Genomic DNA, 72,089 nt, shown 5'->3' on the forward strand with positions numbered 1-72,089 from the left:
TCTCATCCAAGGGCTTGGTGAAGATATCTGCCAATTGCTCTTCAGTGTTGACGTGTATGATATCAATATATTCCTTCACAACATGATCTCTGAGAAAGTGATGACGAATTTCAATGTGCTTTGTCTTCGAGTGCTGAACTGGGTTGTTGGCAATCTTGATGGCGCTTTCATTGTCGCAGTAGAGTGGCACTTGCTTCAGATGAATGCCATAGTCTTTAAGCGTTTGCTTCATCCACAGAAGCTGAGCGCAGCAAGATCCAGCAGCAATGTATTCAGATTCAGCAGTGGAGAGAGATACACAGTTCTGCTTCTTTGAAGACCAACATACAAGTGATTGTCCCAGAAAGTGACATGTGCCTGATGTAGACTTGCGATCAACTTTGTCACCAGCATAATCAGCATCCGAGAATCCAACCAGATCAAACTCTGAGCCTTTTGGATACCATAATCCTAGAGTTGGGGTGTGAGCCAAATATCGAAGAATTCGCTTCACAGCTAAGTGATGCGACTCCTTTGGTGCTGCTTGAAATCGAGAACACATGCAAACACTAAGCATAATATCTGGCCTAGATGCACATAGATAAAGTAAAGAACCAATCATGGAGCGGTATACCTTTTGATCGAACTCTTTACCATTGTCGTCAGGACCCAGATGATGCTTGGCTGGCATTGGCGTCGTGAAGCCTTTGCAGTCTTGCATACTGAACTTCTTTAGGCAATCTTTGAGATACTTCTCTTGAGATATTAAGATGCCGTTGCGTTGCTGTCATATTTGAAGACCGAGAAAGAACTTCAGCTCTCCCATCATAGACATTTGATATTGCTCTTGCATCATATATCCAAACTCTTCACTGTACTTCTGATTGGTGCAGCCGAAGATAATGTCATCCACATATATTTGGCACACAAACAGTTCACCATCATATGTCTTCGTGAAGAGAGTGGGGTCGAGAGAACCAGTTATCAAGCCTTTGCTCTTCAGGAAGTATTTGAGTGTGTCATACCAGGCCCGAGGGGCTTGTTTGAGGCCATACAGTGCCTTGTTGAGCTTGTATACCATGTCAGGATGTTTTGGATCTTCAAAGCCAGGAGGTTGTGCAACATACACTTCTTCTTCAATCTTGCCATTGAGGAAGGCGCTCTTCACATCCATTTGATAAAGAAGTATGTTGTGATGATTTGCATAGGCCAGCAGTATGCGTATGGCTTCAAGTCTAGCCACAGGAGCAAATGTTTCATCGAAGTCAATGCCTTCCACTTGAGTATATCCTTGAGCAACGAGACGAGCTTTGTTTCTGACAACTTGACCATGCTCATCTTGCTTGTTGAAGTATATCCATCTGGTGCCTATTATGTTGTGCTTCCGAGGATCGGGACGCTTGACCAGTTCCCATACATTATTCAGCTCAAACTGTTGAAGCTCGTCTTGCATAGCTTGAATCCATTCAGGTTCCATGAAGGCTTCTTCAACTTTCTTGGGTTCTGTTATTGAGACGAATGCGAAGTGCCCACAGAAATTTGCTAGCTGAGTTGCCCTTGAACGAGTGAGTGGACCGGGTGCATTGATGCTATCAATTATTCTTTCAATCTGCACTTCATTGGCAACGCGAGGATGTACAGGGCAAAGATTTTGCTCTTGCTGATCATTGTCGTTGTTAGAAGGAATGTCTTCAGGCTGAGCATTGTCTTCATGTTGATCAGGTGCTGAGATGATAAGTTCTTCTTCAGGATGAGCTTCAGAAGGTATAATTTCTCCAGTTCCCATTAGCTTGATTGATTCACTGGATGGAACTTCATCTAGCACATTTGGCAGTTGCTCTCTTTGTGAACCGTTGGTCTCATCAAACCGCACATCCATTGATTCAACCTCTTTGTAATGAAAGAGATTGAAGACTCTGTAGGAGTGCGAATCCTTTCCATATCCAAGCATAAAACCCTCATGTGCTTTTGGTGCAAACTTTGAGGTGTGATGTGGGTCCTTGATCCAGCACCTGGCGCCAAATACTCTGAAGTAACTGACATTTGGCTTCTTTCCAGTAAGGAGCTCATAAGATGTCTTGTTCAGAAGCTTGTGAAGATAAACACGATTGATTGTATGGCATGCAGTATCAATGGCTTTAGGCCAGAATTTTCTTGGAGTCTTGTATTCATCTAGCATCGTTCTGGCCATCTCAATGAGTGTTCTGTTCTTGCGTTCGACGACCCCATTCTGCTGTGGTGTGTACGGGGCTGAGAATTCATGTGTGATGCCCAAGGTATCAAGATATGTATCAAGGCCAGTGTTCTTGAATTCAGTGCCATTGTCACTTCTGATATGCTTTATCTTGGCGCCATAGTTGTTCATTGCTCGATTGGCGAAGCGTCTGAAGACATCCTGCACTTTAGTCTTGTAAAGGATTATGTGCACCCAAGTATATCTAGAATAATCATCAACAATGACAAAGCCATAGAGACAAGCAGTAGTAGTAAGAGTTGAGTAATGAGTGGGACCAAAAAGATCCATGTGAAGCAGTTCGAAGGGTCGAATAGTGGTCATGATTGTCTTTGAGGGATGTTTGGCCCTCGTCATCTTTCCTGCCTCACAGGCACGGCATAAGTGATCTTTCTTGAACTTGACGCCCTCGATGCCTATGACATGCTTCTTCTTTGCCAGGGTGTGGAGGTTCCTCATGCCAGCATGCCCAAGCCTCTGATGCCAGAGCCAGCATTCTGAAGCTTTTGCTAGAAGACATACGGCAAGCTGTGGTACTGCTGAGAAATCTACCACGTACAAATCATATTTTGATACCCTTCAAATACTAGAGACTTGTCAGATTCCATTAGAACAAGGCAATGATATTTTCCAAATATTATGATCATGTTTAAATCGCAAAGCATTGAGATAGACATTAAGTTGAAGCCAAGGGATTCAACAAGCATGACTTTATCCATGTGTTGATCCCTTGAGATTGCAACTCTACCTAGACCCAATACCTTACTTTTACCAGTGTCAGCAAATGTGATGTGGCTCTTGTCGGATGGACGTAAGGTTGAGTCCATAAGAAGGCTTCTTTTGCCAGTCATGTGATTTGTACACCCACTATCAATAATCCATTCTGAAGAAGCTGGTGTCGTACCCTACAGTGCAGTTAGGGGGATAGGCTTCACGAAGAGCATTGTGAAGCAAAAACATTTGACGAACCAGTGGGTTATGAAAGCTTAGATCCAGATTAGGACTAATAGGGAGAGTAGCAAGCGATTCAGGAACGAAGTACATAGTAAGACCATTCGGGCATTTGATCTTGCGCCCTACAAGATGTTTAAGGTCCCCAGCAATAGCGTCAGACGATTTTGGTTTTCTGCTGGAGACCTTTCCCTGCAAAAGAGAGTTAAGCTTTCTTAGCCACCCACATCTTCAAGGGTGGATAAGAAGCAATAAGTCTAAGTGCAGCATCTGAGAACTTTGGCTTTGGAGCCCTAGCAAACAGTCTTGCAGGCGGACAATAGTACTCATAAGAATAAGCAGAATAGTTCTTGGTCTTATGAACATGGCGGTTTGATGAACCGCTCTCATATTCATATGCCTGAGTATGGTTTCCCTGCAAAACATTTGCGTTAGTGCGACTCAGGTGAGTCCTCTGTCTGTATGAAGCCTTTGGACCGTATGAAGCCTTTGGTTTGAGGTTTGTCTTCTTCACGTGAGGTGTCATGATGACATTCACAGGAAGATTCTCCAGACACCTTTTCGGAACCCAGATCTTCTTCATAGGCGGTCCATTCCTGCAGTTAGTACCAATGTACCTGGCAAACACTTCACCATTCTGATTCTTAAACAGTTTATAGTTTGCATCAAGGGATTCATCAATGATAATGGGGTTAGCACAAGTGAAGCCAGATAGATTGGATGGATCTGCTGAAGGTTCCTTTGCAGCAACCCACGTGGTTTTGGGGTACTGCTCAGGTTTCCAGTAAGAGCCATCAGCATTCATTTTCCTTACGAACCTAACACCCTCTTTCCTCGGGTTTCGGTTCAGAATCTGCTTTTTGAGGACATCACATAGTGTCTGATGCCCTTTAAGACTTTTGTACATCCCTGTTTCAAGCAATGTCTTCAATCTAGCATTCTCATCAGCAATAGCAGTGGTATCCTCAGCAGAGGGGTTAGTTACCACATCAACAGTTGAAGATATTGCAACAGTAGTAGCAGTAGAACATTCAGCAACAGAAGTAGCATTATCACACTCAATGCATTTAAGACATGGTGGTTCAAATTCTTCCTGAGCGGAACTGATCTGTTTGGCGCGAAGTGACTCATTTTCCTTTTGAAGATCTTCATGAGCCGCTCTCAATTTCTCAAGATCTTGCTTCCTTTGAAGATAATGATAGGAAAGCTTTTCATGAGTTGTTGAGAGAGTTTCATGACGACTTTCAAGTTCCTCATACTTAACGTGAAGATTTTTTATGTCTTCAATTAAGGATTCAGATCGAGTCATTTCAGCACCTAACAGATCATCGCTTCTGTCTAACAGTTTTTGAATATGTTCCATAGCTTTCTGTTGTTCAGTTGCAATTTTAGCAAGTGTTTTGTAGCTGGGTTTTGAACCACAATCAGAGTCATCGTCACTAGATGTTTGATAGTGAGTAGTGCGTGTGTTTACCTTGGCACCGCGTGCCATGAAGCAGTAGGTAGAAGCGGAGTAGTCCTTGTCATTTGCATCGGTGTCGGTGATGAAGTCATTGTCTTCAGTGTTGAAGATGGACTTGGCAACATATGTTGTAGCCAGACTTGCGACGCCTGAATCGGACTCCTCCTCAGACTCCACCTCCGCCTCCTCAGAAGCGGACTCCTCCTCTGAATCCATTTCCTTGCCAACAAACGCACGTGCCTTGCCAGATGAGCTCCTCTTGTGTGATGAAGACTTTGAGGAAGACTTGGAAGAAGACTTTGAGTATTTCTTCTTATTCTTGTCGTCAGAGTCATATTCCTTGCTCTTCTTCTTCTTTTTGTTCTCATTGTCCCACTGTGGACACTCAGAGATGAAGTGGCCAGGTTTCTTGCACTTGTGACATGTTTTCTTCTTGTAGTCATGAGCAGAAACTTCATCATTCCTTAAGCTTGATCGGGAAGACTTTCTGAAACCTTTCTTCTTGGTGAATTTTTGGAACTTCTTCACAAGCATAGCAAGTTCCCTTCCAATGTCTTCAGGATCATCCGAACTGCTGTCAGATTCTTCTTCAGATGAGGAGACAGCTTTTGCCTTCAAGGCACGAGTTCGCCCATAGTTTGGACCGTAGAAATCTCTTTTCTCAGAAAGCTGAAACTCATGTGTGTTGAGCCTCTCAAGTATGTCAGACGGATCGAGTGTCTTGAAATCAGGACGTTCTTGAATCATCAGGGCTAGGGTGTCAAACGAACTATCAAGTGATCTCAGTAGTGTCTTGACGACTTCATGTTTGGTGATCTCAGTAGCACTGAGGGCTTGAAGCTCATTTGTGATGTCAGTGAGTCGGTCAAATGTGAGCTGGACATTCTCATTGTCATTTCGCTTGAAGCGGTTGCGAAGGACACTGATTCTCTGATCTCTCTGGGTTGAGACGCCTTCATTGACCTTGGAGAGCCAGTCCCAGACCAGCTTAGATGTTTCCAAAGCACTCACACGGCCATACTGTCCTTTGGTCAGATGACCACAGATGATATTCTTGGCAGTAGAGTCCAGTTGAACGAACTTCTTGACATCAGCAGCAGTGACACCTTCTCCAGCCTTGGGAATGCCGTTCTTGACGACATACCATAGGTCGACGTCAATGGCTTCAAGATGCATGCGCATCTTATTCTTCCAATAGGGATATTCAGTTCCATCGAAGATGGGGCACACAGCGGAGACTTTAATTATCCCTGCAGTCGACATAGCTAAAACTCTAGGTGGTTAAACTGAATGGCACAGAACAAGGGAGCACCTTGCTCTGATACCAATTGAAAGTGCGTTATATCGACTAGAGGGTGGGGGGTGAATACGTGATTTTTATGAAAGTCTTCAAAACATGGAAGTTATGAAGACAAACGATAGAAATAAACCTATTACCCTGCAGCGGAAGGTAGACTACACTAGGCAAGCCATAGTCAAGTATTCAATAGAGTGAAAGCACAATGACTAATAGTAGCAATGTAGTAAGGATCAGGTAGGAAGATATTGTGAAGCCACACAGAATACGCAGTCACTCAGTGAAGACAAAAGATAGTGCGAACATACAATGACTTCACAAGGAGTAACAGTAAGTAAAGGGAAGGGAAGATGAAACCAGTGACTCGCTGAAGACAATGATTTGTTGGACCAGTTCCAGTTGCTGTGACAACTGTACGTCTGGTTAGGGCGGCTAGGTATTTAAACCTTAGGACACACAGTCCCGGACACCCAGTCCTGAACACGCAGCTCAGGACACCCAGTCCTCATCATATTCCCCTTGAGCTAAGGTCACACAGACCTCGCCCAATCACTCTGGTAAGTCTTCAAGGTAGACTCCCAAACCTTCACAGACTTCATTCACCGGCAATCCACAATGTCTCTTGGATGCTCAGAACACGACGCCTAACCGGCTAGAGGATGCACAGTCCTAAAGTGTAATAAGTCTTCAGATCACACAGACAAGAAGACTTAAGTGATGCCTAATTCTCTTTGGCTCTGGGTGGTTAGGGCTTTATCCTCGCAAGGAATTATCTCTCAAAGGCTTCGAGGTGGGTTGCTCTCAAACGACAAAAGCCGTACTCTGAATCTGAGCAGCCAACCGTTTATCGTTGTAGGGGGTGGGCTATTTATAGCCACTTGGCAAACCGACCTAATTTGTCCGAAATGACCTTGGGTCACTAAGGAACTGACACGTGTTCCAACGGTCAGATTTCAAACTCACACGACAACTTTACTTGGGCTACAAGCAAAGCTGACTTGTCCGACTCTGGACAAGATTCGCTCTCATAGTCTTCACTCGAAGACATAGGTTTTGGTTAGGCATCACTTCAGTCATTCTGACTGGTTCTCTTGGACCCCACTTAACAGTACGGTGGTTCCTATGACTCAACAAAGAAGAAAAAGAACTATGAAAGATCTAAGTCTTCAAGCTCCATAGGCTTCATGTGATGTCTTCTCTTGTCATAGTCTTCAATGTGAATATCTTCATATACCACCTTTGACTTTAATGTCTTCATACATTTTTAGGGGTCATCTCTGGTAGGAAAACCGAATCAATGAGGGACTTCTACCTGTGTTATCCTGCAATTCTCACAAACACATTAGTCCCTCAACTAGGTTTGTCTTCAATACTCCAAAACCAACTAGGGGTGGCACTAGATGCACTTACACACTTGTTCCTAGAACAATAACACAAACAAAATGGTACCCAAACTCATTGGGACCAAAGAGTTAGAGAACCAACAACACAAGGACAAACTCCACATAAATATGTGCATATAGATATGAAAATGAATTTCATGCACATCTCATCCAATTTCAGACTTGGTGGAGTTCCCCCTATATATTGGGTCAAAGAAAGAAAACATGCCAAAGAAACTACAAGAAGTAAATATGCATGCTCAAGACTTTCAAGAACCGAGACCAAAAGACAAAGAAATACCAAGCGAAGAAAAGATACCAAATGAATAAATCATCACTTGGAGGATATCCATAAAAGATACATCAAGGAATGAGATATCCATTGATACACCCAAAAAGAAAGATGTCAAACTCCCAAAAGAGAGAATGGTTCCAAACAAACCAAGCCCTCTACAAAGTTTCATGATGGCACAAAGCACCAAAAAGAAACGGCTTGCCTTCCACAAACACACACTTGATAAGGATCACAAGATGAGTGTTTTATAGAGAATAGGATAGCTCCCCCAAGACTAGTGTATTATAGAGAATTTGCATTTGAATACAAAATGCACGAGGTGGGATCACCACTTTCACTATATCTAGAAAACACTAGACAAGGTCAAGAAATTAACAAGATCCACACGTGGTATGGAAGACAAAGGGAGTTGACACAATCCTAGGCAAGAGATAAAGCAAATAAAAGCAAAGGCCAATATAAAGATGATCAATAATTTCTACCACACATAAGTGAGTACCAATTGTTAAAAGACAAGAAGTATTTGGAAATAATTCCCGGTGGTAGATAACAAGGATATCCGACATCATCTTCACACCAAACAAAAAGAAAATTACAACTTGTAGAGCTAACATGCCACCTAGGAACAAGATAATTCACAATATCAACTCTAGATGACAATATCTCAAATGTACACATTTTCTAGGCTAGTAATATACACATAGCATATTACTCCCCTATAATGTGATACCAATTAAAGATAGACAAGAGGCAATTAAAGGATCCAACAAGAGATAATTAATGGACTATTTAGAATTTGAATTTCTCATGAGAAGACATACCACATAGAGACCAGATAAGCTTGCAATATAAATTCTAAGTGGTATTCCCCATGTACCCACCTTTATAGGATTGTGAAGTGCACAAAGCACATCACTCCCCCATAATGCGATATTCCATTAATCTCTCACAAGAGCCAGCTAAGAAATAAACAAGATGCAAAAGGCTCAACGCATGACACACACGTACATGATGTGCAAACCAACACACACATACTTGATTGCTCAAGATAATCAAGTTGGAAGCACAACATATACAAACACATGCAAGGAACAAAGCCAAACATGCAAAGGGGCAAGTAACTTTCAATGTAAACAATTTAAGCACGAGTTACCGCAAGGAGGAACATTGGATATAAGATAGAAACTTGATAATCCGAATGACTTGGCTTGAGACAATAAGAATGATGAAGTCCCCTTAATTCTTCATAATGTAGCCAAGTCTCCAATGACCTCCAACATCACCTATTGATCAAGTTTGAGCTTGTTGGTCCCCAACCAAGTTGGGTCCTAAGAGGTTAGTCACAATAGGCTTGGCTACCCAAATGGTTCTTTGCTTCAAACCACTTTGAGTACCAACAAACTTGGCAACCACATTGCCAACCTTATCCTTCCCAAAAGAATAGACATCATCAATAATAATTGGGTTGGATAAGTTACCACTAGTGCATGAAGAAGCGAGGTGACCTTTCTCGCAACATAGGTAGCAACGTCTATTCTTCACTTTCTTCTCACTTGATTTCTCAACTTGAGAAGCATAAGCTTGAGTCTTCCTGGGAAGAGGCTTTTCTTCAACTTGAGGTTGAGAATGAGAGTGAACTTGTGGCCGCTTCCCTTGTTGCTTGTCACTAATGGGCTTCTTCTTCAATGGGCAAGATCTAACATGATGCCCTTCTACTTTGCACTTGAAGCAAACAATCTTGGCCGAATTCTTGACTTGTTCTTGGCCCTTCTTTTTGTTCACCTTGGACTTCTTCTTCTTGTTGGAGTTGAATCCAAGTCCACCTTTGTCATTGGGGGATTTTTGCACACTCAAGATATTGTTGAGTGTGAATTTCCCTTCATGACTCTTTTCCAAGTCTTTCTTCAAAGAAGTGACTTGGGCCTTGAGCTCTTTGATTTCCTCTACATGGTTAGTCTCAACACAAGTACTAGAGGAAGTATAAGCTTCATCGTTAGAGCAACAAGGCAAGGAAAGCAATTCATCACAAGATGTACCAACATTATGCATGGATGAATCGCGAGGACTAGCACAAGGCAATATAGCATTTTGAATAAAAGTAGTGCTAGTATCCACATGAGGCTCACTAGATGTTACCTTAGCAAGCATGGCCTCATGAGCTAACTTTAGCACATTATGGGATACTAGAAGATCATCATGAGAGCTTGTGAGCTTTACATGATTTTCTTCCAACATCCCATAATTGCTAGATAGCAACTCAAGTTGAGCCCTTAGCTCATCATTCTCCTTCAAAATGGATGCTTCACAAGAGATAGAGTTAGTAGCACAAGCATCATCATTAACAACAAGAGGAGAGGACACCTTGGAAAGCTCTTTTGAATACAAAGCTTTAAGTTGAGCATGAGACTCGGTGAGTTTGATGAGCTCACTCTTAATGACCCTTGAGCCATTTTCGAGGTGCTCAAAGTCCCCAAGGAGTTTAGCATGTGCAACTTCAAGCTCCTCATTTTTAATTTCAAAATCATTGGCCACCTCAAGAGCTCTATCACGAGATTCCCTCACTCTAGATAATTCTAGAGCAAAAGTCTCCTCAAGAGATTCCTTGGTGGTTTGTTCAAGTTCGAGAGCTTGGGAGAGGTCCGCGATCTCATTAGCGTAATCACGCTCATGACCTTCCATTTTATCAATGGTGACCTCATGCTCCTCAAGACGAGATTCCAACTCATCAATATATTTCTTGCCCTCAATGGCAATGGACATGATTTCCATGAAGTTGGAACGAGCAATTTTATTTTTATTAAGAGCTTTAAAAACCATTTCCCCCTTAATTTTTAAGGAGGCAACATTATCATTCTCTTCATCATTATCCTTATCATCATTAGCATCAACATCATCATCACTCTTGCCATCATCACAAGATATATTGGGATTCAAAGTGGGAGATACCTTTGAAGCCTTGGCCATAAGGCAAAATGCAATAGATGATGATGAAGGATCTGTTGAAGCACCATTCAAGACCACATCTTGTTCCATGGGGTGTTGGGTTTCCTCTACATTGTTAGCACAACAATTCGAGGACATATATGCATTTTTATCATGGCAACAAGACATAGTAAACATTTCATCATGGGATTTAGTCAAGCAATTTCTACATGATATGCAAGGACTATCAACACAAGCATGTGAAACATTTGGAGTGCTCGAAGTGTTAAAGCCCAAAGAAGGAGAATTGCAATAAGATAGTGATGAAGGATCATCCACAATAAACATACTATCATCATTGCAATGACCAACACTACTCACCATATCATTACCTTGTGGCAAGCCACATGTAGGTGAAGTAGAACAAGCTGAGAAGACTATACGGCCGGATGTGCAGGGAGAACAATCATCCCCACAAAACTTGGACACGCCATATTTATCTTGAAGCTTTGTCCACAACTCATGAGCATCCCGGAACGGCTTGAGTTGAAATATAACTACATTGCTCAAAGCATCGAAAAGCACATTAGAAGCTTGAGCATTGAGATAAGAGTTTTTCTCATCCTCTAAAGATAATCTTAGGGGATCCTTTGGAGGAGAAAAACCCATATCTACAATTCGCTCTAAATTTGGGTCCATGACCCTAAAGAGATTAAGCATGCGAATTACCCAAACATCAAAATTTGTGCCATCGAAACTAAGAGTGTCAGAGAATCCTAATCCCCTAGTCGACATCTTTACTCTCTAGGCGGTAAAGCCTAAAAAAGAGAGACGAGGCTCTGATACCAATTGAAAGATCGTGGATGTCGCCTAGAGGGGGGTGAATAGGCACTTTAAAATAATTATGGTTTAGGCTTGAACAAATGCGGAATGAAACTAGCGGTTAATTTGTCAAGCACAAAACCTACAACAACTAGGCTCACCTATGTGCACCAAAAACTTATGCTAAGCAAGATAAACTACTAGGTGATAGCAAGATATATGATAAGAAACAATATGGCTATCACAAAGTAAAGTGCATAAGTAAAGAGCTCGGGTAAGAGATAACCGAGGCACGCGGAGACGATGATGTATCCCGAAGTTCACACCCTTGCGGATGCTAATCTCCGTTTGGAGCGGTGTGGAGGCACAATGCTCCCCAAGAAGCCACTAGGGCCACCGTAATCTCCTCACGCCCTCGCACAATGCAAGATGCCGTGATTCCACTAAGGGACCCTTGAGGGCGGTCACCGAACCTGTCGGGGATATACCCCGCGGTGTAAACCGGCCGGAAGTTAACCCGGCCGGACTTGGCGGTTTATCTGAAGACCCCGCTGACACTTGGCGAGTTACTGGCGACCCGCCCTGACCTGGCGGTTTACAAGAAACCCACCTGGTCATTATGACTCACTGGTAATCCGGCACGCGGGATCGACGGATGACAAGGCCCAAAGCCCAGAAGGCCGGTTCACGTTTAACGGTGGGCCGATTTAAGAGGAAAGGCATGAGGAACATTATCTTACAAGGAGCTAAGACCTGGACTTGTATCCGGTTTGTATTAGAGATAGACTAGTCCTAATTCTAATAGGACTCCACATGTAAACCGCCCCTTTCAACATATATAAGGAGGGGCAGGGCTCCCCAAAAGGGACAAGATTCACAAGTTCCACAAGTTGGACAAGTTAGGTTTAGACAATAGCTCTCAAGATAGAGCACTCTTGTAACCGTGATCATCATCATCAATATCAATGAAGCAGGATGTAGGCTTTTACCTCCACCGTGAGGGGCCGAACCTGGGTAAAACATCGCGTCTCTCGTCCCGCTCAACCCCTCTCAAGCTACCACATAGCTGCGTTGGCCTCGCGACTAAGTCCTGACACTAAGGACATCTGCCGTGACAATTCCACGACAGTTGGCGCCCACCGTGGGGCTTGCGCACGGTGGTGTTGAGTTCTTGAAGGGATTTTTTCCAGGGATCGAAGAGTTTTGTAATTTTTCAGATGAAGAAAGGATCTGCATCAACAACGAGCAGTCGAAAGAGCATATACTAAGATTTTAAATGAAATAAATTTAGGGTTTTGTGGCCCGTTCGCCGCACCCGTCTTTGGCGATCCGTCGAAACCAACAGAAGATTAATTTTTGCTTTGGCATTACTGCAAGTCGCCGAGTTCGGCAGGAGTTAAAAGGAAGTTAGAGTTTGATGTTCTGTGCGTTGCCGATACGACGCGGCCCGTCGAATCCGATTTGGAGATCAATTTTTGCTACGTATCGTCAAGGCTAACAGGAATTTTTCTATAGCTGCACGGCGGGTCAGAATAATCCATATCAGCGCGCGCGTGAGGAGACAAGGACCAAATCCCGAGGCGGTTTCATAAAGTGACCTGTTAAAGTCTGCTGCTGCTACTACTGTTATTCGGATACTTAAATATGGTCTACAGGAAAACTCTGTTTTTTGGGAAGGAGTAATCTGTACAGCAAGTTTTTCAAAGGAGTTTACTCTGTTGCCGAGTCGCCCATAGCGAGTAAGCTGCCACCGAGGGTTTGGAGCTCTGCTCTGCGCCGCCGACGCAAGGTGATCTGTCGAATCCGGGTCGATGTGTGTTGAGCTATCATTAGGAACAGAGGCAAGGCAAATTGTCTGTTCAAATTCCGAGATGATCACGTGTTGCGGCAAGTTACCCGGAGATTGGGTAAGTTATTACTGCTAGTACTCATCACCTGATGGAAACGAGAGGAACGGAAACTGTCTGATCAAAGCATCAGGGAGCCGGCTACTACTCAAAAACGGATATGGCCGTGGCTACGCTTCAAGTTGTTTACTGAACATTAGTCCAACTCGGAGTCAACAGCCGTAAACCGGCTCTTCAAACCGCCAAGCCCCGGTGAACCGGCCTTCTTCTGCACAAGATCCCGCATCATGAGACACCTGAGGCCACTTACGAGCTGCCTCCGTACACCTCGTCGGCCTCGCCTTGATGCGCCTTTGGTGCTGCGTTAACGCCCCAAGCCTCCGCTGCACCGGTGCTTTCCAACCCGCCGCCAGTCTCCTAAACCGCCGGGCGGTTTATCCGGCTTCAGCGTCAAATCCTCTGCTAACCCACCGGGCTGGTTGCCATGGAGATAGCGGTGAAATCAGTGCCTTCGCAGGAGATAAGGACATACTGCTGGTAAGCGGGCCCGACCAGGATGAGTGTGGTCTGACAGGAGGATGAACCTTGTGGCCGCCTGCCGTGTGCGGAGCAATTGGTATAGTCCGTCTGAAGAAAGATCATAGAGACAAAGCGGAAAAGCAGGCATGCAGAAGTTGTACCAGCACTCGCAACGTGCTCGATCCTTTGTGGACACACGCTAAATTGTTAACCCGGGAGTACGGTTTGCATGGACACATCAGGTTATCTGGCGGACCCAGTTATCTAAGTTTGGTTTGCACCACCAATATCATCCGATAAAAAATGCCAGGTGATATCCATCCGAGTCTATTTTATCAATACATATTATTTCCATCAGAGAACAATTACTCTGGCCTGTAAATATTATTATGCAGGGCGACTGTTAAAGGGAAAAGGGGTGGTGTTGTACCGTAGATGCAAGTTCGGCTTCACGCCATGGACGACTCGCCCGCCCGCCCACGCGGCAGGTTCATGTGTCCGTGCCAGCTTACAACATGGAGGATGCCTCGCTCATCTGCACCGGCTTATAATGTCACGGCTGACTCATCTGCCGGTTGCCGCTGCCGACTCGGACATGATTGATCTTAACTTCACCATGGTGATCATCAACTCCGCAGTGGATAATTACTAGCATGATATATCAGGTGAAACCCATCCAATATATTTTATATTGCCTTCTTTAAAAGAGCAATTACTCCGGTTTGCAAAGTTGTTTAATGCAGGACCCTAAACCACCATATTGGTGCAAATTTAAAGACCGTTGGAAAATTTCCGGCTTAAAAAGAAGGATTCCGGTTTAAAATCCGGTTCAAGGGGAAGATGTCTCCCACAAAGCTTTGAAGCTCTCAATATCCGGTTTAAAAAATCCCGGTTCAAGAAGAATTTTTTTCCTTGCAAAAAGTTAAAGGGTGCCAAAGAGGACCTGCTGCCATGATGCGCGGTTCAAACATGGGTATCCTGCCTTATTGATTTATCATATTATTGATCACTTGAGGGCTTGGTCGTATCCGAACCATAGCAACACCTTTTGATAGGCGTAAAGCCACAACATCACTTGGGGACTTATGGTCACGTTTGAACCATGGTCACGCCTCTTGATGGGCGAGAGCCACCAGATCACTTGGGGACTTGGTCACGTCTGAACCAGTCATGCCTCTTGATCGGCCTAAGGCCACAGAATCACTTGGGGGCTTGGTCGAACCCGAACCATGACCATGCCACTTGATCGGCATAAATGCCATGGTTTCATTTGGGGACCTGGCTGACTAGAACCATAGTTACACCTAACGGGAGCTTGGTCGTGTTCGGCCATGGTAACACCATCTGATCAGCTCAAATAAACCTTTTTTTGCAACGGTTTTGTCATTGCATTTGATTTACACTTTTCTTTGAAGGGTTTTTTTTGCTTTTTATTGCGTTATTAAACCGACAAAGTTTTTTAACCAATCAATTGATGGAACACAGTTCACGTCAATCCGGAGACTATTTGCCCGGTTTGATCCTTGTTGTTACATCCTCTTATGGAGTAACACGGTGTTTATCACAACCCGGCACGATTTTATCATAAACCGGCACAATATGGAAGGAGTTATCAGTACTCGAGATTTGGGTTATCACCCTTACTAAAAAAGAAGTTGGTAAACCAACGATGTGATTCAATGTCACAGGTATGATATATTTCATATTCGATTATTCTAAATGCAGCCTTGGTTATAAACCCAGGTTATATGTTGGGCATTATGACCCGTCCGGTGGTAAACCGCCAGGACACTTTAAACTTGTTGTATGTAGAAACAGGTTGAATAAAGCATGATTATAAATCACCGGTGTTTATTAAACCGGTAGTATGATCCAGTGTTTATTAAACCAGCCTGGCTTTGGACTATAAGTCGCCAGTATATATTTGGATTGCGCCATTGGAATCATGCGCTTATAAATCATTGGGTTATATTATTGAAATAGCCAAACTTGGCTGAAATTTCATTATGATATTGAATGAATAAGGTTTTCATACCGGATTATATTATCTTGAATAGCCAACATGGCTGGATTTTTATTATTAAGGTTTTCAAAGTCGCTATAGCGCAATGTCTATTATTTTATCAAAGGATATGATTTATTCTACAATGGAAGGAATAGTCCCGAGTCACTGCAGGCTTACAACCCGGCACTTGGGGGCTACATTATTCAAATTGAGATTACATGCAAGTCTCATGTCGCTGCAAGCATGCATCATGACACTTGGGGGCTAATGCAAAGTCATTTTTACTAGTCTTATTGAAGACCCGATTCATCATATTATAATGAGCCAGCCCTTGGGGGCTACCAATTCCTCCTGTCAACAATTCAAGGTACACAAGTTTTCGTCCATAATATTGAAGGATCCATTCCTCAGTTGGTAAAGCACAAAGCTCTTAACCTTGTGGATGTGGGTTCAAGCCCTACGATGGAAGCTACATTATAAGATGTTATTTTCATTGAAGTATATATCAAGTCCCGGTTCAGTATTATCTTACTAAGCCGGCCCTTGGGGGATACACATCACTGCTCAAGTCTACATGATTATATTTATAAAGTCCCTGCTAATTATTGCATAATGACCCGGCCCTTGGGGGCTACACTGATTGAAGTTTTTATAAGCAATTGCAAGTCCCAGGTTGCTGCAAGCATGACAACCCGGCACTTGGGGGCTATATATATGGAGTATTCAGTTTATATGATTGAGATGAACAAACCGGATTTCTTCAAGGTTGAAACACTTATTGGAGCAAGTCTTAAGTTATCACTATGTTCTCCTCTTAAGACTTGGGGGGCTACAGGTATTATGCATATAAAGAAGGAACATCTTCATTTTATTAGTTTTGAGCAAATCAGGAAGATCAATTACATGACCCGGTGTCAACAACAATTATGACCCGGCGCCATCAATATTTATATACCGGCCATTTTGGGAATATTAAACCGGCAAGTTTTACATCTTCAAACCGGCTGAATATCAAATAAGTATTTTCAGACCCATATTTCTCAAACCGGCGGAGCTGAGTCAAAGGAGTTATTCTTCACAATATTTCTCGGTGACAAGCCAATGTTGGCAAACTGATTATGAAGTTGGTCTGTTGACCCGGATTTCCCAGAAGGAGGAAATAACAAGGACTTAAGGATGATCGGGTACCGGTTCACAAAAGTTCTTAACCCGGAGCATAACTTGTCAAATTTGTTCTTGTGTTTATTTTGCAGCATAAGTTTACCATGAATAAATCCAAGCTAAACTTGGGGGCTAATGTCGGGGATATACCCCGCGGTGTAAACCGGTCGGAAGTTAACCCGGCCGGACTTGGCGGTTTATCTGAAGACCCCGCTGACACTTGGCGAGTTACTGGCGACCCGCCCTGACCTGGCGGTTTACAAGCAACCCACCTGGTCATTATGACTCACTGGTAATCCGGCACGCGGGATCGACGGATGATAAGGCCCAAAGCCCAGAAGGCTGGTTCACGTTTAACGGTGGGCCGGTTTAAGAGGAAATGCATGAGGAACATTATCTTACAAGGAGCTAAGACCTGGACTTGTATCTGGTTTGTATTAGAGATAGACTAGTCCTAATTCTAATAGGACTCCACATGTAAACCGCCCATTTCAACATATATAAGGAGGGGCAGGGCTCCCCCAAAAGGACAAGATTCACAAGTTCCACAAGTTGGACAAGTTAGGTTTAGACAATAGCTCTCAAGATAGAGCACTCTTGTAACCGTGATCATCATCATCAATATCAATGAAGCAGGATGTAGGCTTTTACCTCCACCGTGAGGGGCCGAACCTGGGTAAAACATCGCGTCTCTCGTCCCGCTCAACCCCTCTCAAGCTACCACATAGCTGCATTGGCCTCGCGACTAAGTCCTGACACTAAGGACATCTGCCGTGACAATTCCACGACAGAGCCCGTACAAATGGCAACCCTTGGGGGCGGTCACCAAACCCGTACACTTTGGCAACCCTTGGGGGCGGTCACCGGTACCCATCAAATTGCTCGAGGCGATCTCCACAACCTAATTGGAGACCCCGACGCTTGCCTGGAGCTTTACACCACAATGATTAAGCTCCGAACAACATCAACCATCTAGGGCGCCAAGGCACCCAAGAGGAACAAGCTCTAGGGTGCCCAAACACCCAAGAGTAATAAGCTTCTCAAACTTCACTTCCACGTATCACCGTGGAGAACTCAAACCGATGCACCAAATGCAATGGCAAGGGCACACGGAGTGCCCAAGTCCTTCTCTCTCAAATCCCACCGAAGCAACTAATGCTAGGGAGGAAAATGAGAGGAAGAACAAGAAGGAGAACACCAAGAACTCCAAGATCTAGATCCAAGGGGTTCCCCTCACAAAGAGGAGAAAGTGATTGGTGGAAACGTGGATCTAGATCTCCTCTCTCTTTTCCCTCAAGAACTAGCAAGAATCATTGGAGGGATTGAGAGTTAGCAAGCTCGAAGAAGGTCAACAATGAGGGAAGAACACGAGCTAAAAGGATTAGGTTCATTGGGGAAGAAGACCCCCTTTTATAGGTGGGGAAAAATCCAACCGTTATGCTCACAGCCCGCACAGAGCGGTACTACCGCTCCAAGGAGCGGTACTACCGCTAGGGCGGAAGTACCCCTTTGAAAAACAACAGCGAGGAGGCAAAAGGCCAGAAGAACCGCCGGAGCGGTACTACCGCTCGTCCTCACGGTACTACCGCAAATGGTAGCAGTACTACTGCTTGCGAGCGGTACTAAAAAAATACATCCGGGCCTACCACCGCAAGACTTGGGACGAGTTTTTGGTCCGAAGCGGTACTACCGCTGTAGGAGCCGCGGTAGTACTGCTCTGGAGCGGTAGTAAAAAATTACATCCGCTCCAATTCGCGGTAGTACCGCTGCAGCCTTTTCAGAACACCAAAACTGCCACAACTTTTGCAAATAGACTCCGAATTCGATGAAACCAAGTTTGTTGGAAAGCTAGCGACAAGGGTTAACACAATCTTGAAAGAAATATCAATAAGAAGCAAATGAGAAAAGGCCCATAATAAAATTGTGAGAACCCTTCCTCGGAAAAGACCGGTAAAACCTCCAACACCGAAAACATCATAGAAGATGCATGCGAACTCCGTTTTCGATGAACTCAAGCTTGTCATCAAGATGACCATAAGCTCTAAGACTCACAAATAGAACCAAACAAGAACCAAGAAATATGATGCAAGGATGCAATGGTTTGAGCTCTCTACTAACGATACGATCAAGCTACCAACTTGAGAGCCCCCCTTGATAGTACGGCAAACGATCCTATAACCCGGTCTCCAAACTACCACCATGAGACCGGTAAAATAAAAAACCTATCAAGGGAAAACCTTTGCCTTGCACATGGTCCACTTGAGCTAGATGATGACGATCTTGACTCCCTCAAGTTGGACCACCTTTCTTGATTGCGTTGGCTCGATGAAGACTAGATGATTGCTCCCCCATAGTCCACTATGGGTGAGCCACTCTTCGGCACATCTTCACAAGTCCATTGTCACCACAATGGACGGCAAGATTCAAGCACTTGATCTCTTCGCGATGATCCACTTGAACTTGCACACGGCAATCTTGATGACGATCACCACTTGATGTCATCCTCTCCATGGGTTGAGTGATATCTTCCTCTTGACACAAGCCCATGAACACGTACCTAACCCCACGTAGAACTCTCACATAGACCATGGGTTAGTTCACAAATTGCAATGGGCAATGCTTACCATACCATGGGATCACTTGATCCCTCTCGGTACATCTTCTACTCTTTGTGAGTTGATCAACTTGATTCACTCTTGACTTAGTCTTGATCAACCTTGAATCTTTCCAACTCTCTTCGTTTGGATGATGTCTTGAAGGTAAACATGAATGATCACACAATCTTCTTCTTCAAGACATGCTTGCAATAAGCTCAACTCTCAAATGACCAATCTTTGGATAATTCCTTGAATAGCACCTTGGTCGACACAAACTCTCCTTGAAACCAACACATGTACTCCAAGAAAAGCCTATGGACAAAACCTTCAAATATAACTCAAGGAAACCATTAGTCCATAGAGATTGTCATCAATTACCAAAACCAAACATGGGGGCACCGCATATTCTTTTGCCGACCACCCCACATCTCTTTGTTATCACCATGTTTCTCCCTGCTATGAATCAATGAAATAGCCAGCAATTGCTGGACATTTTCAAAAAAAAATCATTATGAAATACGTATGTTAAAATGAGGTCTCCAAAAGAAATAAATTTGTGGATTTTCAGCACATGCTCTAAAAGTCCTTGATTCTTTTTTGCAGCTCACAATTCAAGGTATTTCATCGTGAACTCTTACACACATATACATTACATCCTTGTTGTGTGTATACTTGTTTTTATAATTTTTTGAAACTAAAAAATGAATTTTGAATGTTCTAAAATTTCAGTCTCCATGGAGCTGGCCTCCAAATCGCCCTCATGCCACCACAAAGATTTTTATATCATAGGAATTATGCAAGACTTCTCTACTACTTAAAGAGAACGTAACCACCTTTCTTTCCACCACCCCTTCGTCCAACCTTCCATATATATGATAAGCAATCACCTTAATTTACTTACCTTCTGAACCAATTCCACTTTAATTTACTTATCAAACTTCTAATCAAAATATAAGTAATTCACAGCCAGATTATTATTTACACAATCGCATTATTATTGACAGGTAAATCACAAGCTAACTTATTAGAATACTTATATCATGTTGTAACGCACGGGCATTGTTATAGTTAATTTTAAAAATTAATAAAGATAAGGCGATACAGAGCACTGGAAAAGCTTATGCGGAACACCACAACAAGTCCTTTCCTTCCTCCCAAGAAAAGTCTTCCTCCCACCAGTGCCACTGCCGATCCACCTCTTCTTCGATTGCCTTTGGGCCATGGAGGTGCAGAGGACCTCGGCCCCTCGCCGGCGAGGGACCCTGTTCTCGTTCTTGTTAGTTTCAACGTCTTGGTTGGGACTGTGTGGCCACGGTTGTGTCCCAAAGTAGGTATAATGTCTCCTTGTCCATGTCCCAATGGTGTGTCTAGCTTCACTGAAGGGCGTGTGGAGGTGTGTCTCCGTCGGATCTCGCGGGATTCGATCGTTGCTGGTCTTCGGTGGATATGTTTGGATCTGGTCTCCGTTTATCTTCGTTTGGGTGTTTACATGTTTGGTCCTTTCAATCTATGACTTCCTTCATCGGTGATGGTTGCTGATCTGGTGCGATGGTCCTATGGGGTCTTAGCATGACGACTTCTCGACTATCTACTATAAAAAGGTTTGCCCGGCTCCGGTGAGGGAGGGGCGATGACGGCGGCGTGCCTTCGGCTCGTCCCAGTGCTTGTAGTCATCGCTAGGTGGTCCACGGACTTGGTTGTAATTTTTATTATCTTTGGTGTTCCTTGTATTGCCATGATTGAGAATGAATAGATTAGAAGTTTTCTTGCAAAAGAAACACCACAACAAGGCCAGAGAGTAAGCAAAGTCTTAGAGAAAGCCCGTTGTTGAAGGAAAATCATGCATTTTCAACTCTCGGCCTCTCGGGCAGCCAAGCACCATCGGAAATTCATCCGGCCCTACAGCTAAAGAAGATCCCTTGCTCCCTCATCCTGGATGGAAGGGTGCCACACTCAAGAAAGACAAATCATCGCAACCAAGAGCACACGTGAGCATTGGGGAACATGATGAGGGAGGGGGGCAGCGAGCACAACCACTTCACCACACGAAGCTACCTGCAACACAAACTAGAAGACATGACCTGTCGAACGAGATCACTCAAAAAACGGTGCAAACTATAGAAGAATAATGCCACCAAGCAGAACAAGAACTCGGGCACACCCTTGCTCGCCTCACAACTGACATGTCAGTGCGCCCATAAAGGGGAAATTGTCCCATCTTGCCTAGGATCGAAGGTGTTGACCCCCCCCCCCCCGGTTGAGTACCACCCAAGGAAGAGGAGCACAATGTGTCCAATTGGAAAAATACTAGCTAGACGGCCACCGGTTGTACATTTCCTAGAACAGAACTCGTCCACCACCCCTGTTATCCTAAGAAGACATCTCCTAGGAGGGTACAACGTTGAAGCATTGTCAAACTTCAATCCCAATATTTGATATTTGGGAGGAGTCCATATTACAACCTTGAACTCTTTCATTTGTCTAAGATTTAACCATGAACTCTGAAACCGTATAATTCATCCTTAAACTACCAAAATGGCTAGGAATCACCCACCCCTCTCCTGAAACTGGTTTTCTCTAAAGTCGACCATCCAACATATGCCAATTTTGGATGGAAGGTTATTACTGCTGGCGAACCAGCTGGTTGCGGGGATAGGTATGTGACAGGGTCTATCTCCCTTCGTCCCGGATCATTCCGGATCATTGCAGTAGGGGGTGCTGATACGTCTCCAACGTATCTATAATTTTTGATTGCTCCATGCTATATTATCTACTGTTTTAGATGTTTATGGGCTTTATTATACACTTCTATATCATTTTTGGGACTAACCTATTAACCCAGTGCCCAGTGCCAGTTTCTGTTTTTACCTTGTTTTAGAATATCGCAGAAAAGGAAAACCAAACGGAGTCCAATTGACCTGAAACTTCACGGAACTTATTTTTGGATCAGAAGAAGCCCAGAAGACTTGGAGTGCACGTCAGGGGATCTATGAGGAGGCCATGAGGCAGGGGGGCGCGCCCTCCACCCTCGTGGGCCCCTCGTGGCCCCCCTGACGTATTTCTTCCACCTATATATCTCCATATACCCTAAAAACATCCGGGAGCACAATAGATCGGGAGTTCAACCGCCAGAAGCCTCCGTAGCCACCGAAAACCAATCTAGACCCGTTCCGGCACCTTGCCGGAGGGGGCATCCCGGTGCTCTCCATGACGAGGAGGGAGTAGTTCTCCCTCGGGGCTGAGGGTATGTACCAGTAGCTATGTGTTTGATCTCTCTCTCTCTCTCGTGTTCTTGAGGTGATACGATCTTGATGTATCGCGAGCTTTGCTATTATAGTTGGATCGTATGTTTCTTCTCCACCTCTACTCTCTTGTAATGGATTGAGTTTCCCCTTTGAAGTTATCTTATCAGATTGAGTCTTTAAAGATTTGAGAACACTTGATGTATGTCTTGTCGTGTGTATCTGTGGTGACAATGGGATACCACGTGATTCACTTGATGTATGTTTTGGTGATCAACTTGTGGGTTCCGCCCATGAACCTATGCATAGGGGTTGGCACATGTTTTCGTCGTGATTCTCCAGTAGAACTTTGGGGCACTCTTTGAGGTCCTTTGTGTTGGTTGAATAGATGAATCTGAGATTGTGTGATGCATATCGTATAGTCGTACCCACGGATATTTGAGGTGACATTGGAGTATCTAGGTGACATTAGGGTTTTGGTTGATTTGTGTCTTAAGGTATTATTCTAGTAGGAACTCTAGGGTTGTTTGTGACACTTATAGGAATAGCCCAACGGATTGATTGGAAAAAATAACTTTGAGGTGGTTTCGTACCCTACCATAATCTGTTCGTTCGTTCTCCGCTATTAGTGACTTTGAAGTGACTCTTTGTTGCATGTTGAGGGATAGTTATATGATCCAATTATGTTATTATTGTTGAGGGAACTTGCACTAGTGAAAGTATGAACCCTAGGCCTTGTTTCAACACATTGTCATACCGTTTACGCTCTCTTTTATCATTAGTTACCTTGCTGTTTTTATATTTTCAGATTACAAAAACCTTTATCTACTATCCATATACCACTTGTATCACCATCTCTTCGCCGAACTAGTGCACCTATACAATTTACCATTGTATTGGGTGTGTTGGGGACACAAGAGACTCTTTGTTATTTGGTTGTAGGGTTGCTTGAGACAGACCATCTTCATCCTACGCCTCCTACGGATTGATAAACCTTAGGTCACCCACTTGAGGGATATTTGCTACTGTCCTACAAACCTCTGCACTTGGAGGCCCAACAACGTCTACAAGAAGAAGGTTGTGTAGTAGACATCAAACTCTTTTCTGGCGCCGTTGCTGGGGAGGTGAGTGCTTGAAGGTATATCTTTAGATCTTGCAATCGAGTCTTTTTGTTTCTTGTTTTAGCACTAGTTTAGTTTATAAAAAAAACTACAAAAAAATAATATGGAATTGAGTTTGCCTCATACGCTTCATCTTTTTAATATCTTTCGTGAGTATGATGGAAAGGAAAATTGTGCCAAAGTTTTAGAATAAGAATGCATTAGAATGTTTAGCACTAAATATTTGAATGATGAGCATGATTGCAATGTTGTTAGTATGAACTCCTTGAATATCCATGATGCTAATGATATGCAAAGCCACAAGCTTGGGGAAGCTATGTTTGATGAAGATGATATTTTTTGTCCCCGAAGTTTTGATGAGCAAATTTATTATGATGAAATCATGCCTCCTATTTATGATGATTATATTGATGAAAGTGGATTTGGAGAGGTCATGACTTTATTTTGTGATGAATCCACTATTTCGGAAGAGGTTCCAATTGATTATGAGAACAAAGTTGCTATCTATGATGATTATTGTGATGACTTGTATGCTATAAAGAATAATGATATCCATGAAACTTTTCATCATGATTTTAGTTTTCAATTGGATTATGCCTCACATGATAGTTATTTTGTTGAGTTTGCTCCCACTACTATTCATGAGAAGAAGTTTGCTTATGAGGAGAGTAATAAAAATTATATGCTTGTAGATCATGAAAAGAATGCTTTATGTGATAGTTATATTGTTGAATTCATTCATGATTCTACTGAAATTATTATGAGGGAGGAATATATGCTTGTAGGAATTGCAATAATATCAAGTTTCCTCTCTATGTGCTTAAAGTTTTGAAGTTATGCTTGTTTTGCCCTCCTATGCTAGTTGATTATTGTTCTCATAAGTTGTTTAATCACAAAATCCCTATGCATAGGAAGTGGGTTAGACTTAAATGTGCTAGTCATATTCTTCTTGATGCTCTCTTTATATTTCAATTCTTATCTTTTAGGTGAGCATCATTGAAATCATCACGCCTAGCTAGGGGCGTTAAATGATAGCGCTTGTTGGGAGGCAACCCAATTTTATTTTTGTTCCTTGATTTTTGCTCCTGTTTAGTAATAAATAATTCATCTAGCCTCTGTTTATATGTGGTTTTATGCTTTTAATTAGTGTTTGTGCCAAGTAGAACCGTTGGGAAGACTTGGGGAAAGTCTTTGCGATCATGCTGTAAAAAACAGAAACTTTAGAGCTCACGAGATTTGCTACCATTTTTTATTGGACAGTGCTATTTAGTTAATTCTTTTTGCAGATGATTAATAGACAAATTACTCAGGTCCACCATTTTATTTGAGAATTTTATGTGTTCCATAAGTATACGTTTGATCCAGATTACTACAGACTGTTCTGTTTTTGACAGATTCTGTTTTTCATGTGTTGTTTGCTTATTTTAATGAATCTATGGCTAGTAAAAGAGTTTATAAACCATAGATAAGTTGGAATACAGTAGGTTTAACACCAATATAAATTAATAATGAGTTCATTACAGTACCTTGAAGTGGTGTTTGGTTTCTTTCGCTAACGGAGCTTATGAGTTTTCTGTTAAGTTTTGTGTTGTGAAGTTTTCAAGTTTTGGGTAAGGATTCGATGGACTATGGAATAAGGAGTGGCAAGAGCCTAAGCTTGGGGATGCCCAAGGCAGCCAAGGTAATATTCAAGGATACACAAGAGCCTAAGCTTGGGGATGCCCCGGAAGGCATCCCCTCTTTCGTCTTCGTTCATCGGTAACTTTACTTGGAGCTATATTTTTATTTACCACATGATATGTGTTTTGTTTGGAGCATCATTTTATTTAGTTTTGCTTTCTGCTTGAATAAAATACCAAGATATGAAATTCTTAAATGTTAGAGAGTCTTCACATAGTTGCATAATTATTCAACTACTCATTGATCTTCACTTATATCTTTCGGAGTAGTTTGTTGTTGCTCTAGTGCTTCACTTATATCTTTTTTGAGCACAATGGTGGTTTTATTTTATAGAAATAGATGAACTCTTATGCTTCACTTAAGATTATTTTGAGAGTCTTAAATAGCATGGTAATTTTCTTAAATAATCCTAATATGCTAGGTATTCAAGATTAGTAAAAACTTTCATATGAAGTGCATTGAATACTAAGAGAAGTTTGATGCTTGATGATTGTTTTGAGATATGGAGGTAATAATATCAAAGTCGTGCTAGTTGAGTAGTTGTGAATTTGAGGAATACTTGTGTTGAAGTTTTCAAGTCCCGTAGCATGCACGTATGGTGACCGTTGTGTAACAAATTTGAAACATGAGGTGTTATTTGATTGTCTTCCTTATGAGTGACGGTCGGGGACGAACGATGGTCTTTTTCTACCAATATATCCCCCTGGGAGCATGCGCGTAGTGCCGAGTTTTTTTATGACTTGTAGATTTTTGCAATAAGTATGTGAGTTCTTTATGACTAATATTGAGTCCATGGATTATACGCACTCTCACCCTTACATCATTGCTAGCCTCTTGGGTACCGTGCATTGCCCTTTCTCACATTGAGAGTTGGTGCAAACTTTGCCGGTGCATCCAAACCCCGTGATATTATACGCTCTTTCACACATAAACCTCCTTATATCTTCCTCAAAACAGCCACCATACCTACCTATTATGGCATTTCCATAGCCATTCCGAGATATATTGCCATGCAACTTTCCACCATTCCGTTTATCATGACACGTTCATCATTGTCATATTGCTTAGCATCATCATGTAGTTGACATAGTATTTGTGGCAAAGCCACCGTTCATAATTATTTCATACATGTCACTCTTGGTTCATTGCATATCCTGGTACACCGCCGGAGGCATTCATATAGAGTCATACTTTGTTCTAGTATCGAGTTGTAATCATTGAGTTGTAAATAAATAGAAGTGTGATGATCATCATTTTCTAGAGTATTGTCCCAAGTGAGGAATAATAAAAGAGAGAGAGAGAAAGAAAATCCATAAAAAGAGAAGGCCCAAAAAAAGGAAAGGCCATAAAAAAAGAGAAGGCCCAAAAAAATAAGAGAAAAAGAGAGAAGGGACAATGCTACTATCCTTTGCCACATTTGTGCTTCAAAGTAGCACCATGATCTTCATGATAGAGAGTCTCTTGTTTTGTCACTTTCATATACTAGTGGGAAATTTTCATTATAGAACTTGGCTTGTATATTCCAACAATGGGCCTCCTCAAGTGCCCTAGGTCTTCGTGAGCAAGCAAGTTGGATGCACACCCACTTAGTTTATTTTGTTGAGCTTTCATATATTTATAGCTCTAGTGCATCCGTTGCATGGCAATCCCTACTCCTTGCATTAACATCAATTGATGGGCATCTCCATAGCCCATTGATTAGCCTCGTTGATGTGAGACTTTCTCCTTTTTGTCTTCTCCACATAACCCCCATCATCATATTCTATTCCACCCATAGTGCTTTATCCATGGCTCGCGCTCATGTATTGCGTGAAAGTTTATAGGTTTGAGATTACTAAAGTATGAAACAATTGCTTGACTTTTCATCGGGGTTGTGCATGATGAGAGCATTCTTGTGTGACGAAAATGAAACATGACTAAACTATATGATTTTGTAGGGATGAACTTTCTTTGACCATGTTATTTTGAGAGGACATAATTGCTTAGTTAGTATGCTTGAAGTATTATTATTTTTATGTCAATATGAACTTTTGTCTTGAATCTTTCGGATCTGAATATTCATACCACAATTAAGAAGAATTACATTGAAATTATGCCAAGTAGCACTCCGCATCAAAAAAATCTGTTTTTATCATTTACCTACTCGAGGACGAGCAGGAATTAAGCTTCGGGATGCTGATACGTCTCCAACGTATCTATAATTTTTGATTGCTCCATGCTATATTATCTATTGTTTTAGATGTTTATGGGCTTTATTATACACTTTATATCATTTTTGGGACTAACCTATTAACCCAGAGCCCAGTGCCAGTTTCTGTTTTTACCTTGTTTTAGAATATCGCAGAAAAGGAAAATCAAACGGAGTCCAATTTACTTGAAACTTCACGGAACTTATTTTTGGATCAGAAGAAGCCCAGAATACTTGGAGTGCACGTCAGAGGATCTACGAGGAGGCCACAAGGCAGGGGGCGCGCCCTCCACCCTCGTGGCCCCCTTGACGTATTTCTTGGATCTTATGTTTCTTCTCCCCCTCTACTCTCTTGTAATGGATTGAGTTTCCCCTTTGAAGTTATCTTATCGGATTGAGTCTTTAAAGATTTGAGAACACTTGATGTATGTCTTGCTGTGCGTATCTGTGGTGACAATGGGATACCACGTGATTCACTTGATGTATGTTTTGGTGATCAACTTGCGGGTTCCGCCCATGAACCTATGCATAGGGGTTGGCACACGTTTTCGTCGTGATTCTCCGGTAGAACTTTGGGGCACTCTTTGAGGTCCTTTGTGTTGGTTGAATAGATGAATCAGAGATTGTGTGATGCATATCGTATAATCATACCCACGGATACTTGAGGTGAGATTGGAGTATCTAGGTGACATTAGGGTTTTGGTTGATTTGTGTCTTAAGGTGTTATTCTAGTACGAACTCTAGGGCTGTTTGTGACACTTATAGGAATAGCCCAACAGATTGATTGGAAATAATAACTTTGAGGTGGTTTCGTACCCTACCATAATCTCTTCGTTCGTTCTCCGCTATTAGTGACTTTGAAGTGACTCTTTGTTGCATGTTGAGGGATAGTTATATGATCCAATTATGTTATTATTGTTGAGGGAATTTGCACTAGTGGAAGTATGAACCCTAGGCCTTGTTTCAACACATTGCCATACCGTTTACGTTCTCTTTTATCATTAGTTACCTTGCTGTTTTATATTTTTAGATTACAAAAACCTTTATCTACTATGCATATACCACTTGTATCACCATCTCTTCGCCGAACTAGTGCACATATACAATTTACCACTGTATATTGTGTGTGTTGGGGACACAAGAGACTCTTTGTTATTTGGTTACAGGGTTGCTTGAGAGAGACCATCTTCATCCTACGCCTCCTACGAATTGATAAACCTTAGGTCATCCACTTGAGGAAAATTTGCTACTGTCCTACAAACCTCTGCACTTGGAGGCCCAACAACGTTTACAAAAAGAAGGTTGTGTAGTAGACATCAGGTACTACACGGTACTACCCTAGTAGAGTAAAATAGAAACAACCCAATGCAAGCAATTCAAAATCGGACCAGTCAAAACAGAAACAATCTACCTTGCTGTGGTGGAGTTGTAACAACTGACATCCAATCTATGATCTAGGAAAAACTGGACTACAAATCGTTCTCATCTTCTTCTTCTATGTGCAAAGTACTACACGGCGGGAGCCTTGGCATAGCAAAATCCCGATCTCGACTCTTGAGGCTGCAAAGATAAGCTGGTCTGGAGAGGGAATGTGACATGAGCGCTGCAGATGTATCCCATGCTCCCAGCTAACACGCGCAACACCAATAGATGATGGTTACCCACAACAAAGACTTCAAAATTATCACGTGAAGGTTGATTATCCAAGGGCAAAAGCTCACAATTGTTGAGCTGGGGGTGTGGAGACGATGGGAACGAGTAGTTCCGCTGCTTAAATTTGAGAGCAACTACGTCCGTTAAGGAAACCCATCCATTTCTGTGAGAAAATTTAGTGGGATTTAGTGTAGATTGAAGAAGGTGAAGAGGGAGAGGTGCTCTCGTGGAGAAGATGGAGCCTGCGTTGTAAGATTTTTTGGGGGAAAAGAACGCTGACGCGGAAAAACGCTGGCCATTGGTAACTGACATGCATAGTCTATATATGTAAAATAGATGCAGAGTAGGAAATTTAGATAGGGACGTGGCAACTTTGCTGAGGTGTAGGGGCTGCATGTAGAGAGAACTAAGATAGTGGGGTTCATCTATTTAGGTATACTAGATGATGCCCTGCACGTTGTTGCGGGAATATTTAGCAATATTTCAATGAGGTTTTTGGTTACACGAAACATCAATATTTGAAATAATAGTTTTTGAAAGTATATAAGAATTTGATGTAAATAGCATAATAGAATAGAATTTTACATGCATACATGGTTGCATGGTGAAGTGGATTTTTAATATGCATAGTTGCATGTTGAGGGGGCCTTCTTCTATGCATGTTGAATGATGAGGTGGCATGCTTGCATGTTGAGAGAAATATGTTAGTAGGGGCTAGCTATTTAGATATAAAACATATAGGATATGTAAAGTGCTTAGAAATCCGACGTAGCAGGCACCATCGTAGATGCATGCTAGTGGGGAATTCATACTCTTGGAACACCTTAGTATTACTAGCAAAAGGACATGTGCGTTGCAACAAGAGAAAAAGAAAATCATAATCTCCAATGATCATGATCACATTTTGCTTATCACTCTCAATTTCATGAAATCATAAACATTTTTTAAACTCGTGAACATATTTGAAATCTTGACATTTTTCAAATTCATGAATAGTTAAACAAATTTTCAAACATTTTCTAAACTCAAGAATATTTTTGAATTAATGAACATTTTATACTACTTGAAAACATTTTTTGAAATTATGAACAATTTTTTTACAATTTTCTTGAATCGGTGAGCATTTCTAGAATGGACGAATATTGTTTTGGAAATTTGTGGAACAATTTTTAAAATTCACGAGCATTTTTTTAATTTAACGAACATTTTTTGATCTAGCGAACATTTTTTTGATTTAATGAACATTTTTTGAAATGCATGATCATTTTTTGAATCAATGAAGATTTTATGAATGAGTAAACTATTTTGTAAGTTACGAAGAGATTCTGAATTTTTAGGATATAATTTTCCATTCAGCAATATTTCTCGAATTGGTGAAATTTTGTTTAATTTCTTAAAAAATAATATACGAACTTAAAAAAATCATGAACATTTTTTTATTCCCCGAACTTTTGTTTTCAAAATTTCGAATAGTTTTTGAATAAGCAAACATTTTTTTATAAAATCACGAACATTTTTTGAATCCACAAACATTTTATGATTTATTAAATATTTTATTTTAAAATTCACATTTTTATTTTTTTCGAAACTTTTTTGAAGTATCAAATTATTTAAAGTAGAAAAAACAAAACGGACAAGGAAAATAAAAAATAAAATTGAAAAAAGGCCGCCGGGACATGGGCCAGCCCAAACGGGGGCGCTGTGTCTTCTCCCAGCATGCGAGCGCAGTATAGGAGGTCCCTACTGCATGGGCCGGCGGAGGCAAGGGATTCCAATGTGCGAAACTTTTTTTTATCACTAATAGATGGCATTGGTGGGTAATATTTTGCAACTCTGGTGACAATTTTCATGACGTACCGCAAGAAGCAATAGTCCATTTATTATTAGGTATAGATTTATTTCATTACCCTTGTTTACAATCCTTGCATTTCAATACTTTACTTTTATGCACGCTACACCGTTTCCACTATATCACCACTGCTTCGATTTCTCTCAACTTGCAGACATAGCTATTTAAACCCTTCAAGTGACAAAAGATTGATTCATGTGCTCCCTATGAGATCGATACTCTTATTTCAAAAAGTCTACAACTAAACCATGTGCACTTGCAAGACATCAGGACGCATTCCTTCGCGATGCGACCAGTTACGAGGATGAGCTGCCCTCCGCATCATGTTGTAGCGGTCATTGGTGGACAAGGGCGGCAGTTCCGGATCTGCTGCGATGCCGCCTGTTGCCTGCAACTGCAATGCCGACGTCGAAGCTAACCCTTCCCACCTCGCGTGCAGCTCCGCGTGGGGCAGCTCAATCTGTGACGCCCCTCCATCCACCTCCTCCCCCTTCGGCCGCTGCTCCGGAAGGGCAGCGGTGAGTTTTAGTGTCTGCCAGTGCCGATGACCGGACAAGCAAAGGGACTGAGGAAGTGGTGAAGCTCTGCTGGCACCATCTTTTATTTCAAGTATTTAGTAAGCTAGTTTAAACTTGCATGTAGTTTATGTAGATTATGTGAATTGTGGAATCTTTTGGTGGTCAAAATGTTTATTATATGTGCATTTCAATGTATGTTTGATTTGTACTTACTTTTTATTCACGTTGCATGCTTTAGTATGGATATAAAGTACTGGATTTGAGATAGACGGTTGTGGACGCGACAATTCGTGCCTTGCCCGCCACTATCCGCGGACATGCCTTGACACGTCCGCTGGCGTTTAGGTGCCCGGATTTGGTATCCACGACTGTATATGCTCTTCTAATTGGCTTGGCTGGCGGGAGGACTACTAAGCGAGGCAACATATATTGGTTGTATGATGAATTCGGCTTATCGATTAGCTACTTGAAATACCAATCGTTCGAATTTAGTTCGATTAATAACATAGAAAACATATTATTTTTTCTGTACTGAATAAACAACCAAAAATTCAAAAAAATCGATGTGGGTTTCGGTTTAGTTTTCGGTTGGTCGGTTTTATGCCCACCCTTGATATGAGGAAGCGCTAGAAGCAGGAGCGTTGGGGCGCCGGAGAAGAAGAAAGCCGGATTCAATACTCGGTACTACTTTGAGATCCATTTTGCCACGCGTTAGCCGCGGGAGAGGGCCTACCGATCAGGAGCAGATGACCTAGTTGTAGAGGATTTTTTCTCTGGCGGCCGTGGTTGCCGATGGGAGGAGGTGAGCCACATTTCATAGGAGCATACAGTGGCAAAGCGGCGGTTAATTGAGCCGTGCATGGGACTGGAGGAGAACTCTCGGAAAAGGGAGAAAATAGAGAGATAAGGGCGGCGTAGCGTCGAGAGCGTGCTTCTTCCCCTCACGTGTCTACAACTAATTAATCTGATTAGAGACTGAAAAACTTCAAAGGAAGCAAAACAGAATTGAGCTAAGAAATAGAGAAGGTAGTATTATCACTGTCGATACAAATAGGAGCTAGCGAGGCCAATGATACTATACACTTATGGACGGACTGCCATGGAAATCATCTACGCACCGAGGTGGAGCCAGCTGATTGGCGCTCAATTTTTCGCTTTGCATGAATTACGGCTCACATCGCGGTCTCTTTCTGCCACATCAGTGCGTAGCCATGTTTTCCATAACAGTTGCCCGTAAGTGTATCATTTTTATAGAAAAATGTAAGTGGTTTCAAATGGTGTCTCCTAAGAGAATTCTAACATATAAGGAGGCTAGAGGACCCGCCCTCTCGATTGCTCGCTCGATTTCGCTCAGTTTTGGTCGTTCGATAGGTTTTGGTTAGGTCAACGCAACTGCATCAACCGTTTGATTTTTACTATATCTGTTTTGACCCAGGTTCTTTCGTGGCTCTGCATGACTGGTGGGCTCAACGGGATCTTTCATTGGTTGGGTTCGATTTTCTCGCGTGAACGAATCCTGAAGCATCATGTGTCTCACGCGCTGACCGCGTCGTGCGCACGTCATGCGTCATGGGTGGCCGGCGCATACCCACCCAGATTTGTGCACCCTTGTTTGTGTTCCCCGATGACAAGTGGGCCGGTGTTGCTCTTGGCCCCGCTCGTCGGCTGCGATGGCTGTGCGTCTGTTGCTTTTGGTCCCGTTCGTCGGCTGCGGTGGTTGTGCGTCTATGGAATGGATCCGGCTTGCCTGCTACCTCTTCATGCTCCCATCCGTGCTCCCACTCCATCCTACTGCTGTTTTTTTTAATCTAATTATCACCCTCCTGATTTTAAGGGATGGGGCCGAGTCTTATTTTATTTTAATCAAATCATGCTACGTATGCGGGAGCACGGATGAACGCACGCGGGGAGCAAGTCTGGTTCCTATGGATGAGGTGGTCGCGTGTGGGCGTGTGGCGTCGCGGTGGTTGGTTGCGTAGACTGCGCAGGGTGGGCTGGCGCATGTGCACGTGGGCCCCTGGGCTGACCGATGCATAGTGCGTGTGTCGTGGGTGCCTCATCTCCTCTCGCGAGCGCGGCTTCAGTTTCCCTTTCTATCTCTTCAACGTGCTGCTACCGCCGTCGGCGCCGCCGTCAACGCCTCCGCCTCCGCCTCGTCCTCTCGGTTTCTGATGCTGCCGCTCCGACGAAGGTCGCCGCGCCGCTGGTGCTTAGATTCATGGAGGGGAACAGCAGCCACGCCACACGGCATGCCTCGCCGTGCCGCATGGTGGCCGAGAGGCGGCCGCCCCATGCTCTGCCTGCGCCGTCTCATCGTCTTCATCGACAGGAGGCATCTCTGCCGGCCTTATCCCATCACCATCGCCTCCCTTCCCTACGAGAGCGACGGATCCAATAGCTTGAGCTCGGATCGCTTCCAGGTGCTTGCGGCCGCCGCCCAGCTTGCGCTCACTTGCTGACCTTGAACTCTAGCCGCAGCAGATCGTCCATGAGGTATCTTGCTCTCTTATCGTTCTCAATTTACATCTTGTTTATCACATGTACCCAGGCCAAAGCTAATGCACATTATTTGCCTGATGAAATGGCCAAATAAATGTAACAGTTTCACGTTCTCAATCAGCACATAATAAACTTATAAAAAGTTATTTCAATAAAGTTTGTTTTGTACGGAAAATTGATAAGCTCTGTTTACTTGTTTCATTGAGCAATCTGTTCATCGGTGAATTTTTGAATCAGAATTTTAGTGCAGCTTCTGTTCAATATAGTATGTGCATGCATGATAGTCCTGACCGTTCCTTTGCAGTCCAGCTTCTACTCGATCCTGGCGTCCAGGGGTGTGGTTACGATCGCTTCTTCTAGACACATTACCAGGTATATATGATCCTGTTTTTCATTTCCCCCTTTGCTTTCTTTGTTAAGTTTTGTAATAAAAAAAGCTCATGTAGGAATCTGGCTTGAATATGCAGTCTCTCACAATGGAAGAGATCATGTTATGCAGTCTCGCATAATGGAAAAGAGAAGATGATTTTATGTCAATTGGACTCTACATGGATGGAAATGAAAACACCAGAGTGAACTCTTTTTCCTTGCTTAAGACATTAATTCATACAGCATCTCATCGTGTTATTCTGATTTTATACCCTTATGCTCTTGACAATAGTTTCTTAGCTTTCCAAAACTCAGAAGTAATTTACCTTCCCCTCATATTTTAATTGATTTTGTGCAGACTAATATAATACCAAGGCTCAAACCAGAGTTGGACGACCTCTTATCTCTAAACAATAGAAATGCAGAGCAGTCCATGGAAGCTTCCCTACGCTATTACCGCACCGCTTGATATACTGAACTTGATTCCTCGGTGCATATAAAATGATACGACTGTATTTACATTGGAGTAGGCAAGGTAAAACTAGGCTCCATCTCTGCTAATCTGTTTTGCCAATTGGATTTGCACCCTCTGGAGAGAATGTTTATTTACTCATTTTTGTTTTACCTGGCATATGTGAAATGATACAATTTGTATTTACATTGCCACCATCTTGCTAATATATGTTTGCTGCAGTAATGGTTTCTAGAAGATAGACAAGATCAAGGACTCCAACAGGCACACTGGCGGCTCGAAGAACTCACTGGGAAGATGAGCGAGTGCAAGCGGTAAGTCTTGTTGAACGCTGTCGTTGTTGTTCCTACTTGAGCCTGCAATTTCATATCTTCTGCATGTGGCATGATGAATTTTATCAATTTCTTTACTTGGAGAATGTATCACCGCCGAGTTCTTTTTTACGTAGATATATGCCATGGCTTCTTGCAGCTTAATCAAAGAATTTGATTGTGTACTCAAAGATGAAGAGAAAAGGAATACTTCTGAGGCCAACAAACAACTAAATGTCAGGAAGCAATTTATGGTTGGCAGTTTCCTTCATTGACGTCTTTGTTGTGTCATGTTCCACAATGTATAATTTCTATCTTTGTGTGTTATGATAGCTCATCAAGATTTTGAAATACCTAAATTTGTCCTGAAATTATTTGCTTAGCAAAGCTTTCTTTTAGTATCAATGTATTTTGCATAGCATTTCAATGTACACAATCCTTTTTACTTAAATATGAGCAAGGACAGAGCCAAAACTACAATTCAACCTCTATTTACTTGGCATATGTGAATGATACAATGTTTATTTACTCATTTCTCTTTTACTTGGCACATGTGCCCTTCACTGATAAATCTCAATTTCTTAAATTTCATTTTTCGTACTATTGTAACTCTCTTGGTGCTAATAGACGTGCTATTCGGTCGCCATGATGTTGCAGGTACCAAAGTAGCCTTGCAATAAGAGGATTGAACTATTCGATGCTGGTAATGACCAGGTAGATAACATTGAAATGGCATCATGTAAAATTAAGTACTCCCTCGGATTCATATTAGTTGTCGTCGGTTTAGTACAACTTTAGTACAAAGTTGTACCATACCAGCAACAATTAATATGGATTGGAGGGAGTATCATAATTTTGTGTTACTATTTATTAATCTTCCCCTGAAAGGTTAACATTCTCATCCAACTACCTTATTAGTTTTTGCAGAAATGTCAAATCAACAACTCATTCATTCTGGAATGAAACAAATGGACCAAACAGACCAAGCTATTGAGCATTCGAAAACGGCGCACTGCAAACTTACACTCTATTTTGTTGTTCATTCTTTCATAAGGTATTTAGATAGAGGAAATTAGGTGCTCCTCTACCTCTCTCTCACTCGCATTTTGATTGCCTAATATGCCGATTTTCTAAAGGTGATGTGTGCAGCTCCCTCCTGGTTTTAGTTTGAGCATGCTTCTCTCCATGGGCCTCTCTATTTAGGATTTGTGTGGATCTTGATTCATAGCAGCACAAACTTGGATATGCTTCTTTTCTCCATGGGATCTTTCAAAAATGAAAAAACAAACCCAGGAGCAAGACTTGGGCAGCAGTTTAAATAATGGTTCCCTGCACATCAGTTTATTTCCTTGCATTGGTTCTTTATGTTATAAGTCACACTTTCCTATTTTGTCAAAGAAAGAGTGGACTCATTCATGGACTTCTACCATATATATTAACACTGGTATGCTGATCAACCCAGTGATCCTCTGATCCTAAATCATTTTCCGAGAAACACTATGCTTTTCTCTATATCAAGGTAGTACTGTGTCAAAGTGATGCTTCTTTGTGCTACATTCATCTATTTATTTGGAAGTTCGAACTAATTTTGTGTTCATTTTTACTTATTGCATGATTCATCTGTGTAAAACCAAGAAGATGCCTCTTAAATTTTGTGTATTTCTGAAATATGTTCTTTTTATCATCATCAGATACAAAAAAATTCCATTTCATGCCTATTCCTAATTTATTATTTTCTCTAGCTGCAAAATTTTATTAGGACTATGATTCTCACTTTTTGCGTATGGATGGATATGCCGATTGAAATTCAAGTTGCTCCAGGATTCCTTGCTAATGAACAGACAGGCGCATAAAGTGACAAATACCCAATCTGATTGATAAGCTGGCTGTCCATGTACACACAATATTCAATTTTTTAGTCTATGTGCGGAAGTGAAAGCATCTGTGAGTGCATGTAGATATATTTTGTCAACCTTTTTTTGGTTACCAAACTCCGGTGTGTAAGGTATGAGAGGACCATGTAAAATTTCTTTTAAAAACGATTTTCGTTATGCGCACCTCTGCCCAGATTGGGTATGGTGGTACTAAAAAGTGATGCTCTAATGTTCGTCTATGTTGTGGAGTTGGTTCTTTTGAAGTTGAAGTAGCATGTGTTTGTACGGTAATCTTCTCAGTTTTTAAGCTTCAGCTACAAACATATATGCCATCCACTTTCAGATTTCAGTGTAGGCTTATAGGGGGTGGATCATTGGGCTGTGTTCAGAATTAGGGCTTGAGAGAAAGAAAATAATTAAATACCAGGTTGTATAGAGTTGCTATCATTTTGAATAATAATGATGCTCTTAATAACCCTTATTGCTTATATTGTTTGTGCTCCTCTGAAGAAAAATTAGGACTAAATTAAAAGATGGGCCTAAATGCCACACAACTGATGATTAAAATATAAAAACTATCGCTTCCATGTTACCCAAATAACACAACAAATTGTGCATGCTAAGTATAAAGAGGGTCACAATTCATGCCATTTGTGCTTACTCAAACCTGAAGCTAATAACAAATGCAAATATTTTCATCGCGGGCATGGCTTTAGCGTGCCTCTGCGCCATTTGGCGCAACGGGTCCACTAGTTATAAAAACAAGTCACTCATCACAGAAACATGACCAGGCAACGGCAACTTCCATACTACAGAAGCCAAGACTAAGATTGCTTAGGCTAATGCCGGCCCCCTCAGGCTTAAAAGTTGCCTCGCTACTCTCAACAACTTGTCTCCCATTAATTGAAATTGCCATGAGATGAACCTTCAGAAACTTCTCAAGTCCAACAGAAACCACGCGACGCGAGAGCTTGGTCACACCATTGGCATCGACAGGCAACCCGTCATATTCGGAATCAAGTAATTTGACGAGGACATCATCAGTAGAGGTGCCAGCAGTGAATACACTTTGGAAACCAATTGGCCATGACCCACCAGTGAGTTTTATACAGATTGTGGCCTCCACAGAGAAACTAACGTGGCTGAATTCAAGTTTCAGCGTGCTGAGCCTGCTAGGGTAAACACCAGTTAGGCAATACCCACTTCTGTAAGTCACAGCAAGATCACTCAGATCTTTATCCTCAGCTTTTGTAGTACCCTTGACTTTGAGGGAAACCTCAATGTAGGAAGGGTCTATTGACACCGCAATAGCTCGACTAGGGCCGGTCAATGCAAGATATGGATCCTGCATGATCGAAACAAGTATGTAGGTCAATAATTATGTTTTACTTAATCAGTAATAAGACTGCATCAAGTGGATATAATGCAACAACCAATCTATTATAATATATTCCATGCACTCTCTTCTTGTCAAGTTATAGTGCATATTTTCCAAAGTCAAAATTTTGTAAACTTTAATTAATGAGGCAAGGAGAGAGTGTACAAGAACAAAATGCATGCAACTTGGGAAAACAAACAAATGGGTAGAAATATACAAACCTCTTCAGTGATGGTCTGGCAGCTATTTCTCGGACGGTGAAAAATAATGTTGCGCTTGTTATCCAGGATATCACGTCCAATAACGGTACCAAATACTTGCAGTGGCCAGTGTAAGCACTCTTTGATTGATGTGATCTTGACTGACTTGAACTGTAGAGTATCCATGGGATCGGGCGTGTCACGGGAAGCAGGGAACGTATAACGCATGGCCGGGATAGATGCTGCATTGTTCCATTAATATCAAGTTAGTGAAAGAATGAAACAAAATACTTAATAGTCATGGTAGTTACTCCTTCTGTCCCATAATATAAGATGTTTTTGCAAGCTAAACTAGCTTGCAAAAACGTCTTACATTGTGGGACGGAGGGAATAGGTCATAGCGACATTTTTTACAACCTATTTACATCATCATATTAAACTTGCTTTAAGAAACTAAAATAACCGCGGAACACAAATAATTAAATTGGGATGATTACTGGTTTGATGGAAGGTGACGCCGCGGCCGCGGCAGGCGTAGAATTTGTTCCAGAAACGGCGGAACTTGGAGGCGAACAGCTCCTCCTCGCACTGCGCCCACTCCGTCTCCTTGTCCTCCAGCCGCCTCGCCTCCTCCGCGGCTTCCTTCGCCTTGGCGGCTTCTTCGGCCATGAGTCTGGCTGTCTTGGCGGCTTCTTCTGCCTCCTTGGCTTTCGCGGTGTCCGTCGTGGCAGCTTTTTTGGCCTCTCTGGCCTTCCTCTTGGCAATCTTGGCGGCCCGTACAGCATCCGCGGCAGCTGCCCTCTCGGCCGCGTAGGCGTTGGCCCTGGCTGTCTTGGCTGCTTCCACGGCTTTCGCCTTGGCAGCTTTCGCCTTGCTTCTCTTAGCCGTAGCCATCGTCGCACGCAGCAGCTAATTCTTCAGCCTTTTAAACAGAATGTAATTCTGACCGCAGGGGACGCAAGGTAACGGAGCCTGTCGGACAGGAGACGCAAATGGTGATTCGCTGGCCGGGCCGCCGTCGGGGGACGGCGAAAACAATACTCGTACAGTCGTACTAGTGTGATTTCTGGCTTCGGTGGACTTCTTCTGACGCCGTGCACGCGTGTATTTATAACAGATGCGGAGCCGCTTGTGGGGTTTCAGTTTAAATCCGACTCGGGAGCCGGCCGAGCGCGTTAGGAAGTCGGAGTCCGACGGGCTGTCCAACGCTTTAGCAAACATCAATCAAACGGGGAAGGGAAGATGTGGAAGATCTGCTGCAGAGGCTCGATCTGCAATGATTTCGTGAGGGAAACAGAGGTGGAAACACCACATCTTCAGGTATGCTAGAAGTGCGCCGCCCTCTGCCTTCCTCTCATGCTCGCGCCCGAGCGGGAAGGCTCCGTCCATGAGCTCCGCTGCTCCAGCGTCGGCCCGAGCGACCTCGCTCCCCTGCCGTCTCCGGTACCGCGCCGGCGAGCGCCACCGCCGGAGCTGCTCTGTCCGCCGCCTGCACGCTGTCTCCGCCTCGGTGCACCTTGCCTCTGCCGTTTCCTGCTCGCGTTCGCCTGATCCCAGCGCGCCGAAGACTCGCCAAGTTCCGCCGCCGCGCCCTTGTTCCTCTGCCGTGGCCCGCGTCATCCCCGGCGAGCAAGCCGCCAGCAGCGCCACAGCCGTCCCCGTCCACGCGCTCGAGTCCTCGAGCGAGGACCTCACTACGTCCCTGGCCTCCTCCGAGCGCCGCCCTTGCCGTTCTCCACCGCGGTCGAGCCGCCCATCGACCAGCTTCCTCGAGCTCCTCCTGCTCGTGGCCGCCTCCTCCAACGGCGCCTCGACCACGCCACCTCGTCGTTGCTCCGGCCAACTCCGGCAAGCCGCCGGCGAACTGGCCACCCAGGACGCCCCTACCTCCATCTTCGTTGCCGCCGGCTGTATCGAGCAGCAGCGAGCGCGCCGCTCGACCGGATCCTGCTAGCGTTGACCGATTATTTTTTCTGTACTCAATAAACAACCAAAAATTCAAAAAAAAATCGATGTCGCTTTGGATTTAGTTTTCAGTTGGTCGGCTTTTATGCCCACCCCTGAGATGAGGAAGCGCTAGAAGCAGAAGCGTTGGGGCGCCGGAGAAGAAGAAAGCCGGTTTCGATACTTAGTACTACTTTAAGATCCATTTTGCTACGCGTTAGCCGTGGGAGAGGGTGTACCGATCAGGAGCATATATGACCTAGTCGTATAGGATTTTTTTTCTGGCGGCCGTGGTTGCCGATGGGAGGAGGTGAGCCACATTTCATACGAGCATACGGTGGCAAAGCGGCGGTTAATTGAGCCATGCACGAGATTGGAGGAGACCTTTCGGGGAAAAGGGAGAAAATAGAGAGATAAGGATGGCGTAGCGTCGAGAGCATGCTTCTCCCCCTTTAGCTACAGGCACACGGGAATTGTACCTACCCCTGTACCCAGAATTACACGTGTCTACAACTGATTAATCTGATTAGAGACTAAAAAACTTCAAAAGAAGCAAAACAAAATTGAGCTAAGAAATAAGAAGGTAGTATTATTACTGTCAGTACAAATAGGAGCTAGCGAGGCCGACGATGCTATACACTTATGGATGGACTGACACGGAAATCATCTACGCACCGAGGTGGAGCCAGCTGATTAGCGCTCAATTTTTCACTTTCCGTGAATTATGGCTCACATCGCTGTCTCTTTCTGCCACATCAGTGCGTAACCGTGCTTTCCGTAACAGTTGCCCATAAGTGTATCATTTTTTATAGTAAAATGTAAGTGGTTTCAAATGATGTCTCCTGAGAGAATTACAAGAACAAGTCATTCATCACAGAAACATGACCAAGCAACGGCAACTTCCATACTACAGAAGCTAAGACTAAGGTTGATTAGGCTAATGCCAGCCCTCTCAGGTTTAAAAGTTGCCTCGCTACTCTCAATAACTTGTTTCTCATTAATCGAAATTGCCATGAGCTGAACCTTCAAAAACTTCTCAAGTCCAACAGAAACCACGCGACGTGAGAGCTTGGTCACACCATTGGCATCGACAGGCAACCCGTCATGTTCGGAATCAAGTAATTTGACGAGGACATCATCAGTAGAGGTGCCAGCAGTGAATACACTTTGGAAACCAATTGGCCATGACCCACCAGTGAGTTTTATACAGATTGTGGCCTCCACAGAGAAACTAACGTGGCTGAATTCAAGTTTCAGCGTGCTGAGCCTGCTAGGGTAAACACCAGTTAGGCAATACCCACTTCTGTAAGTCACAATAAGATCACTCAGATCTTTATCCTCAGCTTTTGTAGTGCCCTTGACTTTGAGGGAAACCTCAATGTAGGAAAGGTCTATTGACACCGCAATAGCTCGACTAGGGCCGGTCAATGCAAGATATGGATCCTGCATGATCGAAACAAGTATGTAGGTCAATAATTATGTTTTACTTAATCAGTAATAAGACTGCATCAAGTGGATATAATGCAACAACCAATCTATTATAATATATTCCATGCACTCTCTTCTTGTCAAGTTATAGTGCATATTTTCCAAAGTCAAAATTTTGTAAACTTTAATTAATGAGGCAAGGAGAGAGTGTACAAGAGTAAAATGCATGCAACTTGGGAAAACAAACAAATGGGTAGAAATATGCAAACCTCTTCAGTGATGGTCTGGCAGCTATTTCTCGGACGGTGAAAAATAATGTTGCGCTTGTTATCCAGGATATCACGTGCAGTAACGATACCAAATACTTGCAGTGTCAAAACCGGCGGATCTCGGGTAGGGGGTCCCGAACTGTGCGTCTAGGCCGGATGGTAACAGGAGGCAGGGAACACTTTGTTTTACCCAGGTTCGGGCCCTCTCGATGGAGGTAATACCCTACTCCTTCTTGATTAATATTGATGATATGGGTAGTACAAGAGTAGATCTACCACGAGATCAAGGAGGCTAAACCCTAGAAGCTAGCCTATGGTATGATTGTTGTGTATGGAGTTGATTCTGTCCTACGGACTACAACCCTCCAGTTTATATAGACACCGGATAGGGTTAGGGTTACACAAAGTCGGTTACAATGGTAGGAGATCTTGAATATCTGCATCGCCAAGCTTGCCTTCCACGCCAAGGAAAGTCCCATCCGGACACGGGACGAAGTCTTCAATCTTGTATCTTCATAGTCCAGGAGTCCGGCCGAAGGTATAGTCCGGCTACCCGAACACCCCCTAATCCAGGACTCCCTTAGTAGCCCCTGAACCAGGCTTCAATGACGACGAGTCCGGCGCGCAAATTGTCTTCGGCATTGCAAGGCGGGTTCCTCCTCCAAGTCCTTCATAGAAGATTGTAATCACCAAGAATAGTGTCCGGCTCTGCAAAATAAGTTTCCACATATTGCCATAGAGAGAATAATATTAACACAAATCAAATCTGCCGACGTATTCTGCAGTGCGCCGTCACACTACAGCCAAGTCCTTTACTCGAATCGTTTTTACTTTTCCACCTCAGCATGTTTTGCGAGGCGGTTCCCTTGGCACGTCTTGTCAAAGCAGAGATCGTGTACCCTTTTTACGGGATTCTCATCAATACGGACATGGGTAACCCAACCGCGCCACTTATCACGGCGCTTGGGAGGCAAGCGAGTTTTACTAGGCAGGCGGGGACGCACAACCACATCCGCCCATATAAAGGGACAAGGATCCACCCTTTTTACCTATGCCTTCTTCCTCCCTTGCCTACCCATCTCTCGCGCACCCGAGCTCCAGCGCCCAAGCCCGCACTTCCCACCTCAACCTTCTCCAGCAATGTCCGGAGCGGGAGGCAAGTGGATGGTCTCCTCCGTCACGAAGGGCAAATTCAAGAAGCTAAGGAAGGCCGGGTATCTGTCCAAGGACATCGCGCACCGGCTTCCCGAAGAGGGGCAGCTCATCCCCACCCCAAGGCCCCATGAGAGGGTAGTATTTCTCCTCCACTTCCTCCGCGGACTGGGTTTTCCACTCCACCCATTTGTCCGGGGGCTCATGTTCTACTACGGCCTGGATTTCCACGATCTGGCTCCGAACTTCATCCTCAACATCTCGGCGTTTATCGTCGTGTGCGAGGCTTTTCTTCGCGTCCGCCCCCATTTCGGCCTCTGGCTCAAGACCTTCAACATCAAGCCCAAGGTGGTGCGCAGCAGCCAGGCGGAGTGCGGAGGCGCCATGGCGGGCAAGATGGCCAACGCCCTATGGTTCGAGGGCTCTTTCGTGGAGACCCTAAAGGGATGGCAATCCGGGTGGTTTTATATCACCGAGCCGCGCGATCCGGAATGGACCGCGGCCCCCGAGTTCCGATCCGGACCCCCCACGCGGCTTGTGTCCTGGAAAGAGACGGGCCTGTCGTGGGGTGACGAAAAAGAGGTGACTGAATTGCAAACATGCATCCAGTCCCTGGTGAACAAGCCAGTCCGGCTTGTTAATATAATCCGGCTTGTTAATATAATCCAGGTTATGCTCGTCCGCCGGATCCTCCCGTGCCAACAACGGGATTTTAATCTGTGGGAGTTCGACCCGGCGCAGCATCAAACCCTCAGCAGGCTCTTCGACACAACGTACGAGGACACCTGGAAGATGCTATTCAAGGGCGTCGAGGCTCCCGCATCCGCTTCCGAGGACCGCGGATACAGCTCGCAGCGTCACGCTAGCAAGGTATGCCATCTACACCTTTTACAGGATGTTAAGCTTCTTTCATAGTTTGACTCTATGCGGGATCCAAACTCCCTTACCTTTGACAGGCTTGGCGGGCGATAGCCGAACTGATTAACTGTCCGGCTCCGCTGCCCGAAGACCCAGCCCCAGCTCTACTAGTGAAGCTGCTGGCTCCGGCGCCTTATGTGGTGCCGGAGAAGAAGGCCCCGGGGACTCGAAAGAGTACCCGTAATGTGGTGCTGTCGGACTCGTCATCCGAGGAGTCCGAGATGCCCTCTTCCCGTGAAAACGAGGAGGAGGAAGAAGAAACCTCTCCCCCTCCAGCGGGGGGAGGAAAGAAAAGGAAGGCCGCCCCAGTGGGGGGGGGGGGGGGCGAAGGGTCCAAGAAGAGGAAAACCCCTCCACCGAACTACGCCCCCGACGCCGACGAGGACGAAGAGGAGTGGCCGGACAGGGCCAGGCGTCCGGCGAAATCGTAAGTGTTCATATACCAGAGTAACTCATGATATTCCTTTTCTTGCACAGCTTTCCCTAATGTCGAATATAATCATGCAGCCCGCCCCGGGCCGAACTCAACGAGTCGTCGAGCGGCTCCCTGGATTCATCGGACGTGAATTCCGTTCCGCCCGCTGTCTCCCCCCGCACTGTGGATGACGCCGAAGTGGCGTGGCAACGAGCTCCGGGGCAGGAGGAGGTGGTCCTGGAGGAGCCGCAAGGCGACCTCCCGGACTCCAGGAGTAAAGGGGACAAGATCCCCCAGGGCTCCAAGTCCGGCTTTAAGCCGGACACCGTGCCGGAATCTTCAACAATTCCGGACCGCGGCAGGCGAACTCCTTCCAAGAGGAGCAAGCCTTCTGAGCCGGCAGCCTCCGTCCAACCGGAGGTGCCGAACAATCTGCTGGAGGTGCTTGAAGGCGCCTCCATCGACGAGGAGCACCGTACTATTATGAGTACGGTGATCCAGAAGGTTCAGTCCGCCAAGAGCGGGCTGAGTGAAGCTTGCGCTAGCCTCCTAACAGGCTTCGAGGTAAGTAAAAATATGTAAAAATATTACCACATAGACAGTAACCCCTGATGCTCTGTTTGGCGTTCAGAAAGAAAAGCCGAATAGAGGATCTATTAAATTTCGCAGGAGTCTAACAACAAAGAGTCAATATGCGTATGCAGGCTTCGCTGCTAGCCACCGCCGCACTGACTGCGGAGGTGGATGCCCTGAAACAAGGACTCGAGCGGTCCGAGCAAGAGCTCGGCCTTGCCAAGCGGCAGCTTGAGGATAAAGAAGGTAAGAAATACCTTACATAAAAAGGTGCCTATAGAGAGGCGTGATTGCGAAAAAATAACAGGATTGTACTGCTTATTGTAGGGGCCACGACTGAGGTGGTGACCCTCAAGCAGGCGATGTCCGAGGCCGAAAGGAAAACGACCGCGGAGCACACCGAGCGAGAGAAACTTGGGGCTCAGGTCGGCGAGGTGCAGCAAGAGCTTCAGGCTCTCATGAAAAAACATGAGAGTTTGGAGCTTGAGTCAAAGACCCAAGCGTCCGATCTCGCGGCGGCCCTTGAGACTGCCAAGTCTACCAAGGCCGAAGCCCAAAAGGCCCTCCGAGAGTTGGAGGATATGAAGAACATAGCAGCGGGTAAGGCATTCTTTATGCAAAGCAGAAATATAGAAGTAAACTACTTGTTACTTACCCGAATCCGGAGTTCTCCAGGGGCATTCACAGATCTTCCCCGCAGCGTATCCGATGCCGCCGCATTCTACCGAGCTGAAGAGGGTAACTCGACGGAGAAGGTGTTCTGGTCTCAGTATGCTCAGGCCGGACACCCTGTGCCCTTGAGCAACCAGCTAAAACAGCTGGTCGAACTCCACAAGGTGGCCGAACAGGCCATGAAGGGCTTCCTAGTTCGGCTGTGGCCCAGAGAGGCCCTGCCTGGGAGCTACTTCGAGCTGGTGCGGCGGCTGGTGGAGGCCTGTCCAAGGCTCGAGGTCATCAAGCGCTCCGTCTGCATCGAAGGTGCCCGTAGGGCCCTTGCCCGTGCAAAGGTGCACTGGGGTAAGCTAGACGGTGAAAAGCTTGTGAGGGACGGGCCGCCGCCGGGGAAGGAACATCGCAAGCCTGAGAACTACTATAAGGATGTTCTTGCGGGTGCCCGCCTTGTGGCGGATGAATGCACCAAGGATGTAATTTTTGAATGAACTCGCTCGTGTTTATCCTGTGCGCTGAAAACTTGTTCATATGCACTAAGCAATGCTTATTGAATTTAAAATATTATTTTCTGTGCGGCTGTTTATCAAAAATTGAGAGATGGCCAGTCGTCGGCTTCTGCCCCCGTGCCACTAGTGCTACGGTGTTCGGTGATAAACCTGGGCGCTCTTTTTCCCATGGTTGGGTCCTTCAAGGGAGGCACTCAGCACGACGAACCAGGCAATCGGACTATAATGCTTGAACACTCTCACTTAGCCATAGAACTTTATAATTTTAAATTTCGGCGAAGCCCCTAGTTCGGAAGACCGAGTTCGGGGCACTATCCACGCCTTGGCCAGGGTTATCCAGCTCCTTGCTCGAAGCGGCATAAGCCTTTAGGGACTCGAAAAACCTCTCAAACAGCGACCGGTCTCTTGCCTCATCATGACAGTCAGTTTTAGCTTTCTCCACTGAGGTGCTTAACCCAGCTCAACCGGGGCACAATCGCAGTGGTTCTCCTAGTGCTACCTTAGCCGATATAGCGGAACGTAAGGCACCAAAACATAGGAGCCGGGCAAACCCAACTATTAACCCAAATCATGATTCGGAGCCGATGCATATAGTGCTATAAGTTCGGGGTGCCGCACTTGTGAAAGTGTACGGACTTCTCACACCATATTAAAGGGTACTGAAGCCCTTGGCGTACTTGTCGTACCATAGTGTACGGGTGCAACATGTCATTAATGAACATGTATAAAAGAGAGTAATGCAAAAAAATAGACAAAAATCTAAGCATTGTTTATAGAGAGGCTATTTATCAAAGCCGAACGATACAAATAGTGCGGTAAGCAAAAGATATTGGACTATTCAGTATGTCCTGACCAGGGGCAGGCCGCGGAATTGTATTTAAAGCAGGTATACCGCTCGTAAGAGAGACCACCTGGGAGTTCCATAATGCGGCATGGCTTGTCTGCCTCCCTGGATCTTGCATCGTTTGTGCGGCAGTCGAATTGCCGAGCAGGTCGTCCGAAGTATGGAGTCCTGAAAGTAAGAAAAAATTAAAAAAAAATCCGTCAGCCCCTAGTACGTTTTAAGCCGTATTTTGGGCGTGCCGTTATTGTGCCCCTTCCCCTGTGCCCATGGTATTTCAAGGGCGTAGTTATGTACGTGAGGTACTGGTTTCGCTATGTCGCGAAAGCTGGGGTTGGGGCCGCATTGCTACGCTTGCTCAGAGTGTGCCAGGCAGTCCTGCTGTCGGTTACTCCGGGCGCGCTTGGCAGTGTCTGGCTTTTTAATGGCCGGACTTGGAGAATTGCCTGAGAAGGCTACTTTGTACCTCCGCTATGAGAGCCGCCGTGTGCTCCTTCGTACGGAGGGAGCGTTCGGTGTTTCCGTTGACCGTAATTACTCCTCGAGGGCCTGGCATCTTGAGTTTGAGATATGCGTAGTGCGGCACCACATTAAACTTTGCGAATGCAGTTTGTCCGAGCAGGGCGTGATAGCCACTGCGAAACGGGACTATATCGAAGATTAACTCTTCGCTTCAGAAATTGTCCGGGGATCCGAAGACCACGTCAGGTGTTACTGAGCCTGTACAGTTGGCTTCTACACCTGGTATGACGCCTTTAAATGTCGTTCTTGTGGGCTTAATCCTTGAGGGATCTATGCCCATTTTCCGCACTGTATCCTGGTAAAGCAGGTTCAGGCTACTGCCGCCGTCCATGAGGACTCTTGTGAGATGAAATCCGTCGATGATTGGGTCGAGAACCAATGCGGCGAAGCCGCCATGGCGGGTGCTAGTGGGATGGTCCCTTCGATCAAAAGTGATTGGGCAGGAGGACCATGGGTTGAACTTTGGGGCGACTAGCTCTATCGCGTATACGTCCCGTAGCGCACGCTTCTGCTCCCGCTTGGGAATGTGGGTTGCGTATATCATGTTCACCGTTCGCACTTGCGGGGGAAAGCCCTTCTGTCCATTGTTGTTCGGCGGCTTGGGCTCCTCGTCGTTGCTGTGCAGCCCCTTGTCTCTGTTTTTGGCCCTTAACTTGCCTGCCTGCTTGAACACCCAACAATCCCTGTTAGTGTGATTGGCTGGCCTTTCGGGGGTGCCATGTATCTGGCACAAGCGATCGAGTATTCGGTCCAAACTGGACGGGCCCTGAGTATTCTTTTTGAATGGATTTTTCCGCTGACCGGATTTATATCCTTTGAATCTGGCATTAACTGCCGTGTCTTCATTGCTGTTGCTGTTAACGCGGCGTTTTTGCTTATTCCGATGTGTCCTGCCACTTTTGTCCTTGGTATCCGAATTACCAGGGTTCTTTGATAAGTTGTTACTTCGAGCTAGCCAGCTGTCTTCTCCCGCGGATGTTATGCTTGAAGGCTGCTAGGGCCTCTGCGTCCGGACAGTCGACTATCTGGTTTTTCTTTGTTAGGAACAGTGTCCAGAATTGTCTGGCCGATTCTTCTGGCTGTTGAATTATGTGGCTTAAGTCGTCGGCATCCGGCGGTCGCACGTAAGTGCCCTGGAAGTTGTCGAGGAATGCGGCTTCCAGGTCCTCCCAAGAACCGATTGAGTCTGCTGGCAAGCTGTTAAGCCAATGCCGGGCCGGTCCTTTAAGTTTGAGCGGGAGGTATTTTATGGCGTGTAGATCATCGCCGCGTGCCATGTGGATATGAAGGAGATAATCCTCGATCCATACCGCCGGGTCTGTTGTGCCATCGTATGACTCGATGTTTACGGGTTTGAAACCCTCTGGGATTTTATGATCGATTACTTCATTCGTGAAGCATAGCGGGTGTGCGGCGCCTCTGTACTGGGCTATATCACGACGCAGCTCAGAAGAGCTATGTCTGTTGTGTTCGGCCCGGCCGGATTTGTTGTATCCGGAGTGAAGATCATTGTCACATGCCGTAGGGCGCCTGCGTGATCCGTAGATCGATCTTGTTTGTCTTGCCTTACCTTCCAGTATGTCTCGCAGGTCGGGCGCATTTTCCCGTGCCTTAGTTGAGCGGCGTCGGGGGATGGCTTGGGTGGAGGGCCGAGAGGCCTCTCTGTCGCGGCCGCGAGGTGGCCGGTCTGCCATGTCATGCGCTGGTGATGTAGGTGCTTCCTCCTCTGATCGGGGTAGCGGCCTGCGCTTCGGGTAACTCTTGGAGGGGCATTCGAGTTCATACTCTTCGGCCGCAAGGACTTCAGTCCATCTGTCAGCTAGCAAATCTTGGGCAGCTCTAAGCTATTGCTGCTTTTTCTTGAGGCTACTTGCCGTGGCTAAAAGCCTGCGTTTAAAATGCTCTTGTTCGGCGGGGTCTGATGGTATGACGAATTCGTCGTCATCGAGGCTTGCCTCGTCTTCGGAGGGAGGCGTATAGTTATCATCCTCGACCTCTCGGTCTACCGCTCTCTCATGAGGGCTGGCTTCTCCATCTTCCTGTGCCGAATCTTGCTGAGGTGGGTGTTCTTCGGCGCTATCCGGGGTAGTATTATCTCTCGTGCCGGAATCACCGTTTTTGCTTTGGCGGGATTTAGAGCGGCGCCGCTGACGCCGGCACTTTGGCTGTTTCTTGGGGGCGTCATCCCCCACTATTCCATCGCCATCTCCATCTTTTGGAGTATCCACCATGTATATTTCATATGACGAGGTGGCCTTCCAGCGCCCTACAGGTGCTGGTTCCTGTCCGTCTCCTATATCGTCGTCCATGCCGTCGATGTCTTCGGAGCCGAAGTCAAGCATGTCGGTTAAATCGTCGACAGTGGCTACAAAGTGGGTGGTGGATGGGCTTTGAATTTCCTCACCGTCCGTATCCCACCCTCGCTGACCGTAGTCCGGCCAGGGCTCTCCTGATAAAGAGAGAGACTTAAGAGAATTCAGGATGTCGCCAAAAGGCAAGTGCTGAAAGATGTCTGCGGCGGTGAACTCCATTACCGGCGCCCAATCGGATTCGATTGGCAGGGGCGCGGGGGGCTCGGAGTTCGGAGAGGAATCCGGCTCCTCGGAGTCACGGGCCATGCGGAGTGCGGGGCTGGAGTTCGGCTCGATCGCCTCTGAGATCGCAGCCCCTGAGGCAGCGTCCAACCGCTGATCCTCGATCGGCGCAGTAGGCTCCGAATCAATGGTCGAAACCGATGCGTGTGCGGCCTCCAAGGCGCTGTTCGGCGGCAGAGCTATATCATGCCCATCGAGACAGTGCGGCGCGCTTGGCTGTGGCTCGAATCTGTCGAAGATCAAGTCCCCGCGGATATCAGCCGTGTAGTTTAGACTTCCAAACCTGACCTGATGGCTAGGGGCGTAGCTTTCGATCTGCTCCAGGTGGCCGAGCGAATTGGCCCGCAGAGCGAAGCCGCCGAAGACGAAGATCTGTCTGGGGAGAAAAGTCTCACCCTGGACCGTATCATTGTTGATGATCAAAGGAGCCATCGGGCCTAAAGGCGACGACACAGAGGAACTCTCAATGAAAGCACCAATGTCGGTGTCAAAACCGGCGGATCACGGGTAGGGGGTCCCGAACTGTGCGTCTAGGCCGGATGGTAACAGGAGGCAGGGAACACTTTGTTTTACCCAGGTTCGGGCCCTCTCGATGAAGGTAATACCCTACTCCTGCTTGATTAATATTGATGATATGGGTAGTACAAGAGTAGATCTACCACGAGATCAAGGAGGCTAAACCCTAGAAGCTAACCTATGGTATGATTGTTGTGTATGGAGTTGATTCTGTCCTACGGACTACAACCCTCCGGTTTATATAGACACCGGATAGGGTTAGGGTTACACAAAGTCGGTTACAATGGTAGGAGATCTTGAATATCCGCATCGCCAAGCTTGCCTTCCATGCCAAGGAAAGTCCCATTCGGACACGGGACGAAGTCTTCAATCTTGTATCTTCATAGTCCAGGAGTCCGGCCGAAGGTATAGTCCGGCTACCCGAACACCCCCTAATCCAGGACTCCCTCACTAGTGTAAGCACTCTTTGATTGATGTGATCTTGACTGACTTGAACTGTAGAGTATCCATGGGATCGGGCGTGTCACGGGAAGCAGGGAACGTATAACGCATGGCCGGGATAGATGCTGCATTGTTCCATTAATATCAAGTTAGTGAAAGAATGAAACAAAATATTTAATAGTCATGGTAATTACTCCCTCTGTTCCATAATATAAGATGTTTTTGCAAGCTAAACTAGCTTGCAAAAACGTCTTACATTGTGGAACGAAGGGAATAGGTCATAGTGACATTTTTTACAACCCACTTACGTCATCATATTAAACTTGCTTTAAGAAACTAAAATAACTGCAGAACACAAATAATTAAATTGGGATGATTACTGGTTTGATGGAAGGTGATGCCGCGGCCGCGGCAGGCGTAGAATTTGTTCCAGAAACGGCGGAACTTGGAGGCGAACAGCTCCTCCTCGCACTGCGCCCACTCTGTCTCCTTGTCCTCCAGCCGCCTCGCCTCCTCCGCGGCTTCCTTTGCCTTGGTGGCTTCTTCGGCCATGAGTCTGGCTGTCTTGGCGGCTTCTTCTGCCTCCTTGTCTTTCACGGTGTCCGTCGTGGCAGCTTTTTTGGCCTCTCTGGCCTTCCTCTTGGCAATCTTGGTGGCCCGTACAACATCCGCGGCAGCTGCCCTATCGGCCGCGTAGGCGTTGGCCCTGGCTGTCTTGGCTGCTTCCACGGCTTTCGCCTTGCTTCTCTAAGCCGTAGCCATCGTCGCACGCAGCAGCTAATTCTTCAGCCTTTTGAACATAATGTAATTCTGACCGCAGGGGACGCAAGGTAACGGAGCCTGTCAGACAGGAGACGCAAATGGTGATTCGCAGGCCGGGCTGCCGTCGGGGGACGGCGAAAACAATACTCGTACAATCGTACTAGCGTGATTTCTGGCTTCGGTGGACTTCTTCTGACGCCGTGCACGCGTGTATTTATAACAGATGCGGAGCCTCTTGTGGGGTTTCAATTTAAATCCGACTCGGGAGCCGGCCGAGCGCGTTAGGAAGTCGGAGTCCGACGGGCTGTCCAACGCTTTAGCAAACATCAATCAAACGGGGAAGGGAAGATGTGGAAGATCTGCTGCAGAGGCTCGATCTGCAACAAGATGGAGATGATTTCATGCGAGAAACAGAGGTGGAAATACACATCTTCAGGTATGTTAGAAGTGCATATAAATGTGTTATTTGTTTGAGATTAGTACTAGCTCCGTCTAGGTTTTTTTTCTTTTGCGGGGGTAAAAGGGTTGTATTACTCAAGAGCATAGAAGTTCATCCCTACACAGGCTAGGAATATTAGCCGGGCCAGAGCGGAGCCAGACCACCGTACGGTTCTCCGTTCTACCAAAGTTTGCTAAAACATGGCTTACATTATTTTGCTCTCTAGAGATATGAGTAACACTAGACTCCCTAGAACCCAAAAGAAGCTTGACCTCTGAAACCACCATTGCATGTTTGGATCGGTCTTGTCCCGTCGCCTTGATCAACGATATTGCCTGCAGGCAATCGCATTCGAGGGCGATCAGTAGCTCAGTCCACTGTAAAGCCAGTGCGAGTCCTTCCCGGCACCCTTCCAGCTCGGCATGAAGTGGGTTAGGGCACGAACGCAGGGCTCGGCATGCAGAGAAGATGATGGCGCCATCATGATCGCGTAGAACCATGCCGGAGCCCGCCCTACCATCCTCGTGGGCGAAGGAACCGTCGACATTCAGCTTAGCCCATCCATGCAGCGGTGGGTGCCACTTCCGAGTAAGCTTTGGTCCCGTCGACACATGTGAAGATCGCTGCTCCGCCCCTTCATGCTGCAGAACCATCTTCCCCTTATTCCAGTCTCCTGTTGGGAATTGTTGTACACCCAACAGCGAGGAAACATAGCTCTGTAGGAAGCGTCGAGAAACCTCCATAGGTGGTGGTTCCTTGTCATGTTGGATCTCATTATGTATGAACCAGCACCTCCACATCACCATGATGACTCTGATACGGTCACCCTCGTCACACTCCGCCAAGAGGTTCAAGAACCATTCCGTCCCCGTGTTCCGTATGGAGTGACTTCAGGAATTCTCCAGACCTCCGCCATGGTACACCATAAATCCACAGCCTGTGGGCACCTACAAAACACATGATATGTGTCCTCTTGCTCGAGACCACATAGTGGACATATATCAGATACCTCCATATGGCGATCAAATTTGTTAGCCCAAGTAGCAAGTGCATTTGTAGCCACCCGCCAACCAAATACACGCACCTTCGGAGGAGCAGGGCACCTCCGTAAAAATGCACAGACGGCACGTCGCTCGTCCGGTGCCTTGCTCGCCGTGACTAAAGAGGGACTCAACTTGTCCTCGAGCGCCAGCCGGTATCCGTCTAGGTTTATTAGAGCATCTATAGGTGGACTAGGTTAATCCGGGCCCTCAAACGTCCGCACGTGCCCACCGGGCTCGTCTGCGGGGACTAATCGACCGCTCCTCAAATCGCGTCGTCCATATCCGTGTACCTCATATTCAATCCTCTATATCCATATTAAACCATGCAACATCGATCAAACTACGTAGATCATCAAACGGACATAGAAACGAACATAGCCAAGCACAATTCATTCACCAAAAGATCACCAACGGATGTTCAAAAGACCGCCAAAGTTCATATAAACGACGGACAACTTTAAACTACATCTAAATACTTGAAATTAAACTAGCAAAAAAATACCACACGGCCCTAACATAATAACCATGACTCAAGACCCCAATAGGTCCATTCTTTATTTCAACATGGCATCTTACCAGTCTTGCCATTTATCCTTCTTCCCACTCTCACCGATGGACATGCATGGTTATAGATGGTTTCTTTCGCCTCCAATTTGTTTTTGTTAAGGTGTTCATTTTCAATTTGAATTAGCACCAGTACAAAAAAAGACGGATCATCCACTACTGATTAGCGTTCCATCCTAAACAACATTTAAAGAATTATTGACATGTGAAACAACATCATATTCAGATTCTACATATATTTACAGTATAACATGTTAAAATTGGAGTTAGGCTTTAAAAGACATGAATATTTTTACAACATTTGAATCTGTCCCTAAACAACATTTAAAAATGGTTAACGGATAAAAATAACATCATGTTCATATTGTAGACATCTTTCTAATCAATTTTCATATATAACATTCTAAAATTGGAGTTACGGTTTAAAAGATACGAATATTTAAGAAAAACATTTGAATCTATAAAAAAAAGGTTATTTTCTAGACGGGCGGCGGCTTAATTAACAAAAATCTCAGGGAGGGTTTCTGAATAAATCAAAGAGTTTTCTGTTCCCACTTAAAGTAGGACTGTGGGTTAATTAACTGAAACCTCAGGGGTTTTTATGCAAAACATGAAATGTTTTTCTGCTCTCACTTAAGTTGGGACCGCATGTGGGTTGATTTCACAAAAGTGCAGGGGCTTTTTTGAAAAATGTACATGACGGACGACCAGAAGTAGTCACTGCTTTATTATTAGGGGTAGATTGAAGAAAGCGGATCTTCACCACTTCCTCGCCGACCCTTTCCTCTTCTGGTCGCCGGTGCAGCTGTAACCGTCGGCGGATGGTGAAGGATCGTCTGAGTTGTCGGACGAGGCGCCGTCGTCGTCGTGGTCGGAGGAGGAGGAGACGGTGATGAGCCCTTTGAGCCGCCAGACAGCCCGGTCCTACTGTCGCTTGAGCTCCGCCAGCCGGGCCACCTCCGTTGCCTTCTCCTTGGCCTCGCGCTCGGCCTGCTTGACGGCAGGCCGGAGTGCCCTTGTGTTCTTCCAGCGGAGCAGCCGAGGATCGTCTACGCCATCGTGAGCGACCGGCGATAGACCCACGCGAGGAGCCGCTCGTCCTCATCGGGCTCCGCTGGTAACCCGCGGCGGCGGTGGATAGAGCTCTCCGCCACGTCCCTCTCCCTTGCCCACTACCTCTCGCGACGCACGATGCGCACCTCCGACTCCTGTGTGCGCCTCCGAGCCAGCTGGGCGCGCACAAGCACCCACCGCTGCCCGCGTGGGGGAGCTGCAACCAGTGAGGGCAGGGGACAACATGGGGGAGGCACGGACTATGCAGCCCTCGCGGAGCTGTGTGCGGGCCGGGAAAAGCCAGCGCCGGCGGGGGAGAGGCGAGGCGGCCGATCCGAACTGCCCCCCGTGTCCACCTTGGACCTCTCGGGGGCAATGCAGAGGGTTGATGTCTACTACACAACTTTATTCTTGTAGACACGTGTTGGGCCTCCAAGCGCAGAGTCTTGTAGGACGGTAGCAATTTTCCCTCAAGTGGATGACCTAAGATTTATCAAGCCGTGGGAGGCGTAGGATGAAGATGGTCCCTCTCAAATAACCCTGCAACCAAATAATAAAAAGTCTCTTGTGTCCCCAACACACCAAATACAATGGTAATTTGTATAGGTGCACTAGTTTGGCGAAGAGATAGTGATACAAGTGTAATATGGATAGTAGATATTGATTTTTGTAATAGGAACAATAAAAAACAGCAAGGTAGCCATTGATAAAACGAAGCACAAACGGTATTGCAATGCTTGAAAATGAGGCCTAGGGTTCGTACTTACGCTAGTGCAATCTCTCAACAATGCTAATCTAATTGGATCATATAACCATCCCTCAAAGTGCGATGAAGAATCACTCCAAAGTTCCTATCTAGCGAAGAACATAAGAAGAAATTGTTTAGCTATTCTTTCCGTTCGATCTATCCAAGAGTTCGTACTAAAATAACACCAAGTTATTCTTTCAGATCAATCTATCAAGAGTTCGTACTAAAATAACACTAAGTTAATCTTTCTGACTGATCTATCAAGAGTTCATACTAAAATAACACCAAAGCAAATTCAGATTCATAATACTCTATCGAACACAAAGAACCTCAAAGAGTGCCCCAAGATTTCTACTAGAGAAACAAAAGACGAGAACGTGCATCAACCCCTATGCATATATTACCCCAATGTCACCTCGGGAATCCGCGAGTTGAGTGCCAAAATGTATACCAAGTGAATCAATATAATACCCCATTATCACCATGGGTATTCATATGCAACACATATATCAAGTGCTCTCAAATCCATAAAAGTATTCAATCTGATAAAAATGAAATCACAAAGGGAAAATTATAACCCACAAGTATAGGGGGTCAATTTTAGCCATAAATAAGAGTGTCGAACCCAATGAGGGCTAAAGGTAGGATTTGTATTCCCTTCAAATTCTATCGACCACCGATACAACTCTACGCGCACATAACGTTCGCTTTACCTAGAACAAGTATGAAACTAGAAGTACTTTGTAGGTGTAATAGGATAGATTTGCAAGATAATAAAGAGAACATAATTAAAATATAGGGTCTGTTTAGATAAATACACAACTACGTTAGTTTTAGTAGAGAGCTTTTTGTCACAAGAAAGTTATTTGTCCTTAGGCAACCGATAATTAGACCAGAAATCATTATTGTAATTTTATATGAGGGAGATGCATAAGCTAACATACTTTCTCTTCTTGGATCATATGTACTTATGATTGAAACTCTAGCAAACATCTGTAACTACTAAAGATCATTAAGGTAAAAACCAACCATAGCATTAAAGTATCAAGTCCTCTTTATTCCCATACGCCATAACCCACTTATATGTGTTTGTGTTTCTATCACTCATGCAACGCAGACAATAAGCAAACCATGAACATATTGCAAACCCTACTGCGGGGATCCCTCATGCTTGCGTGACACGGAGAGCACCATAGGACAGCACCAATAATAAAACAAGCAACTCAAACCAATCATGATCGTCAATCAACCCATAGGACAAAACGGATCTACTCAAACATCATAGGATAGCCATACATCATTGGAAAATAATATATAGAGTTGAGCACCATGTTCAAGTAGAGATTGCAGCGGGGAGAAGAGGTGTTACACCGCTTCATAGAGGGCGGAGAGTTGGTGATGACGGCGGCGAAGTTGTTGGTGTAGATCGCTGTCATGATGATGGCCCCGGCAGCGTTCCGGCGCCACCGGGAGAGAGGGGGAGAGAGAGCCCCATCCTTCTTATTCCTTGACCTTACCCCTAGGTGGGAGAAGGGTTTCCCCTCTGGTACATGGCCTCCATGGCGGCGGAGGGGCGGGAGCCCCTCCGAGATTGGATATGTCTCTCTCTGTTTCCTTCTGTTTCCTTCTGTTTCTACGCTCCCAGATTCTGGCCTTTCACCGTTTCTTAAATTCCCGGAGATCTGTAACGCCGATTGGTCTGAAATTTTAACACAATTTTTATCTGGATATTAGCTTTCTTGCGCCATAAGAAGGGCACCAACCTCCTTACGGAGTGGCCACAAGGGCCTAGGGCACGCCCTACCCCCTGGGGTGCGCCCCTCACCCTTGTGGGCCCCTCGGGCATTGTCTTGCATTGATTCAATTTCCCAAAATTCACATATATTCCAAAAAATATCTGTAACTTTTTATCCCGTTTGGACTCTGTTTGATATGGATTTTCTGTGAAACAAAAAAAATGCAACAAACAGGAACTGGCACTGGGCAACAGATCAATATGTTAGTCCAAGAAAATCATATAAATTGTTTCCAAAAGTATGTAAAAATTGTAGAATATTGGCATGGAACAATAAAAAATTATAGATACAACGGAGATGTATCACCATCCCCAAGCTTAATTCAAGCTCGTCCTCGTGTAGGTAAATGATAAAAAAGATAATTTTTGATGTGGAATGCTACATAGCACAATCTTGATCATATAATCTAATCACGGCATCAATATTAAGACACGAGTGATTCAAAGCAATAGTCTATCATTTGGCATAAAGACAATAATACTTCAGGCATACTAATAAAGCAATCATGTCTTTCTCAAAATAACATGGCCAAAGAAAGTTATCCCTACAAAGTCATATAGTCTGGTTATTCTCCATCTTCATCACACAAAGTATTTCATCATGCACAACCCCGATGACAAGCCAAGCAATTGTTTCATACTTTTAATGTTCCCAAGCCTTTTCAACTTTCATGCAATACATGAGCGTGAGCCATGGATATAGCACTATGGTGGAATAGAATATGATGGTGGAGGTTGTGTGGAGAAGACAAAAAGGAAGAAAGTCTCACATGACGCGGCTAATCAGGAGCTGTATTTGCAAAAGTTGCATATTTTAATGTTGTATTTGCAAAAGTTTGTTATGTATTTGCAATTAATTAGTATATGTATGTATACAATAGATCTCTTAGTCCTTTAATAAGGGATTTATCAAGAATGCCCCCATTATGGATGTGCACAAGTTGATCCAATTTTTCTGATGTCATCTACGTACCCTTCTATATGTCACGTTGTCTAGTGTCAAAAGATTCAAGAAAACCATGGCTTCATCATTAGCCAGAAGTAACAGGCGCATGATGGTACAAAGCTCTCCAAAGTTGTTTTGGAACGGAGTTCCTGATAGGATAATTCGCTTTTTGGTACGAAGTTCAGCAAAGGCCTTCCAAATAGCGATATTCGGAGGGCTCTTGGTGAACTTCGTACCAAAAAGCTAATTATCCTATCCGAGACTCTGTTCCAAAACAACTTTGAAGAGATCTATACCATCATGCGCCTGTTACTTCCAACTAATGATGAAGCCATGGTTTTCTTGAATCCTTTGACACTAGACAACGTGACATATAGAAGGGTAGATGAGATCAGGAAAAATATGGACCATTTTCTGCACATCCAGAATGACGCCATTTTGTTAAATCCCTTAAAGGTTAAGAGAATCCATTATGATTCTGAATCCTATTTCTAGCCAAGGACTAAAGGTTCCTCGTATATAATAAATCAAAATCCAAGCATTTAAAAATGTTACATTTTCATAGAATTTGTTCTCGACGTCAACGATGCCCGGCCCACATCCTCGTCGTCGACTCATTCATGATGATGTCCTGCTTCAAAGGCGCCATGTCCGGGACTGGGCTCCTCTGGACTGGCACTGGGTGGTGCTACCTTCAGGGGCGCGCATCTTGTTGAAGAACCCGGGTCCCGTCGTCGACCCAAAGCTTCTTTGGTGGCGGGCGCATGGGCCACATTCGGTGTGGAGGCTGGCGTTCCCCGCGGAGGTGGTACGTCACCGTTCCAGGTAGGAGGAGGAGCACGCCCGTCGCTACATGGTTGTGTTGGACGTCAGGTTCTCCAATACCTAGCAGGTTCTTCAGGGATCTCAGCCGAGCTATGATCTTGTGATGATTCCTTCTCTTTGGGTGTCCACCGCGAGTGAACTAGATTCTTCGATAATATTCGATCTGTATTAGCTAGTGATGTATTCGAGAAAATATTCGAGACGATGTATTCGAGATTATATTATTCAATAATAGTCAAGACGATGTATTCGAGATTATATTCGATGATGCATATTAATTATCTAGATTACTCGAGATGCATATTTTCTACTATGATTCAATTTTTCCTTATTGATTGCATGCATGCATTCTAATTTGAATACTTTTTTGATATTTATTCTGGATTAGTTAAATAAAATCTATGGACAATACCGGCAGAGAAGGAGAAGAGACTTTTTGACATTGATACGTCTCCGTCGTATCTACTTTTCCAAACACTTTTGCCCTTGTTTTGGACTCTAACTTGTATGATTTGAATGGGACTAACCCGGACTTACGCTGTTTTCAGCAGAATTGCCATGATGTTGTTTTATGTGAAGAAAACAAATATTCTCGGAATGACCTGAAAGTCCACGGAACATCTTAGAAAAAATAATAAAAAATCCTCGCCAAAGATGAAGACCAGGGGGCCCACACCCTTCTCACGAGGGTGGGGGGAGCGCCCCCCTAGGGCGCGCCCCCTACCTCGTGGGCCCCCTGGATGCCCTCCGACGCCAACTCCAACTCTATATATTTGCTTTCGGAGAGAAAAAAATCAGAGAGAAGAAATCATCGCGTTTTACGATACGGAGCCACCGCCAAGCCCTAAAACCTCTCGGGAGGGCTGATCTGGAGTCCGTTCGGGGCTCCGGAGAGGGGGATTCGTCGCCATCGTCATCATCAACCATCCTCCATCACCAATTTCATGATGCTCACCGCCGTGCGTGAGTAATGCCATCGTAGGCTTGCTGGACGGTGATGGGTTGGATGAGATTTATCATGTAATCGAGTTAGTTTTGTTAGGGTTTGATCCCTAGTATCCACTATGTTCTGAGATTGATGTTGCTATGACTTTGCTATGCTTAATGCTTGTTACTAGGGCCCGAGTGCCATGATTTCAGATCTGAACCTTTATGTTTTCATGAATATATGTGAGTTCTTGTTCCTATCTTGCAAGTCTATAGTCACCTACTATGTGTTATGATCCGGCAACCCCGAAGTGACAATAATCAGGACCACTCCCGGTGATGACCATAGTTTGAGGAGTTCATGTATTCACTATGTGCTAATGCTTTGTTCCGGTTCTCTATTAAAAGGAGGCCTTAATATCCCTTAGTTTCCAATAGGACCCCGCTGCCACGGGAGGGTAGGACAAAAGATGTCATGCAAGTTCTTTTCCATAAGCACGTATGACTATATACGGAATACATGCCTACATTACATTGATGAATTGGAGCTAGTCCTGTGTCACCCTATGTTATGACTGTTACATGATGAACCGCATCCGGCATAATTATCCATCACTGATCCGGTGCCTACGGGTTTTCCATATACTGGTTTACGCTTATTTACTTTCCCGCTGCTACTGTTACAATCACTACAAAATACCAAAAACATTACTTTTGCTGTCTTTACTTTTGTTGCCGCTACCACCACTATCATATTACTTTGCTACTAAACACTTTGCTGCAGATACTAAGTTTCCAGGTGTGGTTGAATTGACAACTCAGCTGCTAATACTTGAGAATATTCTTTGGCTCCCCTTGTGTCGAATCAATAAATTTGGGTTGAATACTCTACCCTCGAAAGCTATTGCGATCCCCTATACTTGTGGGTTATCAGACATCATACGCTCCCCGAGCCCAGATGGGAATGAAGAAGATGATGGCTCGCAATATCTGAACCCTACTAGTGAGGGTATGATATTTTAATGAAGACAAATGAATAGATGAAGTCCAGAACAATGATGACAAACGAAATGTTGTTCTTCAAATAACAAATACCGGCGAGGTATATTTATATAAGCAGCATCTGGTGATCATCACATGTTTTAATTGATATATATATATTAACAAATCGATCTTTCTTCTTTTAGCCCTCTGGATCGGGCAAATCTTCTACAAGCAGCAGGAATGTTCGAGGCCCGACCAGAAAGTTGGAGGATGGTGTAAAGTACAACATCGATGCCATCAAACCTAATGGCGAACCGCGCAAATCTAAGAAGAATGTGAACAAGTTCATTCGTCAATGCGGAGTTATTGTCAGGGACCAAATCCAGTCTCCATTCAAGAATGGAAAAAGCCAGCAAAGGAGGATCCAGATGTTACTTTTGTCAACCAAAGAGCAAAAGATCTGCTTTGGGAATCTCTCATGTCACATTTCACCCTACCAGATCATTTGACAGATGCAAATCTAGAGAAAGTCAAAAACTGTGCTATTAAGAAGATGGCGATAGCATTCAACAACCACAAGAAAAATATATGGGCCACGTACGTTAGAGCAGGAAAGCAGACTCCAGAATTCAAGGGAACACTGGAGAAGGCAAGAGATCACTGGGGTGCTTTCGTGAACTTCAAGGAATCGGAAGTAGCTCAGGAACGGTCGAGAAAAAACAAGATTAATGCCGCGAAAAAGCAGTGGCACCATAAGCTAGGGCCAGGTGGCTACGAGGTGGCCCGTGTCGGTGTCAAAACCGGCGGATCTCGGGTAGGGGGTCCCGAACTGTGCGTCTAAGGTCAATGGTAACAGGAGACAGGGAACACAATGTTTACCCAGGTTCGGGCCCTCTCGATGGAGGTAAAACCCTACGTCTTGCTAGATTAATATTGATGAGTATGGGGGTTACAAGAGTTGATCTACCACGAGATCGTAATGGCTAAAACCCTAGAAGTCTGGCCTATCTGATTATGATTGTCCCTACGGACTAAACCCTCCGGTTTATATAGACACCGGAGAGAACTAGGGTTGTACACAGTCGGTTACATAGAAAGAAAATAGTACATCCAGCCGCCTAGCTTGCCATCCATGCAAAGGAGAGTCCTATTCAAACACGGGAGAAAGTCTTCTATCTTGTATCTTCACGGCCCAATAGTCCGGCCCATGTCCAACAGGCTGGACGCCCGAGGACCCCTTAGTCCAGGACTCCCTCAGTAGCCCCCGAACCAGACTTTAATGATGAGGTGTGCGGCGCGCAGATTGTCTTCGGCATTGCAAGGCGGGTTCCCCCTCCAATTACTTCAAAGTCCCTGACTTAAAGAGTGGTATTCGTCTTTTCCATTTAATGTCGCGCCCATCGGCTTCCGCGCCTTCCTGACTCCAGCTTCCACGTGGCGAGCGAATACGAGAGGTCGGGGTATTTCTGCACATACCACGCTGACCATACAAGAGAGGTGCCTATTTAAAGAGAATAGATCTCAGATCCATTCCACACCCTGCAAAAAAAATCCTCAGAGCTTGCTAGGAGGAACCACTCCAACATGGCTAGCACTCCCAGCTCTTCCTCACGTCCCCACGGCTCCAAAAAAGGTGATTGGGAGAGATGTTCCGTATCGCACGGTCAGCTGGTGAAGCTGCAAAAACAGGGATTTCTCCCCCCCCCACGGATCTAGTCCCCGTCCGAGAAGGATTGCCGTTGGAATGCCTTCGATGCAGCTATATCTCCCACGTGTCGAAGCACGACTTAGAGGCATAACCGCATTGAAAGCAATGTCGCAAGTGAGGTAATCTTCACACAACCCAGGTAATACAATAGGGGAAAAAGATACATAGTTGGCTTACAATTGCCACTTCACACAATTACATGAATAAAGCATTACATCATCCAAATACAATCAAGGTCCGACTACGGAACCAAAATAAAAGAAGACTACCCCAAATGCTACACAGATCCCCGATCGTCCCGACTGGGCTCCACTACTGATCAACTAGAACGAAACAACACAAAGGACAAGATCTTCATCGAGCTCCTCCTGAGCTTGGTTGCGTCATCTGCACGGTTCAACGACACCTGCAAGCTGGTTTTGGAAGTATCTGTGAGTCAGGGGGACTCAGCAATCTCGCACCCTCGCGATCAAGACTATTTAAGCTTATGGGTAAGGTAAAGGTATGATGTGGAGCTGCAGCAAGCGACTAGCATATATGGTGGCTAACATACGCAAATGAGAGCGAGAAGAGAAGGCAAAGCACGGTCAATAAAAGTATGATCAAGAAGTGATCCTAAAACAACCTACGTCAAGCATAACTCCAACACCGTGTTCACTTCCCGGACTCCGCCGGAAAGAGACCATCACGGTAACACACACAGTTGATTCATTTTAATTAAGGTCAACTTCAGGTTTTCTACAACCGGACGTTAACAAATTCCCATCTGCCCATAACCGTGGGCACGGCTTTCAAAAGTTCAAAACCCTGCAGGGGTGTCCCAACTTAGCCCATGACAAGCTCTCACGGTCAACGAAGGAATAGACCTCCTCCCGAGACATTCCGATCAGGCTCGGTCTCCCGGTTCTACAAGACATCCTCGACAATGGTAAAACAAGTCCAACAAAGCCACCCGAATGTGCCGACAAATCCCGATAGGAGCTGCACATATCTCGTTCTCAGGGCACACCGGATTGTCCAAACTTCCGGTAGGCCAGCCTAGAGTTGCCCCTGGTGGCCACCGGCGGCTAACAAGGTGGACCAACACTCAGAGGAGCACTGGCCCGGGGGTTTAAATAAAATGACCCTTGAGCCGGCCGACTCAAGGGAAAGAAAAGGCTAGGTGGCGAATGGTAAAACCAATGTTGGGCCTTGCTGGAGGAGTTTTATTCAAGGCGAACTGTCAAGGGGTTCCCATTATACACAACCGCGTAAGGAACGCAAAATCCGGGAACATAACACCGATATGACGGAAACTAGGGCGGCAAGAGTGGAACAAAACACCAGGCATAAGGCCGAGCCTTCCACCCTTTACCAAGTATATAGATGCATTAATTAAATAAAAGATATTGTGATATCCCAACAAGTAAACATGTTCCAACAAGGAACAACATCTCCATGTTCCAACAAGGAACAAACTTCAATCTTCACCTGCAACTAACAACGCTATAAGAGGGGCTGAGCAAAGCGGTAACATAGCCAAAAAACGGTTTGCTAGGACAAGGTGGGTTAGAGGCTTGGTTCAACAATATGGGAGGCATGATAAGCAAGTGGTAGGTATCGCGGCATAGGCATAGCAAAAGAGCGAGCAAGTAGCAAGCAAAGATAGAAGTGATTTCGAGGATATGGTCATCTTGCCAGAGATCCCGCAAGGAAGAAGAACGAGTCCATGAAGAAGTCAAACGGACGTAGTCGACCGGATCCTCACACACATGATGTTATCGGAACCAACCCGAAGAAGCAACACCGGAAATAAGCAAACAACATAGTAAACAATCACGACATGAACATGGCATGATGCACAATCAAGCATGATGCATGTCCGGTTTAATGAAGCATGGCATGGTAAAGTGCACAAACAATCCTACAAATTAAGTGGATCTCATTATGCAACGGAGTTGCATATTGAAGAAAACACCACATGACTTATTTAGTTCTCTCTCGTTTATGTACCCAACAAGATTAAATGTTGTTAGCATGGCAAGAGATGAAGCATAAAGAAACTACACATCTAGTCAAGGTTAAATGAGGCCGGAAGCAACGAAGAACAAATCCGGAAACTCCTCATGTGCATATATTAGGTTAGGTCCTGTTCTTCCCTAAACCATATTTTAGAGTTGTTTAACATGCAAAACAATGTCACCATGATAAACTAGGCAAAATTCTACCCCATTTACATATAAAGTTTATTAAATTCCGAGTTACGGTTAAATAGTTATGAATTAAAGCATTTTAACATGACATAGGAGCAAATTTAATCAAACAGCATTTTAAACATTTCAAACATAGATGAAAGTTGTATATTATGGATCTAGACAAAATTCTAAGCAATTTTCATATATAACTTATTTTAAACTGATGCACGGTTTGTGAGATATTATATGCATGATCTAGAGGGACTTCTCTGCAAACTGGTGTTCTCCGGAATAATAGATAAATTCGTTCAGGGAAAAAAATGTCCTGGGCCGAAACAGAGGTTGGCTCGACAGGGGGAAGGGAAAAAAAAGAGGGGCGCTGGATCTGGCCTCACCATGGGCCTTGGGCCGTTCGGTGAAGAGGTGGGAGCTGCAAAAGCGAGGCGAGGCCGGCCCAGTCACAGTCAACGCGTCTGTTTCCATCGACGCAGGGAAGCAGGGGATCGAGCTCGTGCTCGTCAGAAGGCAGCGACGATGCAAGGGGCACGTGGGACTCTGGCGAGCAGCAGGATGGCGCGGCTCCGGTGATGGGCGTCTGGATCTGGGGCGAAGCAGGCGGCGGCACGATGCAGCGGCGACTGGCTGCTGTAGAAGCTGCATACATGGCACGGGGCGGGCAAAGGAGAAGCAGAGGAGGACTCCCGCGGCAGCAAGGCGCAGAACCCGCGCGGGGGCGAGGACGACGGATGACGCTGACGAGCTTGCTTGGGGACGAGGCGGCGAATTGGAGGAGGGCCGCGGCAGGAACTTGGCGTCCATGGCGTCGACTGGAGGAGTCCATGGTGCTGCTCATGCGTATCTGAGAGAGAGAGAGGTTAGAGACAGAGGCAAGAAGAATGGGAGGAAGGAGGGCGCGAGGAGGCCCGGCCTGGATCTGGCGGCGCACGGAGAGGTCCTGTTGGCGCTGCTGCTCATCACCGGCGGGGACGGCTGGCTCCAAGGAAGACCCGAGAGCGAGGGGATCCAGGCGCGGTTCCTACCGATCCAAAAGGTGAGGGAGGCTGCGAACAGTTGGGTGGATCGATGGATCGAGGGGAGATGGCTGGTGGTTGCTGCAGGGGGAATGAGAGGATCCCGAGGTGGGGAATGAGTGCGGCGGCGGCTAGGAGGATCCCTAGAAATTAGGGATTTGGTCTGAAGTTAGACTAGGGGTGGACTATATATATACATCACGGATTAGGTTAGGGGCTATCTCGACCCTACGATCGCAATTGGACGATTCCGGATAAAATAGCTAGGGAGTCCAAAAAAGAAAACGGTGATGTTTTGCAGACGTTTGGGGATGATCCAGACACAAAGGTGGCGACAGTCCGGGTCGGGTTCGGGACAACTTTTGGACGCACGCGAGGAGGGCTGCGGGCTGACGAGAGAGGTTAGGTTGGACCTGGCGGTAGGTAGTGAGCTGTGTAGACGGTCTCAAGCTAAGAGAGGAGAAGAGAGGGAGGCCTGGCGACTGTTTTCGGAGACCGAAAACGTCCGACGTTAGACCGTCTATACTGCCGCTATAGTTATCCGTTGGGGCATCAAACGATCTCCGGATGTGATGAAACTTGACAGGCGGTCTACCTACCCTATAATAAGACCACACGTCAACTCTCATCCCATTCCGAGAACATTTTCTGGCCACTTATAAAATGCTATTTCGGACATGTCGCGGGCGCGTGCAAGTGTGGTAGGGCTCAGAACGGACAACGGAGAGAACGAGGAGGCCGGGACGGCTGCAAGTTTTGAAAACATGATGATGCAATGCACATGATGACATGATAAGATGCAACACGCAAGAAAATGACATGGCAACGACAGCGAATAACTGGACGACACCTGGCACATCGGTCTCGGGGCGTTACAACACTCCACCACTATGAGAGGATCTCGTCCCGAGATCTAGAATGGCACCGGAGGGAAAACGGAAGAGAAAGAGAATAGGTAAAACTAAGTTGCTTCTTTGACAAACGATTGAAATCAAAGAACCTTGAGAAGTTGAACAAATTGAAAGAAAGAATGTAATGGAGATGAACGAAGTTGAAAACACTCTGTTAGAAAAGAGGAACAAGGAAGAACAACTTCAGGCAGCACTCCGATTGAAAAGAAAAGGAATTGAATAAGAACTTGATAAGATGAGAAGACACTTGATGAAATCACAACATACAGCCTCCGGAACTATTGAATGAATGGAACAAGGGGTAAGAAAGATCTCAGACAGCACTCCGGTTGAAAAGAGAAGCAAGGCTTGATAAGGAGAAAATAACTTGAGAAAAAGGGCACAACACTCCGGTTAAATGGATAGGCATGAAAAGAACACGATCCAAGATGATGAGAGAAAAGAGCAACATCACAATGACTCCGGAACAAAAGAATAGAATTGAATGGGATGAACGAAGGGAAACAAGATCTCGAGGGAGCACGCTTACAACAAAAGCTAGAACGGAGTTGTTGGAAAACCAACAACGAAAAGAATAAGCTTGATATGGTCTTATGGAATACATCTCAAATTATGAGGTGACAACCTGCCACTCATGGAAAAAGAATTGGATTGGAATGAACAAGGAGACAAGAAACTTATTTTGCCGGAAGGATAAAGAAGAACTTGGGTCATTTATGAGCACCATAAACAAGACACAAGATAACTCCAACAAAGAGGGTGATGGATTTAATATATCTCATTGTTAACAACATGTGAATCATGAAACATGACTCAAAATATCAAGAATGACATAATACCACCTCCAATGATACGGAAGGAAGAATGCACTCCGTATTGCAAGATGAAGAATGCTTGAGCTCCTTAGAAAAGAATCTCAATGAACACTTTGAGAATGAATTAAATCATAGATGAACCATCATGTAGAACCTCCGTGAAGAACTCCGGTAACAAAAGGATAATGAGAAGAAAAGGGAAGTTGAAAACACAAGGTGAAACCTTGTAATGCTTTAGGTGTATCTCCGTGATGATATAATTGCGAGAGCTTGGAACTCCGGAAAAGAAAGATGAGCTATTGAAACCAAGAATTTTTGATGAACCTCCGGAATAGGGAATTGAGTTCACTCGATGAAACAAGAATAAGAATTACATTATGCTTATCCTTCACCAATTAAATTGATGACAATCAACGGATTTGGCATATTACTTATTCTCGTAGAAAAGATTAAGAGAGATATGGCGCCAACTTGAGAAGGTCTTCAACTAACCACCGGTGGAATCGAAACAACGAATGAATTGGTATGATAAAGAAGGAAGAGAAATCTTAAACGAACCACCGTAAGGATTGAAAAATAACGAATAGAAGATAACGAATCACCGGGAAGAATTATGAAATGAACGAAGATACTTGAGAGAATCTAGATACATGAGAACCAAAAAGATGTTAGGTGGGACGGGGTCGCGCTTGGCGCCGATGCGAGCAAGGACATCCACCGCTTGGTTACTCTCGAGCCACATGGTGAAACTCGAGCCCCTCGAACCGAGTTGAAATTTTGAGAACGACGTTACGGTAAGCCGACATCTTCGGATCCTTGGCATTGAAATCTCCATTTATTTGAGATATCACGAGGTTTGAGTCCCCACGCACTTCCAGGCGTTGTATGCCCATGGAGACAGGCATCCGAAGACCATGCAATAAGGCCTCATATTCGGCTGCATTGTTGGAGTCTGTGTATAATATTTGGAGTACGTACTGAATCTCCAGTGGGGTATGTTAAGACAACGCTCGCCCCTAAGCCCGCCAGCATTTTGGAACCATCGAAGTGCATGACCTAGTTGGAATATGTGCTGTACTCTTTAGGGAGTTCGGCTTCTATCCATTCGGCCATGAAGTCTGCCAGTACTTGGGATTTGATGGCCCGGCGTGGCTTATATGTTATATCGAATGGAAGGAGCTCAATGGCCCACTTGGCAATCCGGCCCGTGGTGTCGGGATTGTTTATTATGTCGTTCAGTGGAACTACGGAAGCCACTGTGATCGAGCACTCTTGGACATAGTGTCGTAGCTTACGGGATGCCATGAAGACCGCGTATGCTATCTTTTGATAATGGGGGTACCGGGATTTGCATGGAGTTAGGACGTTGGATACGTAGTATACCGGCTTCTGGAGCGGGAATTTATGTCCGTCCTCCTCTCGTTCGACGACGAGTACTGTGCTCACCACCTGGTGTGTTGCAGATATGTATAATAACATTGGTTCGCTTACGCTTGGCGCGGCTAGGATTGGGTTGCTTGCTAAAAGAGCCTTTATTTCTTCCAATCCGACCGTTGCTGCATCTGCCCAGTCGTAGTGATCGGTGCGTCGGAGAAGTCGATAAAGTGGCAATGCTTTTTCTCCTAGTCTGGAGATAAAGCGGCTTAAAGCTGCCATGCATCCAGCTAGTTTTTGGACCTGTTTAAGGTCTGTTGGTGTAGCCAATTGTGATAAAGCTTGGATTTTGGCTGGATTTGCCTTGATTCCTCTACTAGAAACAATGAAGCCCAGTAGTTTTCCAGAGGGGACGCCGAAAACTCATTTTTCCGAATTGAGCTTAATGTCATATGTCTGGAGATTGTCGAATGTGAGGCGTAAGTCATCTATTAATGACTCGACGTGCTTAGTCTTGATGACAACGTCGTCCACATATGCTTCAACCGTCTTGCCGGTTTGTTTCTCCAGGCATGTTTGAATCATGCGTTGGTAGGTGGCGCCGGCGTTTTTGAGCCCAAAGGGAATAGTGTTGAAGCAGAAAGGCCCATATGGGGTAATAAATGTCGTTGCTGCTTGGTCGGATTCCTTCATTTTAATTTGGTGGTATCAGGAATACGCGTCGAGGAAACACAATGAGTCGTGTCCTGCAGTGGAATCAATAATTTGATCGATGCGGGGGAGGGGGAATGGATCCTTAGGTCAAGCTTTGTTGAGGTCTTTGAAATCGACGCACAAGCGCCAGGATTTATCCTTCTTTGGCACCATCACCAGGTTTGCTAGCCAGTCCAGATGTTTTATTTCTCTGATGAATCCGGCCTCAATTAGCTTGGCTAGCTCCTCCCCCATAGCTTGTCGGTTGGGTTCGGAAAAGCGCCACAGTGTTTGCTTAACTGGCTTGTATCCCTTCAATATATTGAGGCTGTGCTCAGCCAACCTGCGTGGGATTCCTGGCATAGCAGAAGGGTGCCAAGCGAATATGTCCCAGTTCTCACGTAGGAACGCTCGTAGTGCGGCGTCCACCATTGGGTCCAGCTGTGCACCGATGGAGGTTGTTTTCTTTGGGTCTGTCAGGTGGACTTGAAATTTGACTATTTCATCTGCTGGTTTGAAGGAGGTGGATTTAGAGCGCTTGTCGAGGATTACGTTGTCCCTATCCACCGTTGAGCGCAGCACGATTAACTCTTCGGCCGCAAGGGCCTCAGAGAGTGCCTCGAGGGCCAGGGAGGCTGTTTTGTTTTCGGCATGGAGGGCTATATCCGGATCACTAGCGAGAGTGATAATATCGTTGGGCCCAGGAATTTTGAGCTTCATATACCCGTAATGAGGTATGGCTTGAAAGCGTGTGAATGCATCTCGCCCCAACAGGGCGTGGTATCCACTGTTGAAAGGGGCCACTTGGAAGGTTATCTCTTCGGACCGGTAGTTCTCCGGCGTGCCAAATACCACGTCAAGTGTGATTTTTCCCGCGCATCGTGCCTCCCGACTGGGAATAATTCCTCGAAAGGTTGTGCTACTTTGCTCGATACGGCTCCTGTCTATTTCCATTTTACTGAGTGTATCCTCGTAGATGAGGTTTAACCCGCTACCGCCGTCCATGAGCACTTTGGTGAGTCGAAAGCCGTCCACAATTGGATTGAGGACCAAGGCGGCTGGTGCCCAGACTGACTGGGTTTTTGGTTCGTCACTGGCATTGAAAGTTATGGCCATGTTGTTCCAAGGATTTATTGTTGCGACTTGACAGACTTGGCGAGGTCGCGAAGTGCCCTTTTGCGCCGATTGTTTGAAGTGAAAGTCTCGAAGACTGTCAATACTCTGCGGTCGCCGTGTTCTGGGGGGAGTTTTTCCGAGGTATTTTTGGTGAGGATATCCTCGCCACTCTTGGCCACTTGCCGGAGTATCCAACATGCTCTAAGGCTGTGGGTAGGTATGGTATCTGGTGTTGTGTGTATTTTGCACGGCCTATCGAGCCATCCTTCCAGAACGGTTCCACGTCCCGTAATGGGTTTGGATTTCTTTATTGCTGTGTCGAGCGCCCCGTGAGGGTGCATCCTTTTTGTCTGGATGAAAGGTTGAGTGGGAGCTGGCGGTTCCCAATGAGCTGCTTGAGTTTTCCAGGCGCTTTCCATTGCGCAGTACTTCTGTACTATGGTTGCCAAATCGGCGAAGTGTAATATGTGACGGCGGTTGATAGCGTTGAGGATTCCTTCGTCCGTACAATTACTGCCGAATATTGAGATCACGTCTTCATCGCGGCAATCTTTGATCTTGTTC

The 72,089-nt window shown here is 45.2% G+C and overlaps 2 protein-coding genes and 1 long non-coding RNA gene across 14 annotated transcripts; 1 reads left to right on the forward strand and 2 right to left on the reverse strand.

The window, feature by feature from the left end:
* The first annotated feature begins 33,808 nt into the window (after positions 1-33,808).
* Positions 33,809-37,485, forward strand: LOC125518556 (uncharacterized). Of its 12 annotated transcripts, none has more exons than XR_015610492.1 (8): positions 33,809-34,216; positions 34,527-34,594; positions 34,669-34,794; positions 34,950-35,126; positions 35,286-35,377; positions 35,512-35,676; positions 36,032-36,088; positions 36,293-37,485. It is a non-coding gene; the product is annotated as an uncharacterized LOC125518556 (long non-coding RNA). The 12 variants fall into 12 exon arrangements; XR_015610494.1 differs by having other exon boundaries at positions 35,512-35,628; XR_015610489.1 differs by having other exon boundaries at positions 35,535-35,676.
* Positions 37,486-37,635: 150 nt separating this feature from the next.
* On the reverse strand, positions 37,636-40,980 carry LOC125518557 (uncharacterized). Its single transcript, XM_087534924.1, has 3 exons — positions 39,324-40,980; positions 38,848-39,068; positions 37,636-38,593 (listed from the first exon to the last, which is right to left on the reverse strand). Exons 1-3 carry the CDS (start codon positions 39,718-39,720, stop codon positions 38,015-38,017), a joined length of 1,197 nt encoding a protein of 398 aa, XP_087391050.1. The 5' UTR covers positions 39,721-40,980; the 3' UTR covers positions 37,636-38,014.
* A 654-nt stretch (positions 40,981-41,634) lies between these two features.
* On the reverse strand, positions 41,635-53,561 carry LOC125518558 (uncharacterized). Its single transcript, XM_087532267.1, has 6 exons — positions 53,154-53,561; positions 51,998-52,364; positions 51,628-51,742; positions 50,452-50,454; positions 42,468-42,570; positions 41,635-42,213 (listed from the first exon to the last, which is right to left on the reverse strand). The coding sequence occupies exons 1-6, from the start codon at positions 53,559-53,561 to the stop codon at positions 41,635-41,637; spliced, it is 1,575 nt and encodes a 524-aa protein (XP_087388393.1).
* Positions 53,562-72,089: the final 18,528 nt, after the last annotated feature.

Source organism: Triticum urartu, chromosome 7A (assembly GCF_056163025.1).
Source record: "Triticum urartu cultivar PI428250 chromosome 7A, HENAU_Tu73, whole genome shotgun sequence".
NCBI lineage: Eukaryota > Viridiplantae > Streptophyta > Magnoliopsida > Poales > Poaceae > Triticum > Triticum urartu.

Bases quoted from the DNA above. Each gene is read 5' to 3' on its own strand.
- LOC125518557 (XM_087534924.1), bottom strand. From the start codon at position 39,720: ATGGCTACGGCTAAGAGAAGCAAGGCGAAAGCTGCCAAGGCGAAAGCC. The intron at 39,069-39,323 runs GTAATCATCCCA...GGAACAATGCAG, and splicing joins CGTCACCTTCCATCAAACCA to CATCTATCCCGGCCATGCGT. The intron at 38,594-38,847 runs GTTTGTATATTT...TCGATCATGCAG, and splicing joins GCCAGACCATCACTGAAGAG to GATCCATATCTTGCATTGAC.
- LOC125518558 (XM_087532267.1), bottom strand. From the start codon at position 53,561: ATGGAGGTTTCTCGACGCTTCCTACAGAGCTATGTTTCCTCGCTGTTG. The intron at 51,743-51,997 runs GTAATCATCCCA...GGAACAATGCAG, and splicing joins CATCACCTTCCATCAAACCA to CATCTATCCCGGCCATGCGT. The intron at 42,214-42,467 runs GTTTGCATATTT...TCGATCATGCAG, and splicing joins GCCAGACCATCACTGAAGAG to GATCCATATCTTGCATTGAC.